Below are 71557 nucleotides of genomic sequence, written 5' to 3'. Positions count from 1 at the left end.
ATCTATAAAAGAAAGGGTGAAATGTTGGGTGATCTCCCAGAGTCCTATTTTTAAAAGATTCTATCAGCATAGAGTAGAGGGGGGCAGGATTGATGTAAGTTGCTCAGTACCCTGCTCCTCTGGATTCTCCCTGAGGGGTCTCCTTGCACTAAACCCAGGTGGGCCCACAGTCTCCCAAGGCAGGGAACAAGTGTCTCATCCCTTTAGTGAAACAGCTGCCATTCCTCCTCCCTGTTCCCATCTCCCATCTCCCCTGCCACCTCTGCAGACTGAATTCTTTATCTGAACATTAGCTCAAACCAGTGCTGAGGCCTGAAATTATATAAAGAAAAATGATTTTTGGTGGGGGGTACTAGGGATTGAACCCACAGAGCCACATTCCCAGCCCTTTTTTATTTTTATTTTGAGACAGGGTCTCACTAAGTCTCTCAGGCTGGCCTTGAACTCATGATCCTCCTGTCTGGGTTTCCTGAGTTTCTGGGATTACAGGCATGCAGCACCATGCCTGATGGGAAAGAAGATATTTCATGAAGTCAAAACTTGATGGATGGGCTTCTTTCTTTTTGTAGTCTTTAATGTGCAAGCGAGAATAAAGAAAAAAATAAACAGAAGGAAAAAGAGATTAACACTTCAAATCTAAGAAGGTCCACGAATACCCTCACTTTTGCTCCCCAGGCCAGAATTCTTTAAAATCCCATGATTCTTAGAGTATTAATGCCTACATACATTGCTAGCTTATACGACCTCTTTTTTTTTTTTTAGACTAAACAAAGGAAAAATATTGTTAGAGACCTATGATATAGGTACAAATTCTATTAACCAGATATCAACCAGATGTTCACAAGATGAGAACTGGACCACCACCAACTGCCCTCTTCTCTGTAATTAAAAGAACTGAGCTCACTCCTATATACTTCTCACGTTCATACAGTTTCCTTTGAAAGAAGAGTCTTAGACCCTCCCAAGCAAGTCTTATTTTTGAGACACCCTGTACTCTTTCTCTCTCCCTGTGTCTCCCTTATTTTCTTAATCAAATCTCACTTGGGTCTCTTTCTGATTCATCCTCAAATTCTTTTCTGTGATGTAGGTCAAGAAGCCGCCAGGGTGGATTTGGGATCGCCCTCTCTCTTCTGGGGGACCTCTTTGGACCTCTATCAAGTGACACAATTTTGAGGTGGAACAAGAAGGGAGACAAGTGTGCACAGTCAGAAAAAAGCAAGGAGTTTTTCTGGCACATGTACCACAGCATTCCCCTCTCACCTGGCGAAAGTCCACAGCTGGTATTGCATCCAGCCCGGCTGCAGGACGTTGGAAAGAAGGCCCTTGTCTGCTGTGAGGGTCCATTTGTGCCATGGTTTCACCTCCTGAATTAACATCTGGAATACTTGCCTCCATGCTTCTATGTCCTGACCCTTCTTGTCCGCCATGGTGTGCCTGGGCGGGTTGGGGTCTCCGGAGTCCTGACAGGTGTGTGGCAGGAGGTGAGGTTGTCCACTTCAGAGAATGAGGGCTCCGAATGTCTCTCCCTGTGAAGACCTAGATTGGGACCATGGGACAGATCTCTGCCCCAGGGGCAGAGGTCAGTTGAGTCAGTTTCCAAGTTCAGAGATTGGCAGCAGGCTCCAGAGGGCATTTCAAAAGACACAGAATTCATGGCTTTATCAAAATATGACCAAAGAAGACAGCTCTGGAACCAGTCTCAGTCTGTCTCTGTTGCCTACCTACCTTTCACCTGGAATGCACCTTTTTACCTCTGGAGTCCCTGCAATGGTGGAGGGAGGTCATAGTTGCTCTTCTCTGTCCTAATATTTGAAAATCCTTAAACACTGGGATGCTGTGTTCATGCTCCAGGAGGAGAGACACACAGAGAAGAAGGACATGGCCACTGTGGGACCTCGCAGGGATCCCAGCATCATTGTTCCATGCCCTCTAGGTCCTCACTCATGACTAGTCACAGTTCAAGGGTGTTTTGCAGACTCAGTGGCCTCCAGTTTCCTAGCCTGAGTGGGAGAATGGAGATCCCAAGCCTGATCTTTCACCCTTTGGCCACCAAAGCTGATGTTGTTCCAGGAGATGAGGTGACAATTCTCTAGGTGGGTGAGAGGCCACTGGTTCCAGACCAACCAGAAGCCACCACCCTCTTCCCAGAGGTGCTTTGCTATCACACCACTTCCTCCTGAAGAGGCACAGGAGGAGGAGGAGGAGGAAGGAGGGGTGGGCAGAGTAGGGGGCCAGCGCCAGAGTGGCAACAGCCCAGGGAAGGTGGACGAGATTCCTGGAGGCCACACTTCAAGGCATTGTCTATGAACACGGTGGTTCTTCCTGTAATGCAGCCACTGACCTGTGTCCTTGGCTATCTCCCAAGAGGAAAGCTGTACTCTTGGCTGGGAGGAAAGGAAGGAAAAGAGGAGGGGGAGGGGAAGAAAACTTTCTGAGGTCCAGCTGCCCACTGCCTCTGCCCGGATGCAGCTCCTCCCCGGCAGGCTCCCCTCCTCCCTCACCAGTTTCGTTTCCCAACATTATTTGCTCAGTTATAAACTAACTAGATTTGGGAAGCCCTTTCGATTTCTCTCTTTTGATCTTCTTCCCTCTTCAGTCTCTTTCTCTGTGCTACACTTTGCCTGATTATTTCAGCTTTTACTACAAAAGTGTTCTTTTTTGAGGTCCATTTTGCCATGTTCATATTTTTTGGGCATTTTACCGGGGACTTCGCTGTTTCAAACAGCTCCCAAACAGGCTGTTGAAGTGCCATGTACTGTTCCTAATAGCAAGAAGCCTGCAGTACTCCTTACAGAGAAATGCAAGTGGTGGGTAAGCTTCATTCAGCCCTGAGATATAATGCCGTTGGTTGTGAGTTCAATGTTAATGAATCAACAATATATACTAAATAAAATGTCTTTAGACAGTAAACACACAAGGTCATGCATCAATCAGATTATCAAAATGTTGTGGCCAGTGTTTCTTAGGAACCCAATTCTACATTTCCCTCAGGAGGGCCAGGTAAGAGCCCAGAATGACCAAATAACAAGAAGCAACTGTCTTCTCCTTTGTCTATCTAGTGATTTGCCTTCTCCCTCATTTCTATGGGTAGAATTGGGGTGTTGAATTTAAGCCTCTGCTGTTATCCAGTTTTTGTTCAGAAGGTTACTAGCTCCTAGTGTAATTAGCCAACAGTCCTAGATCCCACAGAATCCCCGGGCCTCTGCTGTCCTCTGTCTCCTGTCTATGTCCCCAAGACCAAAGTCCATAGTTGCACTCTTTCACCAGCCAGTCTCCTAAACTTATGGTTAAGAACTGCTATCAGCTTTCTCAAAGAGGGTGCCCTGGGTTGAAATGTAGCACCCCAAGAGACATGTCCACCTGCGAGTGTGTATTTGGAGAAAAGGACCTTTGCAGATGTAATTAAGGATCTGGAGAGGAGATCTATTGTGGAAGATTTGAAGTTTCTTTTGATGATAGAACATGACACAATGATATGAAGATCGATGGAAGGCAGAACTTTTTAGTATTTACAGCTCTGAACTAGAGAAGCCTGTCAGATGGGCCCTACTGGGTGTCTGGAGATGGGGTACAGCTAGGAGAGCTCATGTGTGGCAAGTGCCCTGGAGTTAGGTAGGTCTCATGGGCTCCCTGTGGATTGGCTAATTTGAATAATTTCAAGGGTTCTGGGGACACATGGGTTCTCCCCAATCACCTGGTATCTGGCCCTGGAGCTGTTAGGGCAAGTATACAGTGGTCTGGAGTGTGGGCGTCATCTGCTCATGAAGGGAAATGGATTTACCACCAGCCAGGGCCTCAAAACTGGGTTAAGAACTCATCAGGCAAAACTAAACACAACACCTAAACTAAACTATATTACCAGATCATCCCAGACATAGGGTAGGCCCTAAACCCAAGGACAGATATTCTTATAAGGGAAGAGGCAGAGGGACATCTGAGACACAGAGGCATAGGAGAGGGCCACGTGGAGACAGAAGCAGAGACTGGCTTAAGGCTGCCACAAGCTGAGGAAAGTCTGGTACCCATAGAAACTCTGAGAGGCAGGAAAGGATTCTCCTGAGAGCCTTTAGAGGGAACGTGGTATTGTGTTGCTGACCCTTCCAGAACTGTAAAAGAATAGGTTTATTACGGGTTTTATTTTTTAAAGCAGCCCTAGGAAATAAAACCTCCTGGGCATCCCAGCTGTCCTGAAGGCTGGAGTCCCCTGCCTGCTTCTCCATCAGGTGCAGGGCACAGGAGGAGAACTCAGCACATGCCTAAACTCATGTGGCCTTCTTTCTCCTACTTACTATCACTTCCATGGGTTCAGAGCCTTACTATTTGTTGACTGAACAATTTTATTAATTCCTTAGCTCATGTTCTTCCCTTCTCTCTTAAAAAACATGCTTTACAGAGTTGCTGAAGAATTCCTCCAAAAATTCAAATGCCACCTTTGGCTCTGGTGGCCTCTTTTCCCTAAACACAATCTGCTGGACTGTGGCTCATGTTATCTCTTCTAAGTCTCTCAAATATCCTTATTAGACAGGACTTCTTTAATTTCCTCAAATAAAATAATAACCCTTCCTTTCAGCCTCCCCCCACTCTCTTCTCACTATCCTGTTTTTCATTTGTTTGCTTTTAAATCACTTCTTGCCTTAGTTCCTAGGAATCTGCCAGTTCTAAGACAGAAAAGGAGGCAATTCTGATTTATCTGAATAGTGCTTGGGTATTTAGTAATTGCTTGATTAAGTGCTGAGTGAATTCTGTCCCAAACTGTATTCTGGTTCCGTAGAACTATGCCAGCTTGGGGTCTGGACATGGGAAGAGAGAGAGGGGTGGGATGGTCTTGCAGTTGTCTTATAGCTTTTAGGAAGGCAACTGTCCATGGTTTTCTGGGTCTGGGCTTTGGAAATTATCTCCATTTTCCTCTGATAACTTGCCTCTTTTTCTGCTGAGTCTTTCTTGGACTTGGCATCATCCACGATCTAGTCATATTAACACAGTTCTCTCTTTCAGATTCCAAACTTTAAGTGTATTTGAGGTAAGTAAATTCAAAGTAAATCTCTTTCCCTTTAAAACTTGGTCAGTCTTAACCTCTATGATCTTCCTATTGCTAAGCTGTTTAATAAATATGGCTTCCACTGTTTTTCTTTCATTTTGCACCGTCCCTGTGCTGAATGCAGGAGCAAAACAAAAGAACAACAACAAAATTCATTGACCCAAACTCACCAACCACCTGAGATAAGATTCACAGCCCAGGCCACGGCTTATGTAATGAGCCATTCAGAACCAATAGGAAGCCATGTGATTTCAGAGCCTGTGGACTCCCCTGCCACCACCCAGCAGGTGCACCTGTGACATCTCAACCAGATACACAGGTCAGGAAGAAAAAAGGGTCTGAGGTCATGGAGCTCTGGGGCCCTGGTTCTGAAAATGAACACCTCCAGCCTCGCTGCTCTGAGGCTTAGTGTGTTTTGAAGGCTTTTCTTCTTGTGTGTTTCAAGCTTGTTTTCACAATTCTGTTGTAAATGGTGAAAAAAGTCTAAATATAAATATAAATAATTGTTATTAAATGTTCTTGATCCAGCACAACCCCCGCCCCTGGGGGTGCAGGAAAGTTGTCTCTGAAGGAGAGTCCAAGTAGTTTCCAGGGAGAAGGGGGAACTGACGACCAACGGTGATGGATTTTCAGCATGCTCCAGTCAAAGGCATAGACAGAGGTTTATTTATGAAAGTAGATACATACTCAAGGGAGAATGGGGCTATCGCCAGGGGAAAAGTCAGCAATTCCTTCCTGTGGGGTGTTAATACTTATGGAGGGCTGTTTCTAGGTTCTGGACTAGAGATGGAGCCAGGGTAGAGCTACCTAATTTGGGGCTGGTTGAGCTTTGTCCTCAAGTTACGTGGGATGCGTCAAGGGCACGTGCTCGTGCTAGTGAGTTCCAGTTGTTCCTGGCTGTGGTGGTTCATCGGTGTTTCCCCTGGGACTCAGTATTTCTCGCTTTATCCCCCAATTCCTAATTCCGGCAAACAGTCAGCAGCTCCTGGGGCTGCCTCAGGGCGGGAGCTGGGGCGGGCTGAGGAATCACAGCCGCATTTGAACGCATTTGAACTACGGCATCAGTGAACTTCCAATTCCAGGTGAGAGACGATCTTAGTACAAGTACCCTACACTAAAGTCAGTATCATCTACTAATAGTTTGTTCCTGGCGTATCTGAAATGCGAATTTAACTGGGCATCCTGGATTTTATCTTTTGCTAAATACCCTGGTCCGGGTGCCTGAATGCTCTGCCTTCTGCCCTCTGCCCCAGCCAGACGCTGCAGGGACCCTGGCTTCCGAACTAGCATCTCCTACCATGAAGGTTCGAAAACCAGCAGCATCAGCTATAGCGGTGTCTATGCCAAGCATTACAAATCTCGCGAGAACGCTTAGGGCCCGGAAGTGTGGCCTGTGTCCCGGAAGTGTGGCAGGCGTGCCAGAATTATGGCCAATGGCTGGCGTGTCTCTGCACCATCTGGACCATAGTTCCTGGGTCTGAATTTAGGGCCAAGTTCTCATCTGGGGGCCTGAAGTGAGAAGAGTTAGCCTCCCTCTGCCCGAATTGTGTGTGCATGAGTTTACAAACTACATTACAGAACCTTCACAAATGATTCTCTAAATTATTCAAGTTTTATGGTTTATATCCTCCCACCCCACAAAATATACCTCAAGCCCTGGTGAAGGGAAAGGGAGAAAGTAGCGGCGAGGTAACCTGCAGAGGAGAGTGGCCTCTGCTGGCTGTGCTGCCCTAGTCCCTGGGAGTCTCACTGATGAAAGATCTGAGTGAGCCAAGCCCAGGCTTAAAACTCTATGTTAATCCCACCCTTGCCTGAGCCGGATCCTCCTCAGTCCCAGTGAATTGTCTAGAAGTACAGTAGACTTCCTGAATAAGGAGTTATGCACAAAACAAGCAAACGCTTTTTCACAGACACTATATACTATACACTATGCAGAGACAGTGGAGGGCATTTTGTAACTTTAATTAGGGAACTATTGAGTGGTGGCCCAGGGTCTCACCATAGACACCCCTACTTCACCTGTTACTGACTCCTGGAAGGACTTCCAGTTTACTCTTTGATATATTTCCTTAAGGTTTTTTTTTGTTTGTTTGTTTAACCTGCAGCTATTCTGATAACCCTAAATACGGCTCAAATATTTAGGTCACATTAAAAAAAAATAGGCATAAGTACACATCTGTTTCTCTTTCATATCTGTTTATCCTGGTTTTAAGATTTTGAACTTTGATGTTCTATTGTAAATGCCATATACCTATAGAATAGCAGGTAAAACACATGCTTATTGTCAGCCGAATTATAAAGCAATTACTCATATAAATACCATTAGGTTCAAGAAATAGAATATTGCAATCACTGTAGAAGTCCTCAAGTGTCCCCCCCTCCCCTCATCAAAAATGCTTCCTCATCTCTAGAAGGAAACCATTTTTCTAAGTGTTGGGGTATGAACTGATAAATACAGTCAATAAGAGTGTAAGTTATAGGTTCTAGATTAGTAAAAAATTTAGAGATATAAGATTTTGATAAGTGAGATAAGATAATTATTAAGCAAGAACTGTCATATACTGGCCCAAGACTCCATTTTGCTGCCTCCTATAAAAAAAAAAAAAAAAAAAAAAACTGTTCCAAGAGCTCTTTCTGAGAAACTGAAATGAAGGCTATTTTCTTATAATATATTGTTTTCTGTACTTTGTACCTCACAAAATGTGCTCAACCCAGGTTATGGTGGTCTTGGTGACCCAAGACTTTGAAGTAGATTCTCGCCCCTGCTAACCACCTGCATGAACTCAGGATACAGTTGTCTAACACTTGCTCAAACCCAAGAAGCGATTGTCTTGAGTTGCTGTGCTAATTGCTATCTTAGCTTCTATGGTTGACTCGCTTGCATGATGCTAAGGAAAGTCCCTGAGCTGTGGTTTGTGTCCTTAAATTCCCAAGCCACAGGCCAGGAAATTGCTGTTCTCTTACATAGCTTCAGTCTCTATGGGTGGGTGACAGTCCCTGGCCAGGTAAAAATAGCTCTCTTTGATTTGAATTCTGACAAAGAGTGTTTTCTGAAGCAGCTCCCAATAACCTCTTGAGGGCTTGTTCGGGATGAAAGAGATATTTCTCTTCTCAGAAATGAGAGAATGCTCAGAAACACCCAAGAGACCTGGTGAGTCAGAGACAAGCTGGGGAAGGCCTTTGAGGAGAACTCCCCAGCCCTGGGTCCTCTCCTCATTGGCTCCTCCCAAACCTGCAAACTGCCTATTTGAGAGCATTTGCAATTTGCACCTGAGACTTAGTTCTCCTGGGAGAGGTAAGCTTGAAACTTGGAACTTGGTTTATGTGGCTCCACAGTCTGAGGTCGTCAGGTAAGGCTGGATGCAGCACATACTTCCCGGTCCAGGGCAGTGTGGAGACGTTGCTCTCTGGCCCATCTGGGTTTAAAAATCCCAGGGGGGTGGAAACTCCATCTAAATCTCTGGTCAATTAGGTTTGTTTATGGCGCCTTGTCTGTTGTGTGTCTCACTGTTGGTCTCAGTCTCATTATGGGTCAAAACCAGTCTACTCCATGTTCGTTTTGTAAACCCCTTAAATGTTTTTTTTTTTTTTTTGTCTAACTTTAAAGAGTTTTCAAAGAGAACAACTAATGATAAAACATCATGTGATGCTTCCTCTCTCAGAAAACTTGTGAATTAGACTGGCCAGGCTTTAAGTTGGATGGCCCCCAGAAGGGACCACCAGCCTCTCCACCGCCTATCAAGTTCATACCGTCATCTCCGGGTGGCCTGGCCATCCAGATCAGTTGCCCTATATACAGGTTTGGATTGAAATCCTCCTAGAAGAGCCAAGATGGTTAAGATTTTGCCTTACAGGAACAGCTAAAAAACCCAATCCAAAACTTGTCTTGCTAACAAAACCTTACTCCCTGAAGAAACAGGTCCTACAAGAGAGCTCCTAGGACCCGGATCTTCCTCCCCTGGATCCCTCTGTCCCTCAGGTGCCTAGTACCCCCTCGATGCCCAAGCCTTCCCATCCTATGCCCCTACATTTCCCCTCTGTCAGGCTCCCCCATCACATCGGGAGAAAGAGGAAGCCCTTTCATAATCTATGTTCCTTTTTCTACTAATAATTTCTCTGTTAAAATCAAAAGAAAAGCCCCCAAACTACTCTCTAGGCATTGATGGCCAACCCTCTGATGATCCAGCTCATGTGGAACTCATTTTCCCTTCAATTCGTCCCAACTGGACAAACACTAGTATGGAGGGGACTGATCAGTACGCCAGGCTCCACTGAGAGAGATCAAAGCAGCCAGTAGAAACCCCACCAATTTGGCAAAGGTAAGTGAGACATTTCAAGGACCAGCTGGGCCCCTGGCTGCTTTCCTGGAGTGCCTTCTCAAGGCTTATCATGTGTACACACCCATGGACCCCGAGGCTCCAGGGAATAGAAGCGCTCTTAATATTGCTTTTGTAACATAATCGGCCCCAGATATTAGGAAAAAGTTACAGAGACAGGAAGGATTCAAGGGAAAGATGCTGTCAAAATGGGTGGAAATAGCCCAAAGGGTCTACAATAGCAGAGACCCCCCAACAAAGAAAAACAGGCTAAAAGGTTGACAAGAGTCATGGTGATGGCTATGTCAGAGTCTCAAGGCATCCTAAGGCCTCAAGCCCCTGGACAACAACCCCCAAGAACTCTACTCCCTAAATAACAATAGCCCCCAGGAATGGAAACTAAGGGGCCAATTTCTAATGAGAACTGACTTAAAAAAGGGAGGATAACTCACGTGTTCCTTGTGAGGCACAGCTAACCTGTCATTAAAAGGGCCAGAAGCTTTTACACACACACACACACACACACTTGTCCAGTTGAGGAAGAATACCTGCTCTTAACAAAAGACCCCTGTACCCCACCTTCTGATCTCCTCACCAGATTCCAAAAAAAAAAAAAAAAATCCCAGGGGTTTGGGCAGAATCCAATTCTCCTGGCTTAGCGGAGCACCTGCCACCTAGTATAGTGCAGCTCAATAGCACTGCCACCCCTGTGCAGATCCGACACAATCCTATCAGACTGGAAGCTAAAAAAGTGATAGCATTCACATCCACAGGTTGCAGGGAAGCTGATATCCTGATCCCCTGTCAATCAGCCTAAAACACGCCATTGCTGCCTGTCCAGAAACCTGAGACAAAAGACTACGGATTGGTACAGGACCTAAAAGAACTCAACAGGAGGATGGAAAGCATTCAACCCGCGGTACCAAATCCCTACACTCTTCTGAGTTCATTGCCTCCTTTTCACCAAGTGTACACTCTCCTGGATCTCAGAGATGCCTTCTTCAACTTGCCATCGGCTAAGCTAAGCCAACCAATTTTTACTTCTAAATGGTCAGATCCAGAAGGGAGATTTTTAGGACCATTGACTTGGACACAGTTGCCATAAGGATTTAAAAACTCTCCAACTCTATTTGATGAGGCCCTAAGCCGGGATCTCACAGCTTACAGGCAGCAACACCCTGAGACTGAACTTTTACAATATGTAAATGATCTCCTGACACCAACCCAAACTATGACTAAATGTGAACAGGCCACCAGCAACTTGTTAAAAACCTTAAAAACCTTAGGGTACCGGGTGTCAGCTAGAAAGGCCCAATTGTGCACCTCAACAGCCACCTACTTGGGCTACCACCTGAAAGAAGGAAAAAAGGACTTCGTCGCAGGACAGAATTAAAGCAATCATGCAGATTCCTCAACCCAAGACTAAGTGTCGGGTACGAGAATTCCTCGGGGCCATTAGGTATTGCCACCTTTAGATCCTTGGTTTTGCTGAACTAGCCCAGCCCCTGTATGTTAGTACAGGGGGGAAAAAAGGACTCTCTGACTTGAACTGAAAAAACAAAAACAAACAAACAGACCAACAAAAACAAGAGACATTTGACAAACTGAAGCAAGCCCTAGTCTCTGCACCTGTATTGGCCCTCTCAGATGTTCTGAAGCCATTTCAGCTGTTTGTACATGAAATCAGGAGAATAGCAAAAGGATGCGAACTCAGACTGATGATGATCCCTCTGGGCCACTGCACGACTGCCAGGAAATCTTGGAGTCACTCCATAATGTCCAGTGGGACCTGATGGACACACCGTGGCCAGACCCAGAAGAGACATGCTACTCTAATGGCAATAGCTACGTCCAAAATGGAATCAGGTATGTGGGGACAGCTGAAGTTACTTTAAATGAAGTTGTCTGGGCTCAACCTCTGGGACATGGAACTTCTGCACAAAAGGCAGAGCGAATTGCACTTACCTAGGCTCTCAGACCCCGCAAAGGAAAATCTATTAATATCTATACTGAAGTGGGTATGGTTTTGCTACTGTTCATGTACAGACAGGGAGATCTCTATAAAGAATTTACAGGAACAGACTACAAAGAAAAACACCAAGAGAAAAATAAGAAGTGGACTTCACTAAAGTAAAACCTAGACAATATGGTTATAAATATTTGCTGATGTATGTGGACACTTATTCAGGAGATAATTCCTCAATTTGGCCTCCCAATAGCCATGGGTCCAATATGGCCCAGCTTTCATAGCTAAGATAACTCAAAAATTTTCTAAAGTCTTTAGAATTAAATGGGACGTACGTTGTATATAGGCCATGGAGTTTAAGACAAGTAAAAAGGATAAATAGAAATCTAAAAAACACCCTGACTAATTACACTTGGAGATTGGCATAGACTGGACGGGTCTTCTTTTTCCCTTTGTTCCAAGACCACCCCTGCTGGTTCCCAGACTAAAAGATAAAAAACTAGCTGAAATAAGTGACCACTCATTTCTTAAGTCCTTCCAGGCTCTCCAGCAAGCCTCCCACAGACTCAGGCTTTAACAAAGAGTCCGGCAGCTAGTTGCGGGAGAGAACTTCACTCACCTATTCCAGCCGAGCCATTATCCATTCACCTTGGAACCTGGCGGGCACAGACCCTTTCCAGCCATCCTGACCACTTCTACTGCTGTAAAAGTCACTGGAAAACAACATTGGATTCATCACTCCCAAATCAAGAAGCCCGCTCCAACAGAAGATACAGCCGAGGACAACCGACGATGAACAGTATCCTAGATTTTTACTTTCTGTTTTGTTTCCCTTTCAGACATGCACGCTGCACACAGCTGTACTTGGAAATTCCTGAGGCCAGAAAAAGACAGGAAGCCTGCTTTTAAAGATTAGACTGCTGGTCCTTGAAAAATATGATTATGACATGGTCAACTTAGATAACACGAGACTTAAATAAACAATGATTTGATTTAGTCTCATAAAACCAGTGGGGAATGTTGTGGTGTGAACTGATAAATACAGTCAATAAGAGTGTAAGTTATAGGTTCTAGATTAGTAAAAAATATATATTAGAGATATAAGATTTTGATAAGTGAGATAAGGCAATTATTTAGCAAGAACTGTCATAGACAGCCCTAAGACTTCATTGTGCTGCCTTCTATAAAACACTGTTACAAGAGCTGTTTCTGAGAAACTGAAATAAAGGCTGTTTTCTTATAATGTATTGTTTTCTGTACTCAGTACCCTACAAAATGTATTCAACCCAGGATATGGTGGCCTTGGTGTTCCAAGACTTTGCACTAGATTCTCGCCCCCTACTAACCACCTGCTTGAAAACTCAGGATATGGTTGTCTAACACCTGCTCAGGTCCAAGATGCGATTGTCTTGAGTTGCTGTGCTAATTGCTATCTTAGCTTCTATGATTGACTTGCTTGCATGATGCTAAGGAAAGTCCTTGAGCTGTGGTTTTTGTCCTTAAATTCCCAAGCCACAGGCCAGGAAGTTTCTGTTCTCTTACATAGCTTCAGTCTCTATGGGTGGGTGACAGTCCCTGGCCAGGTAAATAAAGATCACTTTGATTTGAATTCGGACTTAGAGTGTTTTCTGAGGCAGCTCTCCATAACACTAAGCTTGATGTAATGGTGTAAACAATACAGTTTCACTTTGTCTTTTAAAAATGTTGCATAAATAAAATCAAACTACATGCATCATTTTGTCTTGCTTCTTCAACAGTATATATGTGAGATTCACCCAGGTTGCTCCACATAACAGTAATTTATGCATTCTCTATTCCTCATATTCCATTGAATGAATATTACAATATATTTATCTATACTGTTGTAATTAAACATGTGTATTGCTTTCAGTGTTTGCCTGTTGTAATATTGCAAATTCTTAGATGTGTCTTCCAAGAGATTTGTCAATTTTTGAAAGTGGTACCAATCTACATTTCCTCCTGTATTGTATGAGCATTTCAATTGCTCTGCATTGTCACCAACAGTTATATTACTATTCTTTAACATTTAGCCTTTCTAAGGGGGATATGTGGAGATTATCTCATCATAGTTTAAATTTATGTTTTCCTGATTAATGTTGAGGTTTAACATCTATTCATGGTGACTACCTTTTGTTGATGCTTTATTGTATAGTATCAAGTCTTTTTTTTTTAAAGAGAGAGTGAGAGAGAGAGAGAATTTTAATATTTATTTTTTAGTATTTGGCAGACACAACATCTTTGTTTGTATGTGGTGCTGAGCATCAAACCTGGGCCGCATGCATGCCAGGCGAGCGCGCTACTGCTTGAGCCACATCCCCAGCCTCTGTATAGTATCAAGTCTTTTCTGGGGATCTTTACAACAATAAATTTGGAAATATAGAGGAAAAGGATAGCTTTCTAAAGTTGTAGAACTTATTGAAGAGAATTTAACATCTGAACAGTCCTATAATTATTAAAGAAAACTACAGAGAATGGCAGCAGGTTCTGTGTTCTAGATTCTTCTACAAAGTATTCAAATACTTTGATAATTCCAATCTTACATAATTTCTCCCTCCATGTGTCATAGAAAGAATATCACAGTTGGTAAATCATTTTTATTGGGCTAGTATAACTTTGATCCTAAAAGCAACCTAGAAAACAAATTACCAATATCCTCTAACAACTTAAGTCATTAAATAAGACAAAACAAATTGGCAAAATGACTCTAGCTATATACTTAAAAATATTTCTTGATCAAGTTAAATTTTTGCAAGGAATGCAAAAATATTTAAACGTTGAAAATTATATTATTGCAATTCATCATAATAACCTGTAATGTTCAAAACTGTTGGGAAAAAAAAAAGCTTTTCAGTAAAATCCAAAGTCCATGTAAGCCCCAAACCAAACAAACCACCCACTGAAACCGAAAAAAGCAAATTTAGCAAACTAGGAATAGAAGGGAATTACTTAGTCTGATAAAGAGTCCCTAATAAAAACCAACAGAAAAACCATTCCAAAAGGTGAAATAGCAAAAGCTTATTTATCCCTTTAAAATCAGAAGTGAGTCAAGGGTAGACATCATTACTTAACTAAACTATTCAACCTTAGAGTCCTAGCCAGTCCAATTAGTTGTTAAAAGAAAGATTATAGAGAAGAATTTAAAAGTGCGACTATTCACAGAGAACATGATTACTTACATAGAAGAAAACTCCCAAAAGAATCTAAAGAGAAATGAGGAAAATTTATAAAAGTTCAAGTTATAAGAGGCATATACCAAAGCCATGTGCGTATTTATATACTGACAACAATTAGAAAATGAAAGATATTTTAAATGACATTCACAATAACAGTTACAAAAAGAAAAAAAAAGGATGTAAGAGTAAATCTAACAAAAAATGTTGAAAAAAATTTAGGGAAAAATTATTTAACTTATAATAGACATTAACTAATAAGATCCAAATCTTTCCCCAAAGGAGAGCTATACTGTGTCCATGGGCCAGATGATTAAACATCACTAAAATGTTGATTTTTTTCAAACATAGGTTCAACACCCCGACATATGGGGGCAGGCAATGACTTTCTCAATAGACTCCTAAAGCTCCGGAGATAAGGCCAAGAGTTAATAAATAGAATGGCATCAAATGAAAAAGCTTATGCACAGCAAAGGAAACGGTTAAGAATGTGGAGAAAGAACTCATAGAATGGGAGAAAATCTTCACTAGCTACTCTTGTGACAGAGGATTAATATCCAAAATGAAAGGAAAGTGACCAAGACACTCAGAGCCACCAAGAGATCTTTATTGCGGTGGTGTCTGATCGACAGTGAAGGAAGAGAAAGAGAGAGAGAGAGAGAGAGAGAGAGAGAGAGAGAGAGAGAGAACAGAAAGAGAGAAAAAGGGAGGTGAGAGAGAGGGAGAGAGAGAGAGGGAGAAAGAGAGAGGGAGAGAGAGAGAGGGAGAGAGAGAGATGAAAGAGTGAGAGAGTGAGGAGGGCCCGGCAGAAGAGAGTTTTTATAGCCAAAATCTAATGGGGTCTCTGGGTCTGCAAGTTGCCTTGTTGGTGTACAATGATTGGATCATACAGTAGTTGCTAAGGGTGTCATCTTCTGCCCTCAGGCTGACTGGGCAGATGTTGGTTGTGGGTTTCTGTGGCACCAGGCGGGTGGGAGTTGAGTGTTCAGCCTTGAGTGGGGTTGAGTGTTCAACCTTGAGACAAACAAGTGATAAGGAACCAGACAGATGGGGGCTGCAAAATTCACAATTAGCCAAACTAGGGAACCAGTCTACATGTTCATCAGTGGGTGAACTGATAAAGACAATGTGGTGGGTGGAGTTTTATTTAGTCCTAAAGACGAATGAAATTATGTCATTTGCAGGACAATAGAACTTGAAAACAGTATGTTAAGCAAAATAAATCGAATTCAGAAAGTCAAGGGTTGTATATTTTCTCCCACATGTGGAAGCTAGAGAGGAAAAAGGGGAAAGAAAGGTGGGTGTGTGTTGGTAGGGATCTCCTAAAAACCAACAGGAGATCAGCAGAGTAAGGGACCGGGGGAGGGAGGAGGAGAGAAAAGGAGGAAAAACTGGGATATGATATTGGTCAAATTATATTGTTATATTGTGTGCATGTACAAATATGTAACCACAAATCCCACCATTATGTACAACTATAATGCACCATTAAATGTGCAAAAATGTCAATTCTCCTTCAATTAATCTTCAAGCACTATGAAATTTCAGTCAAAATCATGATGGATGTTTTCAAAGACTTCGTTTTCAAGCTTGGTTCTAGAATTTGAACAGAAGAGCAAAGGGCCAAAGTAACCAAGAAAATTTTAAAGATCAAGTTGAGGTGGGATTTTCCCTACTAAACAGCTTTTTTAAAAAAAAAAAAAAACAACCTATAGTAATAATAAAGAAAACTATAGCAATCAAGGCAATGTGCAGAAACTGGCCACCTAAATGGACCAATTGGTACCCAGAAATATGGTAAGTGAGGGTGATATACTGAAGATTTTTAGAAAAGATAGAGTTATCAAAAATTGCTCAAGGATTATAAACCACCCAATAAACAACAGTCCCCTATCTTAATTTCCTGTAGAATAAAGGAAAACAAAATTTAGAAACTTTTTGAAGTACATACTTAGAGGACATAAAGATCTATGTGGTTTGAAAAAGGAAAACACAAAATAGGAGAAGGTGTCATTAACCCATTTAAACTAAGAAAAGGTTAATAGACTATATGAATAACTTGTACAAATCAGTCAGAAAATCATAAACAACCCAATAGAAAATCATAAACAACCCAATGGGTGAAAGATATGATTCAGCAATTTATAGAAGAGAGAATATTAACTTTTTTTGTGTGTGTGTACTAGGGATTGAACTCAGGGGCACTCAACCACTAAGCCACATCCCCAGCCCTATTTTCTATTTGATTTAGGAACAGGGAGGGTCTCACTGAATTGCTTAGCGTCTCACTTTTGTTGAGGCTGGCTTTGAATTTGTGACCCTCCTGCCTTAGCCTACCTAGCTGATGGAATTACAGGCATGTATCACCATGCCTGGCCTGATGAGTTTTTGAAAAGATGGGGTTCAACCTCACTTGTAATCCAGAAATGAAAATGACAGTCAAAATGATGTGGCACTATATGGCTGTGAGATTTGCATGTTCTGGAACTTCTGAAATACCAAGTGTTGATATACACGTGGACCAATAGGGACAAATGTTACTGCTGCTATTGGTAGAAATTAGTACAACCACTTTGGAAGCAGTTTGGCATTAAAGACTATGTTTTATTTGGCAATTCTACTTCTATGTGCACTAACTAACAGAGAAACACGTATCTAGAACACTGATATGTACTGGAATACTTACAGAAATACCATTTGAAAACAAAACCAAATAGAATCACCTCCATCTGACCTTAGTGAATTATTGAACAAATTACACTGGAGCCATCCTGTGGAATACTATATAGAAGTGAAAATGAATGGACTAGAGTTTGGCAAACTTCAGCTTTCAGCCAAATCTGGCCCATTATTTAATTTTGTATATCTCAGAACTAAGAATGGTTTATAAAATGGACCTTTGCAATAGATAAGGAACTCTAACTTTGGTAGTATTCCATTCAAAAGGACTCCACTCTTCTAGACTTGTATTACCACAAAAATTGTATTATTATTGTTGCATTTTGAATTTCATCAATAGAGATTTTTGGAAATTTTTCATTCCCTCTTATCATATAAGTGCTACATAATATTGTTAATTTTCTTCTTGGCCCACAAAGCCTAAGTATTTACTATTTGACTCTTTACAGAAGGAGGATTTACCATACACCCTCATCAGATTGAGCACTAATCCTCTGGATATAAAAAGAACTCGAAAAACTTGGCACCAAAAAGACAAGCAACCTAATCAACAAATGAACCAAGGAACCACACAGATACTTCTCAGAAGATATATGATCGATCAACAAATATATGAAAAAATATTCAACATCTGTAGTAATTAGAGAAATGCAAATAAAAACTACTCTAAGATTTCATTTCACTCCAGTCAGAATGGCAGTTATTAAGAATACAAGAAATAAAAAGTGTTCTAGAGGATGTGGGGGAAAGGGCACACTCATACATTGCAGGTGGGACTGCAAATTGGTGCAATCTGGAAAGCAGATTGGAGATTCCTTAGAAAACTTGGAATGGAAGCACCATTTGACCCAGCTACCCCACTCCTTGGTCTATACCCAAAGGACTTAAAAACAGCATACTACAGGGACACAGCCACCTTAATGTTTATAGAAGCACAATTCACTATAGCTAAACTGTGGAACCAATCTCGATGCCCATCAATAGGTGGATGGATCAAGAAACTGTTATATATACATATGGGATAATACACAGCAATAAAAGAGAATAAAATTATGGCATTTGCAGGTAAATGGATGGAGTTGGAGAATATCATGCTAAGATAAATAAGCCAATCCCCCCAAACCCAAAGACTGAATGTTTTCTCCGATAAGTGTATGCTGATCTATAATGGTGGGCAGGGTATGGGAAATATGGAAGAACTCTGGATTGGGTAAAGGGGCGGGAAGGGAAGGACAGGATCATGGGGATAGGAAAGACGGTAGAATGAGACAGACATCATTACCCTAGGTACATGTATGATTGCACAAATGGTGTGACCCCACTACGTGTACAACCAGAGAAGTGAAAAATTGTGTTCCATTTGTGTGCAATGAAACAAAGAGCATTCTGCTGTCATGTATAACTGTTTAAAATAAATAAATTTAAAAAAATATGAGGGAACAATTACAGAGCCTCTTTAAGAGCCCCAGTCCATTGGGCTACTGGGTGCTGCTGGGTGGTCTGGTGCTGATTTGGGCCTTTCCTCGGGGAACCAGGAGAGCCTGTGGCTGGCATGTGGCTGCAGACTGTCTTGGAAGCAGCACGAGTCAGTATTTTCCAGCTTGGGCCCCGAGAGAGTGAATGCACTCTATCCCCTAAATGCTGCAAGAAGCCTCAGCCAGCAAAGGATGCCACGGGTCAGCTCAGGGAGTAGAGAATACCCCAGACTCAGATGAGAGTTTATTGTAACTTGGGGTTTCTTTTTAGTCTAGTTTCCTTTTTGCCCCTACCCCTTTATGCCTGAAGGGTCTCAGAGAAGCTTACCTGGTCCGGGGGCATCAGACACACTCTCCAGTGTCGCAGAGGAAAACCAGGAAGAGCAATGAGGAAGGAACCACATGGGACCAAGATCCAGGTGAATGCTCAAGGCTGGGCTGCTGACACCAGCCCAGGTGCACACAACCCTAGCCCGAGCTTGCATCTCTCATCCCGCTGACTTTTTCTCAACCCCGAGGTGCTGCAATTGGGCGGCTCTATTAAATTAGGACACACTCCTCTAGGACCAAGGCACACTTTCTGTCCCAGAGAGAAGGTTCCTAGAATAGTGGAGGAGTTAGTAAGGAGACTCTGCATTGTACCCTAGGCTGAGAAAGAGTCACTGAGAAAGGTTATTGAAAATGTCACACACCCCAGACAGAAATGAAGTTACAAAATTCTTCAGCTCTGGGAACCGGGAGGCACGAGACCATGGTCACATAGGTCATTTTGACCTAGTGTGGTAGGTTTCTGCAGATTGCTTAATGCTATGAAGATAATGAATAACCTCATTGAAAGTCTTTTCCTTCTTATCACAATTTCTAACTGGGTCATACAACATAAGTGACCCACCGCTGATTAATATCCTGTGTTGTTATTGTCAACGAATATAATTGCAACAACCAGTTTGCAGTTTCCTCATTCTCCTTTTAAAAAATATCCCAGACCTGTGGGAGTACCAATTCTAAGTTGTGGAGAGGAGAGGAGAGCCCGGTCATTGGCTGATCCTGTGGTGCTGGCAAAAGCCAAGCCTGGGAAACATTCCTTTTCCAAAAGGCGAAGATGTTAACAGCCTTGACACTTGGCTCTGACACTAACAGTTATCACACATTCCAGTACAATGGGCTTCCTGGGTACAGAGGGATAATTGTAGGATGTTCCTAGCACTGTTGAACAGCAGGATAGCCACAAAAAGTTTATAGCTCTGTAACTTTTAGTGCACAAAGAAGCCTCTTGATAACTCCCAAGCCTTGAAAACTCACAACTTACAATGTCCCTATAGTTTCACTTCCTAATTATGAGACCCTATATAATAAACGTGTGAAGCTAGTTCTGGGTCACTGTTCCTCCATCAGAGTGCTGTGTCCCCCCTGGCCCCAGCTTTACTTGAAAATTTGTGTTTTCTTTGTGTTTTTCTCCATCTCCTGTCACCCTTACTCAAGATCCTTTGTTGATGCTGCTTGGCACTAAGTATCTAGAATTTGTCCCCCACCCTGGGCAATCATCTACCCATTGCCTGGAATAAACTTTATCCCCATACAGGGTGTGCCTGAGCTCACCTTCCAGGTTGACAGCCCAAGGAAGGACAAACTTGGAGAAGGTTCCTATTGATAGGGATGTGGTCAGACTAGTCCTGACCTGGAGCTGATGGGCCAGCAGTGAGCCATCCTGGATCAAAAACCAGTGGTATGGGTATTTGGAAGGACAAGAGGCCTTCTGAGCACCTGAGCCATGTGCAGGTGGTGTGGCAGCTCAATATGTGATCGTAGGGGCTGCAAGCTGGGCAGAAGCTTAGAGAGAGACTTGGACAGCAGGCATGCAGAGCACATAGGCTGCTCCAGGACTCACGGTGCTGAAAAGGTTGCCAGCACAACCAGGGCGCAGAGTACCCAGCGGGTGCTTGCACTGCACTGCACTGCCCTCTGCTGGCCCATGATGGAAATTGCAAGAGTGTCCCTCCTTGCAATGTCCTTCAGGCACCTTGTACCAAGACAGTTATCATGGTGCTCCTTATAAAGGAGAGATGCTTCAAGAATTTATGCCAGAGCATATATACTCAAGCACTGCTTAAGGCTGGGACACTTTCCAAGAAGCGCATGTCGTTGGGTGATTTCCTCGTGTGAACATCGTAGCGTGTGCCCTGTGACATGGCCTTGATGCAATCAAGAGGTAAGGAAAACATAAGGTCTGGCCTGGCAACACAGCATACTGTTTTGTAGTAGGTCACCTTGATCCTGCCCTTGGGGCTGAGCTGGACTTTCTTGGCCCCATAGCTTTCTTTATCCCTCCATGTGGGCCTTGCAGGAATTGAGGCTGCTGGCCAAGTCCCCTTAGGGACTTCCAGCTCAAACACCTGTGATTCTAGGACTGGGGCAGAGTGAGTCCTCAGTCAGGCCTAGTGACACAGAGTTGTGAGAACCCAAAACCCTGCACTCACTCCTTTCCTTTCCAGGGGACAGGCCAACCTCCTTCTCTCCTCCCCTTTCTGTCTTTCTTCTCTCAGGCAGACCTTAAAAGATTCTGAAGAAGTTTCTCTGGGACATTTTTTTTCCCCCTAGGTTCCTACCTGTGCCCTTTCTGGGTGAAGCATAGAGAGTGGAGTTCTGGCCTCGGTCTCTCCAGAATCCTCCTGGTTTCATCCATTCGGTTGCCTTGGTTCCTCCTCTGGGAAGAAGTGAGTGCCCAGCTACAGCCTGAAGGCCTCCTCAGACATCTGCACAAAGCAGAAGGTCCTTGCTCAGTGGGCTATAGCACAGGTCTGGCCCACATCCAAGGCGGTTCCAAGCTTCAGCCTGAGCAACGATTGTTGAAGGGTGGATTTGACTTTGCCTTGGTTTCTGCAACCAGCAAATATAGTGCGCCATCGACTGATGGCATGACAGCAGTGAACGTGGATGCCAAAGCTCGGAGAAGACGACTTTACCTGTGTGAGTGTCAAGACCTATGGAAAGTGAGGGAATTGGTCCATGTCAACAGTTCTGTAAGGGGTGAAGGTCTGGGCCAGGGGAGAATTTGGTTTGGGGTGCCTCCTGTAGGCTCTTATAACTCTTCCTAGGAGCCATGTTGGGGCCTCTGCCTACTCCTCCCTCCCCAGCTTGGCCTGTGACCTCAGAGTCCCTGTGATTACCATGAAGTGAATACATGGTCCCTCACTGACAGCTGGCAGCCGCACACCACACCCTACCCTCTTTCCTACCAGATTGTCCTGTCCATCCCTGAGGAAGAGCTTCCCACCCCACCTTCCCTCCCTCCCTCGGTCCAGGGGAGTTTCTGCTCATTCTTGCTCCCCAGCAAGGAGCTCTGCCTTGCTCCCAGTGAGCAGTGTCACAATTCTCACAGCTGGCTTGGGCCCAGAGGACTGTGGGCCCAGAGGAGAACAAAGCTGGGGGCCAGTCAGCAGCCCTTATGGTGACCTTCTGTCACCTGCCTCTGGTTTGGCCAGGCTGCACCTCTGAGCTTTCTGCTACCAGCTCCCTTGATCTTTGAAACTCCAACTGGGCCCTGGATTGCAGTCTAAATGGGTCCATAATTTAATTATCAAAGGGAAGGAAGAAGGTTCATTCCCCCTGCCCTAGCAGGTGCTGGGGAGTCAGAGGGGTTGGCTGGGTACAGAGGAGAAGGGTGGGCACATGGCCCAGGGGCCAGGCTTCTACATCCTGTGAACCTTTCTCCCCAGCCCAGCGTGGGAGAGTTTACCTGTCTGGCCACAGGCAGTGGAGGGGAACGGCCAGGAGACAGACAGATTGGGCCAGCTCCATCTATCAGCACACACTAGGAATGTTTGACTTCACTCTTCTTTGTTTCCTTTTTCCTCCTGCAGACACCTCTGATTTCCTGCTTCACCAACCGCAGCTAACTGATGGACAACCGCCTTCTCCTTTCAGTAAACTCTTTTGTTCATTGAGGCCTGCAGACAATGCAGGGTGACCCGTGAGGTTATGAATAAACAATGTTCCACATTGCACCCAAATCCTTCTGAGGTTTGTGAATGTGCCTATTGTCCTTGAAGCCAGGACATAAATTTCCTGCTGGGTCTCTCACCTAGAGGCCAGGACGAGGTCACCAATCAATCATGAAGTTTAGCTAACACCCATAGGCTAGCTCAGTACCAGATCTGGCTAGGGCAGAGAAAAAAAATCTCAGCCCCCTCTGAGTCTATGAGTAAGGATGGAATCATGCAGGAAGGAGGGCAGGTGGTCTTCAGTCCTTGGAGCAGAAGGCTGGAATGGAGGTTTGGCTACACCTGCTGCTTCCACAAGTACAGGGCAGGAGTGTGTCAGAAAGGTTAGAGTCCGACTCCAAGGGGTGGTTAGGAAAATGGTGGGACCCCAGACTTCCACAGATGTGATGTGAAGCGTCCCACAAACCCCCCAGAGTTGGACCCGGCATTTTGTGTCAATAGATACAGGCATTGTCCTCGGGAGGTCATGGAACCGTGGTTCACAGAATAATTCTCACTAAAGTTCCAGACCTCTCCCTTTGACTTCTGCAGTGTCGGTGCACCCTGAGTGGCACCCAGGGGAGTTTGTTCCCTCACCTGGGTGTCCAAGATCCGCCAGTCTCACTAGGTTCAAAGTGGAGCTCCGGATTCACCTCTTCCCCGTTTCAGTGACTGCGACTCCCTCCTTCCAGTCTCGGCCCAGACACTGGGTGCCATTCTCCACTCCTCTCCTTCACACCCCAGGTTTCTCCATCTTTAGAATGTCTGACATCCAATCTGCCTCGCTACTTCTCAACTCCTGTCCTCATCTAAGTTCCCTCCTCTCTCTCCTGCATTATGGACGAAGCCTTGGGAATCACCTTTCTGCTCCTCTCTGCCCCTTCTCCTCAGTCCTTCCTCAGCCCTTGTAAGGGCTCCGCTTCCCTCAGGGTAAAAGCCGAAGTTCTGTTGCTTACCCACCAGCTCCCACACATCCTGTCCCTATGATCCCTCTCTCGATCCTTTGGTTCCAGCCAAGCCCATCTTGTGGAGGTGGCTGGAGGATCCCTGGTGGGGGGGGGAGTGGGGGAGCTTTTCCTGCCTGTTTTAGGTCCTGTTGTTCCTTCTCCAGAGCTGTCACTGGTGGAAGGCAGGGCCCCCACCATTTATAGAGCACTGGGTACAAGGGTGGTCCTTCATGCCTCTGGAATCCCTATGGTCAGTGGACATTCCTATCTCCTCTAGAGGGAACTGCGGGCTCCCTTATCTGCTGTCCTCAGGGGCAGGGACCGAGTCTGACTCACACTGGTGACCTCAATACTCCACAAAGACCTGGGCCACAGTCAGTCTTCCATGAGGATGTGTTCAGTCTAGGGAAAACCTCTCAGTGCCAGGAGTCAGGGAGCCTGATTCTACCTCCCCAAAGAGAAGGTCTGGGTCGGCTCTCTGCTGCCCTGGGCTCGGAGACCCTGTCTGTAAAATGGCAACAAGGAGAACTTCAGCTCTGAGAGAGTTTGATTTTCTTGGTCAAATTATGTCACAGGAGCAATCTCAAGCCAAGATGTTTCCAAATATCCTGGAAATTGCGGATTCTTTCCTCCATTTCCAAATAGCCACCAGGTTCTGCTTCCTCTACCAGGTCCACACTCCCCCAGTTCCTCATTCTAGGAGTGTGTTCTGCTCTAGGTCTCATCCTGGCCCTCTGGCTTCCATGTTACATCCCGTGTGACTTTCCAACGAGGGAGAGTGCTGGTGAAGACCCAGGCAGGCTTGGGCTCACCCCAGAGTTGGCACTTTCCATGGGTCTACCCATGTCTGCTGCTGGCCTACAGAGAGGTGAAGTGTATCACTTCCTCCTAGTGACAGGAGCTTGCTTTGAAGCCCTAGGGACAGGAGCTTGCTTTGAAGCCCCGAGGACCCTAGGTGGAGAGACGTGGAGCAGAGGCAGGACTAAGGGTTAGGAGGCAGCTGACTGGGAGACAGGGCAGGTAGTGCCAAAGGGGGCACTGAAGATGCTGGAGGGGCTGCAGGAAGAAAGCTGTGCAGAGAGATGAGAGACAGCGATCTGGTGACTGAGAAAGAGGTGGAGGTCACAAAAGAGAGCCACAAAGTTTCAGATAACAGGACAGAGGAAGAGTATGGGAAACTGAGTTGGGGATGGGTGTCCAAAGACAATAAGACAGATGTCTGGAGTCCGGACTCGGGGCACACTGCTTGGTTCAGTCTCAAGAAGGAGACTGTGGGGAAGGTGGTCCTCACTTTGCAAGGTTCCTCCTCCCTCCCTGTCCTCCCTTGTAGGTGGGCTTGCCTCTGTCCATTCTGTCCCCACGCTGGATCATGACTCATCTGCAGCCCATGGAAAGGGACCCCCTTGCAGATCCTCAGGCATTCTGCATTGGCACTGGCTGGTAGCAGGGCTCAGAAATGTCTGGAAACAATGGCGATGATAACATATTTACTAAGGTTTCCAAATATGGCTTGGTCTTGTATTGAACATCCTACATTCATTCAGGTGTGAATGAAAAAATATTAATTGAGCATCCCCCATAGGCTAGGCATGGTTCTAAGCAGGTTTATGAATGACTTCATTAAATCCTAAGGATTTTATGAGGAAAGTATTTTATTCCTATTTTCATATGGGGAAACCGAAGCTCAGGGCAAAAAATAGAGCTGGTTTAAAACTCCCATTCCTGTGAATTTTAACCACTCTGGTCACTCTCCCTGCCTTTCAGGGTACTAGACCATCTAGTCGAATGAAAGAAGGGAAAAGGAATCATCTGAATGAAGGTTGGGATGAACTCAGAGAAGCTAGACTATATTTGGATTTGTAGGAAGTGAGGGAGGAGAGCAGCAGACTCATGGAGGGAGATGGTGGTACCTCCAAAGAATATTTAGAGGTTGCAGGTCAGTCAGGAAGAAACAGACTGAACCCACCAAACCAACAAATCAACCAAACCAAACAAAAACTAAAGACATGAGCAGCCCCATCCAAAAAGAAGGTTATCTTAGTGCCCTTCCCAAACAGGAAAAGGTGCTCAACTTTATTAGTCCTCAGGGAAAGCTCAAATTAAAGTCATCATGCAACATCACTACATTCCCCCAAAGAGTGACTAAAATGGGAAAGAGAGAATTTTAAGCCTTGGCAAGGATCTGGAACTCTCTTAACTTTGGTGGGAGAAAGAATTGTCATGACTACTCTTGGAAATGTGTTTGGCAGAATTTTCTAAAGCAGAACATATGCACATGCTGTGCAAGTCTACTTCTTGGTGTAAGCCCAGTAGAGATGAACATGCAGGTTTAACTCAGCACTATGTAATAGCCCCCCAGTTAAAATGACCTAAGCGTTTCATCCAGAGAAGGGACAGATAATGTACAGATATGATAGATTCACATAAATAAGAACAACATGGCAATGAGAATACAAGAACTACTTCTACATGAGAAAACAAGGGAGAATCTCATAAGCAAAATTTCAAATAAGAGAACTCATGTACATTCTATGCAATTTCATTTATAAAAACTTACAAAAAATAAGAAATAATTAATTGTGTTAGATGGCAGGACAGTGGTTATCTTTGGGATTGACTGGAAAAAGGCTTGTGTGGGGTTTCTGGGGGCTGGTGCTAATTTATTTATTGAATTGAGAGCTGTTTCATAGGAAGATGTTAAAAACCTTACAACCCATCAAACTATATTTATGATCTGAGCATTTGTTATATTACATATGCTACATATACATATGTATGTTATACTTTAATAAAAAGTTATTTTCAAAACCAAATATTACCATATTAGAGACTGAATGAATACACGCGTGCACACACACACACATGTTCAGAATATATATACACACACAAACACACTCCGGAATATAAGACTGGCTTAGTATTGGAAAATAAATCATTGCAATTCATCACAAAAAAGAAAAATCAGGGTGGGGATGTGGCTCAAGCGGTAGCGCGCTCTCCTGGCATGCATGCAGCCCGGGGTTCAATCCCTAGCACCACATACAAACAAAGATGTTGTGTCCGCCGAAAACTAAATAAATAAATATTGAAATTCTCTCTCTCTCTCTTAAACAAAAAAAAAAAAAAGAAAAATCAATGATCTCAATAGCTGCTGAAATTCAACATTCACTTATGTTCAAAAGTAGGTATCTAAAGAACATTTTAATCTACGAAAATCTACAAACCAAAAGCAAGAGGATACCATATTTAATGCAGGAAATGTTGAAACTTTCCTTCTGGGATCAGGAACAAGACCCGGATGCTGTTATCTCCACACCTATTCAAAGTTGTACTGAAAGTCCCATCCAGCACAAAGTTATTGGAAAAAAAAAAGTAACAGAGCTCTTATTCTTGTGTTCATAGAAGTTTCTAAGTAATTAGACTTTATAGGTGAACCGAACAAGGTTACTAGACCTAAGGATAATACAAAAAAAACAGGTTGTATTTCTAATAGTAGCAATTATGACAAAATGAAATCAAAATTAGACAATTAAAAATAGAATGACCTCATAAACATAGTGGTAAAGGAAAGAAATCAGATACAAGAGGGCACATATTGTATGATTTCTTCTATATAAAATGCAAAGGAGGCAAAACTAAATTGTAGCAGCTCTCTTGGCGCAGAGAATGGAGGAGCAGCGCTTCACTCAGGGAAATGGAGGAAACTCGAGGCTCCTGACTTTTCTGTGTCCATCTCGGCCTCCTGAGTGAAGGGTCCTCCTGACCTTGTCCTCACAGGGTGTAGAAAGCAGGCCCAGAGCCCTCCCTCTCCCTGGCCAGAGTGCAGCCCCAAGAAAGGGGGACTGGGCCTTCCTGGCTGGGGCTTTCCCTGGGCCAGGGCTTCATTCCTTCTGGGAAGAAGTTTTCATGATTGGCCCTAAGCCAGCCATTGATACCCTCCAGGCTGCCCTTGGATGGTGACTTCCTTCCCAGAAGACTCCCCTGAACCTGACCTGCTCCACATTCTTCATTCCAACAGATGTGGTGGTCACGTGCTCACGCAGTTCAGATTTCTGTCAGGGATTCGGGGCGCTACCCTAGCCAGGAGAATTGAAATCTCAGAACTGGGGAAGGGATGGAGACCTGAGCTGTTTCCATCACTGGGGAGTGGCTTAGCAGGTTTTTTAATTTTTATTTTTAAATCAGGTCCAGGAAGATTGGTCCCTGGGAAGAGAGACCCCAGAGGATAGAGGGGTCCCGATTATGAGGAGAAGTGGGCAAGCGGAGGAGAAGCAGGAACAGGAACAAGAGGGCTGAGCCCAGAAGACAGAAGCTCTTTGTTTGTAAACCGGGTGACATTTGGCAATGAGGCCTGTTGGTTAACGAACCAGTGTTTTCCTGCCTATTGCCTTTCAGCTGAGCTTCCTCCTGATGGTGGTCCCCCACCTCTCCATCCTCCACAGAAACATGTCTAGACACCCAAGGGCCTTTGGATCTACTCAAGGGACTGATGATGCAGGGCCACAGGCTGAGGTGTCCTCTGCAGATGATTGGGATCTCTTGAGGACTTGGGGTTGGTAGAGGAATAGGGAGCTCTCCATTTCTCTCTCATTTTTGTCCAGTCTCTGCCCTTCTGTTCAAATGACCAGCAAAGAAATGATCAATACCAAGGCACCAAGTGCCCCAAGGAGTCACTGGATGGATTTCTCCATCCTTCACCCGCTGTGTGACCTTAGACAGGCCATGTTGCCTGCATCCCCGTGTCTGATGGGTACTTCTGCAAGGATCAAGAGCAGCAGAGACGTGTGGAAGGGGTTGGATGTGCTTGGTCCTCAGAAGGGGTACAGTCCTTGTTGGTTTCTTTCCTTCTGGGATTCACAAGGGCTGTGTCTGTCTATTCCTGGGTCTTGGTTTGGTCTCTGCATCCTGAGCTGTGGGTTATCAGTCCCCATGGAAGGAAAGGCCTAATGGAAAACTCAGGGAAGTCAGTTCTGCCTGTGTCCCATTCACTATGTGACCACAGGCAGCTCTCATCTCTCTGTCTTTAGAATGGGAACTTTAAGCTGCAGTTAGTGTCATGTGAAATGGTTCCTGACAGCTCTGTTTGAAGTTAAAAGCACCATACAAGCACCAAACAAAATCTTCTCTTTCTGCCAGGGATGGCAGAGCCAGGCACATATGAACTTACCCACACTTAACATGGGCACCGCGTGCCACCTAATGATGATGAACTCAGGGAGTGGCGTGCTGGCAAACTCCTCTCATGGGAAGAGTCATTTGCTGGTTTCCATGGTGTGAATACATCCACCATGACTGATTGCAGGCTCTGCTGGGTTGAGCCACCAGGCAATCCCAGATATTCATCCCACTGCACCAGCATTTGGTTACCTGCACTCTACTTGCCTTCACGCTCTTCAAATCTGGCCCACCTCCTGGCACACTGAAGGTGAATTGATGGATTGGTGAGTAAGGCCATGTCCACAGGCTCTGGGGTGGCCTGGCTTAAGTAGCCCAGCCATTTTTTGTTCTTCAGGCTCTACAGAATACTTTTGTCCCTCTCTCAGCTGGTACATCCTCCTCATTCATTCATTCCTTTGATAGTGATTATCAACTGTCTACTGCATGCAGGGAACTAGCTGGTGGAAGTTTTTTTTTTTTTTTTTTTTGAACAAGGGATTGAACCCAGGGGTGCTCTACCACTGTCTACCACTAAGCCACATCCCCACCCCTTTTTTATTTTTATTTAGAGACAGGGTCTTTCAGAGTTGCTTAGTGCCTCGCTAAGTTGCTGAGGCTGGCTTTGAACTCGTGATCTTCCTGCCTCAGCCTCCAGAGCCACTAGGATTATAGGTATGAGCCACAGTTCCCTGCTGGGTGAAGATTTTTGAGGAAGACTTTGCGGCCTTTGTCTGGCAGGCTTTGTGGAAAGATATGAGAGATGCCAGGCTGAAGGGAACAGATGAGTTGCATTTCAGATGCATTAAGCATCCAAGGGACCTGCAAAAGTTGCTGTCCAGAGGCATATGGACATAAGATGTTGCCCTCAGGGTAGAGGAGGAGGGCTTCATTTATGCCAGAATTTCTGGCCGCAAATCCAGAGTGACATTTTGTTGTCCCTCAGATAATTGATAATTGGGCTCATGCTCTCAAGCCTTCATTGGGTTGCTTATTCTATCTGGAATACTCTACCTGTAGGAATCCTGCCTGCCTTTCAGGTACCCAGGTCAAATGTCTTTTTCAAACTCTTCTGGAGTTCTCATGGTGGGAGAACTCTTGATCCTCCTCTGGGATCCCACCCTGGCTTGGTTTATGCTGCCTCACCTTTCCCCAGGTTGGGCCGTGTGCCAGAAGCCCATGCTTCTACCTCCTGAGGGCAAGGGCAGACCCCTCTTCTCTGTGTCTCTGATGACTCCCATCATTTCTGGCATGAATGAACGAATGAATGAATGAGTGTTGAAAACAGGCCAGAAGACCCTCAATTGTCTTTCTACAGACGCATCTTCTAATCAGCTTCTTGGATATGACCTCAGAGGCTGGAGACTGCTCTGTCCTGTATCTACAGGAGAGCATCTCTGCCCTGGGGCTGGCACAGCAGGTCCAATGGGAAACAGACAACCTTGTTGCTTGACTGGTCCTGCCTCCAGGCACCCCTCAGCTCAGCCTCTAGATTGTGGTTCCAGCTTCTCTGTTCTCACTAACACTGTAACATACAGACCAGCGTCTAGGGGCTTCTGACCTCCCAACTCATCTTTTTTTTTCCCCCTAACTTGTACTCAGAGAGAAACCTGGGTTATAATGTTTCTTAATACTTTTATATGAAAAGGCAAGGCCTAGTTGCTAATTCAGGTACAAAAGATGCTTCGGCACTCCTGAGGGTTAGTCAATTTTGCATTTCTTCATCATTTTTTGAAATGACTTATTGCAATTATTGATGAAAGAAACTTTCAATGTTGCGATATCTTGTTTCCAAATGAGAGGTCCTGGATCTATCACCCCAAACCCCAGCAGGTCATTCTAGCACCAAACCCCAAACCGCATTCTTGCACCAGGCAAGCAGGACCCCCTGATCAGACAGCACCCTCGTGCCTTGGTGGGATCCACATCCAGGGATGGCCTCTCAGACTCAGGCTGGACCCGTTTCTCCGGGCTGAGTGCCTACTGCACACCTTCCCGTGTAGTGCCGGCTCCCTGGCATATGGCTCTTCTGCTCCAGGAAACACTTTTACTACCGAGAAGTCAAAGCAAGGTCAAGACCTGTCTTTCAGGAGAAGCAAATTTTAGAGTCACATATTGGCCAGACAGAGCCATCTAGCCTAGAGAGTTGCTCCAGTGATCTATGACTTCCCTCAGGGTTAGTACCTGGCTTCTTCTCTTGCTGATCTCTGTATGTGCAGAGTTGCCATGTTCTTGACAAGGCCCCCAGTGTTCCACTTCATGCGTGAGCACTCCACTTTAGGTGATGCTCTCCAGAAGGCGTATTTAGTTTTCTTCTAATCAATGACATGCACCTGTGCCCTGGAGACTTTTGGGCTGAGCCCTTGTGTACGACATGGGTGCATTTACCAGCAGCATTCTAGCTTCTGAATTTTAAAATGGCTTCACCCCCAAATCTGACATGGATGAAAATGAGATTGAGGTTCCCATCTCACCCCTCATACCACTATTACCTAAAAAGGAAGAAAGCAAAGAAGAAAGAGGCAAAGAAAGAAGGACAGACACACAGAATATGAGAATGCAAAGAAAGAAGGGAAGAAGAAGAGGAGGAGGGAAGAAATTCAAGCCATAGGGCATCTTCCTCATTGGCCAATGATGTGACAGGGAAGTCAGCATTGGGTGGTGGGCATTCTCCTCTGGGGGTTCCTGGCTCTGTATTCTGGGAGTTGAGAGGGAACCTGCCGGAAACCTGTGTCGCCCCAGTCTCTATTGTCCCTGTCAGCTTTCCCTGCGCACTGCTAAACTGGGGCTGGAGCCAGGGTGGAAGCGAATCCACCTGCCAGCTAACTGGGTCCCAGTCACTTTGGACACTCTCACAGGTGTCTTAAGTCGCTCCGCAAATAAAGGTCCTCTTGCTGTGTCCCGCCCTCCACAAGGCACTGAGACACAAGAGCTGTGACTCCCCAGGACTTGCAGTGGGAGGGAAAGAACATCGCCAGAGGCCGGAGAACCCGGGCTGGGGGAGCGGGCTGGGTCTCCTTTGGCTGTGTGGAGTCGCCCAGGTTCCGCTCCTCCCCTCCTCCCCCCAGCGCTTTTCCTTTAGGAGCCCGACGCCTCTGGCAACAGGTAACCTGGTGGGGAGGAAAGGAGAAGCTTATTGGGCAACAGGGCGGGACCCGGTGAGGTCACCAAGCCTGGATAAAGGGGCGCAGGAGAGCGAGGAAGTCAGAGCCTTGGTTCTCCAAGTCGCCTTAGGTCCGCAGACATGAGGCTCCTCTTCCTCGCCCCGCTGTTCCTTGGCGCCCTTGGTGAGTGCCCGGGGGCGCGCACTGCCGGGACTGTGGGCCTCCGGGACGCTGCGCGCTTTGGCGATGGGCGCGCGGATCTCTGCGCTTGCATCCAGGAAGGCTGCGGACTTGTGGGATGGGGTCCGCCTGTCCCTGCATGGGACAGTTTGGTCCTGGACAGGCCCAATCTGCCTTAGGAAAGATAAGGATGTCCAATATTTTGGGGAAGGATTTGGAGAAGTGGCAGAGGGCAGAGACACAAGGATGGGCTCATACTCCTAAGCTTGGGGTTGTGCGATCCCCTCTGTTCTCTCACCTGCTCCTGGAAGTTGGGATGGGGTATCCGTAGGCTTGATCAGAGATCCCAGATTCACAATGTTCTTCTGGGAACTTTGTCTTCTTGTGTGCACCCATCCTACTGTTGCACACCTTTTATACAGGAGGAAAGTGAGGCTCAGAGAGGGTGAGCAATTTACTTAAGACACACAGGAGACCTGAGTTTAGATCCTAGCTCCTGAAAGGACTGTGTGACCTTGGGCAAGACAGAACCTCTCTAAGCCTTTCTTTCTTCGTTTCAAAAACGACTTAACCATTTTTTTTTCCCCAGGGTTATGAGGAAGCAGCTAGGTACTAAAGCTAAGCTAAAGTGTCTGCTCACCTCCCATGGCAGAGGGGGCAGAGGGAGTGCAGTACCTCCTCATGAACCCCTTGTGTGAGACACTTTGAGAGGGGAAATGACTTATTTCCCCCCTTGAAATGGGCCCAGAATAGAAGAGGCACAATAGAAGGGACCAAAGAGAAGGCTCTAAACAAATGTTCTATGCCAGGTATTGCAGATATTCCTGGGGCGTTTTAGGGGGCACTCAGCAGGGGTTTAAGCTATAACTGAGGGGCTTCTCGCAGTGCCAGAGGGGAGGGTCCGAGGCAGAAGCTGCAGCAGAAAGGGCTGTATCAGGCATCAGGACCTAAGCAGTGGGTGGGGTGGAGTGGAAGCCCAGGTGTCCTGCTTTCTCCTGACTTAGAGCATCCGCTTGGGGCTGGAGCTTCCTGCATAGGAAGGGGGTTGTGTTGGTTAGCGGGCAACGGTGATGGTGCACCCCCAAATGCAGGGAGCGTGAGCTCACCCTGTGCCCCGTCCTTCTGGACTCTTTCTGCCAGTGGATATTGATCATCCCTCTCTTCTCTAAGGCAGATTGGGTCTGGCCAGGACCAAACTGTCCTCTTTCCCTCATGCTCCCTCCGGTGCGCCATGCTGTACTGGGGCTGGGCAGGAGGGAGGACTTGCTTGCCTGGTGATGGTCCAGGACTCCGGCTCAGTGTTGCAGCACTGGGCTCCATTTTTATTTGGATTTTTGGCTCTCTTGGCTCCTACAGAGAGGTCTGTAGTTTAAATGATATAACCAGTGGGCTGGTGGCCTGCACTCTAAAGCGCCATTGAAATCCTCCTCTTCAAGGAAGAGGAGGTGGCAGCTGCTCTGTGGGATTCCTGCTCTGCTCTCCAGGGCTGTGTGTTGAGGCTGGCAGGGTTCTGGTGGGGTGGATCCAAGCTGGATGCAAGCTGTGGGAACAGCGAGTGGGGAGCCCCTGGAGTCATGGGTTAGAAGGAGCCAATGAAGATTCCCATCTGGCCCAGCAGTGTGCCTGGGCCCTCCTGTGAGCCACGGGTGAGTAACTCCTGCCCCATAACTTCAGCCTCAGTTGCCTCCCTTGGAGAAGAAGGTGCTGGCAGAACTCACAGTACAGAGAAACTGGGAGGATGAATGGGAGAGAGGGTGTGAAACGCTGAGTAAGCACCTGCCACCGTACACACTTGAGACATTAGCTGTGCGCATGCGCCCATCATTTTTGCTTCCTGCAGTGCCCCCAGTCTAATCACTAGCTGGACCTCAGGACCGCCCTCGTGATTTGGTATTTGTTGTTGTTATTATTATTATTATTATTTTTAGAACACTCGCCATACTTGGGTCCCTCATTAAAAGGGCCTTTTGCCTCTTCCGTGAGAGGGGAGGTGCAGTTCTATTTACCTTTTCCTCTGTGTGACACAGAGAGGTGCGTATACAGTAGACATCCAGTTAATACTCATTGAGTCACAAATAGCTGAATTGGATTGGGTCAGTTCTCCCTGCAGAACAGTTCTGTGGAGTTTCCAGGGCTAGGTGGCCTCCTCTGGGATTTCCCAGGGACGGTGGTGGTGGAGGAGTGTGCCACCTGGTGCCCCTGCTGAGTGGGCTTGGGAGCTGCAGGTCTCCTGCCCCAGATCCCAGAGTTCCTCAAGGGCCTTGGGTGGGTCTGACTGTGAGGGGATGGCTCAGAAATAGGGGGCGCCAGAGGGCAGAATAGTCACCCCAGAGCATAACCAAAGGAGAAGAGGGCTCTTGGAATCACGTTTGCTTTCCTGAGTGTACTTTATACATCATTGAGTTCATCATTAAAACTGTTTTGGGTACAATTCAATGATTTTTGGTAACTTTACTGAATGGTACAGTCATCACCATAAATCTCTTAATTTAAAACATTTTCATTTGTTTTCCCCAATAAGAATCCTTCAAATCCATGTACAGATAATTCCCATTCCCACTCCATATCAGGCAACTACTAATCCACTTCCTATCTTTAAATTTACCTTTTCTGGATGTCTCATGCAAGTGGTCTCAGCATAAATGAGGCTCATTCATGTTGTAGTACCTATTGGTAGTTCTTCCTTTTGATTGTTGAATAATATTTCATTACATATATGTACTACAATGTCTAGCCATTCACCCATTGCTGAATGTATAGTTTTTTTCCCTATGTTTTTGCTATTCTATTTTTTGGGGGTGGGGGTACTGCAGATTGAACCTGATGATACTCTACTACTGTACTACATCCCCAGACGTTTTTTATTGATTGATTGATTGATTGATTGATTGATATTTTTTAAATACATGACAGCGGCATGCATCACAATTCTTATTACACATATAGAACACAATTTTTCATATCTCTGTTTGTATATAAAGTATGTTGACACCAATTCATGTCTTCATATATGCACTTTGGATAATGATGTCCATCACATTCCTCCATCATTGCTAACCCCCTACCCACTCCCTTCCACTCCCACTCCTCTGCCCTATCTAGAGTTCATCAATTCCTCCCATGCTCCTTTTCCCTACCCCACTATGAGTCAGTCATCTTATATCAGAGAAAATATTCTCCATTTGTTTTTTTGGGATTGGCTAACTTCACTTAGCATTATCTTCTCCAATGTCATCCATTTACCTACAAATGCCATGATTTTATTCTCTTTTATTGATGAGTAATATTCCATTGTGTATATATGCCACATTTAAAAAATACATTCATCTACTGAAAGGCATCTAGGTTGGTTCCACAATTCAGCCATTGTGAATTGTGTTGCTATAAACATTAATGTGACTGTGTCCCTGTAGTATGCTGTTTTTAAGTCCTTTGGGTATAGACTGAGGAGAGGGATACCTGGGTCAAATGGTGGTTCCATTTCAAGTTTTCCAAGGAATCTCTATACTGCTTTCCATATTTCCCAGCCCTTTTTAATTTTAAGTCAGTTTCTCACTTAGTTGTTAAGGCTGGCCTTGAACTCACTATCCTCCTGCTTTAGCATCCTGAGTCACTGGGATTATAGGTGGGAGCCATCTTTCCTGGCATGTTTTTGCTATTCTGAATAATGCTGCTGTGAATACTAATGTGTGAATCTTCATGCAGACGTTCTTTCTTTCCCCACCCCCCCCACTGGGTATACACCTTCAAGTACAACTATAGGGTCATATGGTTACTCCATGATTAACATTTTGAGAAACTTCCCAACCCATTTTCCACACTGGCTGCACCATTTTTCACTTTTAGCAATGCATGAGGGTTTCTGTTTCTCCACAACCTTGCCAACATGTGCAAAAATTGTCTATTTTAGCCATTATAACCATTCTAGTGGATGTGAAATATTACATTTAAAAATTTTGTATTTTACTAATGACCAATAATGTTGAACATCTTTTCATGTGCTTATTAGCCATTCATATATTTTCTTTGCTGAAATGTCTGTAATCTTTTATCCATTAAGTATTTGATTTTTGATGTTATTATAAATAAAACTATATATAATATTTATTTATTTAAAAAAATTTTTTTTGGCACTGGGGATTGAACCCAGGGTACTCAACCATAGAGCCACATGCCCAGCCCTTTTTTTGTATTTTATTTAGAGACTGGGTCTTGCTGAGTTGCTTAGGATCTTGCTAAATTGTTGAGGCTTGCTTTGAACTCCCGATCTTCCTGCCTTAGCCTCCCAAGCCACTGAGATTAAGGACGTGTGCTACCATGCCCAGCTTATAGTCTTAATTTTATTTTTAGATTTTTCAGTGCATGGATGCAAAATGTTATTGATTTTTGTATGTTAAAATGTTGTCCCTTGACCTTGCTGTAATTACTAGTTATAGTATTTTGTTGATTCTTTAGGATTTTCTCTGCAGAGGCTCATGTCAACTGCAAATAAAACTGTTTTACTTGTACCTTTCTAATTCTGATGGCTTGCATTTCTTTTTCTTGCCTTATTACTGTGACAAGGACCTCTAGTGTTGTTCCTGATTCCCTTGCATTGTTCCTGATCTCAGGTAGAAAGCATTTGGCTTTTCACTATTTTAGCATGATATTCATCATTGGTTTTTCATAGATGTCTTTTTCAGGAAACCAGATAAGCAAGTCTGATCTAGCCTCTTCCCTAATTCTAGGCTATAGCACCAAAGGTAGACTTGAAGGAAAGTCAGTCTTTTTGCACAGAGGTAAATGGCAACAACACAGGCTTGGTGACCCATTTGGCCCTGCATGTTGAACCACCGTTCACTGTGATTATGCATAGATTCAGATGTATTTTCCCTTGTTCACTTAGCATCTTCTGGGGGAGATACTTATAGACACAACAATCAGTCTCCTTAAGAACAGTTTCTATATCTGTAAACATGTATAATGGTCTCTTTCCTGCCCAAGACCCAGGTTCAAATGGGACAAAGCAGCTAGAAAGATCCATAAACTGATTTGAGGGATGGATTGTTATCATGTTTTCAGAGATAGCAAACATGTCAAAGTCATAGGAAGGAAAAGGTTCTATTGCTTTTAATTTATTGAGAATCACAGACTTCTGGCCAGGGCAGAATTTCTGTTAGTCCAGCAAGGTGTCTCCTCTTGAGGAGAACAGCTGGACCTAGCCATGGTTGCAAAAGGATATGGAGCTGCTGAGAGTTCAGAGTCTGGAAGATTCCATCAGAGGGTGATGTGGTCACCTCCATAGACATTGGTGGTGCCCTAATACCTCGGCCTCTTTCTCCCAGGAGTGTGTTTGGCTGCCCCTAGGAAAGGCAGCGTTCGATGGTGCACCACATCACCACCCGAGGCAACCAAATGCTCTCAGTTGCAGAGGAATATGAGAAGAGTGCGTGCCCCACCTTTATCCTGTGTCAGGAAGAACTCCTACCTTCAGTGTATCCAGGCCATTGCTGTGAGTCAATGCTATGGGTTGGGTGGGACCAACCTGGAGGGAGGGAACAGCAAGGGCAAGGAATGGAATGTGATAGAAAAATGTGCTTGCCCTGTTTCTTCTGCTTTACCTCTCAGACACTTGTAGGTTGGGAGCAGTTTGGGTTAATATAGGAGCCTCTGAGAAAGAATCTAGTATTGAGAGGCCACGTGTGGGGTAACTGAGGTCTCAACATACGTGGTTAACAGCTCTTCAACAGTGAAGCATGAGCAGTTCTATTTGATGAATATGTAACATGGACAAAAGTCAAGGTTAAGCCCTTGAGAAATAAACCTGTCAAGGTCACATGTAAGTGCCACATCACATTGCTGGGACAAGGGCCTGCCAGGGCACTGGGCATGAGAAAGGTATTTTCCCAAGACAGATCCAGAGACAGAGAGAGAGAAAAGGATATCACGAATGGTGCATGGTTTTTGATTCTTTTTGTTTGTTGAAATATAGTAATTTTTAAGCCAAAATAACTTTGACTCACTCATTCAATAGATAATGCTCTGTGTGCCAGCTGGGTGCTAGAGCCATGTATGTGTGACTCCAGCACAGAGTGGACATAACTAGTGTAGGATTATTTTGTAAATATAATAGTTATTAGAATTCTTGGAGGGGAAAAATCTCTTTGGATGAATGTATTAGGTGATTTTTTGACACTTTGTAGATGAACAGCACTGAGGCCCCCTGCTTATTTAAAATGAAGATTCCTAGGTCTTTTATTTTAATATCTAAACATCTGTGAGGGGGGGCACAAAGTCTTCCCTTTTAATAAGAGCCCCATTTGAAATCAGTACAACATACCATTCATCCAAATGCTGTTGAGATAGATTAAATGGTTAAAAATAAAACATATTATTGAAATGCTACGGGACAGATTAACCTAGCAGAACTACAGGGAGAATAGAAATTTTTTAGCTTTTGAACTCTGGAATAAATCATGAAAGAAACTGACATTATAAAATACAAAAAAAAAATAATTCATAGCCGATAAAAGCATTTAAGCAAAATCTTAGAAAGCACCAGAGTGAATGCATATACACTGGCTCTGACAAATGGTTACTATTCACACTTGATAAAGAACCAATTCAAACTGATAGGAAAGAGAAGCCTCTAGAAAAATGCATGAGCAGAGCATCAGTTGCAACATGTGTCCCTTACTAATCAGACCTAGGTGATTTGTTAGCACTTGGATTTTCTAAAGTAAGAACAGTTTGTAGACTGACCTCTGGTCCTGCTGGTGATTCTACAGTGCCCCCTGGTCCTCACAGGGCATTATGGATCTTCTGGAAGACTGAATGGCAGCAGCATCCAGGGCCATAAAGAGAAATGCGCTCACTGCCATGGTGACTTCCACCCTGCTGTGACTATCCCAAGGACACATGTCAACAGAAGGAAAAAGCTGAGGGCAAAATATTCATATAAAATAGTTTTACAGTCAAAAATTAGAAATAGTCCAATAATTGGGGGAAATCCTTAATAAATTTGGGAACATCCACATTATCATACAATATTATACAGCCAATAAAATCCACAAAACTCTGCAGAAGTAGAAAATGCACGCAGTTTCAGATGACCAAAGCGGGCCACAAAATGTGATTGGAACCACAAGGCAACCAGGTGAAACAGGTGAGCTGTGTCAAGAAGGAAGAATGTGGCTGATTACAGTCATCTTAAGATATTGTCGTAGTTACATTTTCTGTTTAATAAAGAATGTAAAAGAAAGAAATATGAAGCATCTAGAGGAAGCATCTAGGGCGAACAGAGTTTAAACGAGGGAGTGATGATACAGGTGGGCAGGTACCTAAAGAAGTGGGCATAAGCCAACCCCCTGGAGCTAAAGGGCTTGGGTGGTACTCACTGCCCAGAGAGAGGGACTCTTGACTCATGCCATCTCTTACAGGACATGTGGACATGACACCCTCTTTGAAGACTCTTCTGCCATGGAGCCTTTCTGAAGTCCTGAGATTCCCCACTTGCCCCACTTTGGCTGGGTTTTCTCCTGAGCTGATCTGGTGTCTTTTCTTTTAGAAAAATAAGGCAGATGCTGTAACCCTCGATGGTGGTTTGGTGTTTGAGGCCGGCCAGGACCCCTACAAACTGCGACCTGTAGTAGCAGAAGTCTATGGGACGGAAACAAGTGAGTTGTCCCCAGGGGGCCTGTGGCTTTAGCCTGGGCTCTGTGGAGTCAGAGCAGGACAGCAGGCAGAGGTGGGGTCCTGCTTGGCTCTGCACTTCAGGAAACAGCATCTCTAGGCTTTTGGGCTGGATGAAGGCTGTTGCAGACAGGGGAGGGGGAAACGTGTCTGGCTCCCCACAGAGGCTTGATGGTGGTGGTTGGGGGTCGTTTTTCTCCCTCTGGTCTAGACTAAGACCTTTCCATTCTCTGCCCCTTTTCAGAACCGCGAACCTACTATTATGCCGTGGCCATTGTGAAGAAGGGCACTGGCTTCCAGCTGAATCAGTTACAAGGCCGGAGGTCCTGCCACACAGGCCTTGGCAGGACCGCGGGCTGGAACGTCCCCATAGGGATACTTCGTCCATTCTTAAACTGGGTGGGGCCCCCTGAGCCCCTGGAGGCAGGTAAGTTGGCTTGGGGATCCTGGCTGATCTCAAGCAGAGGTGTCTCCTCCAGCTAGTTACACAGACAGGCCCCTTTGGGATCACATAGGTGACGGTGTAGGGTGGAATCAAGGTGTGTGTGTGTGTGGGGGTTAACTGCTGGTGCCAGGCACTGGCAAGGCCCAACCACCCCATAGCTCTTGGGAGGTGGCAGCTGAGCATGGGGTCTGCAAAGGTGTACCTCCCTGGGCTCCTGACCCGGTGCCCCAGGCTGTCTGTCCTGCAGGGTGGAGGAAAGGGCCCTGGGGACACCGCGGGGAGGTGTGAGTGCTGTGGCCAGGGCTGGCTTACATCTGTGGTCTACTTCTCTTTGTTCTACAGCGGTGGCCAGGTTTTTCTCAGGCAGCTGTGTTCCTGGTGCGGACGGAGTACGGTTTCCCAACTTGTGTAGCCTGTGTGTGGGAACAGGGGAAAATAAATGTGCTGCCTCCTCCCAGGAACCGTACTTTGGCTACTCGGGTGCCTTCAAGTGAGTGATGTTGTCTTCTTCCCAGTGGCCCATGGGCCACCCAGCATCGGGCCAGGACGCCTTCCATGGGCCCAATAGGGCTCAGCCTGCTGGCAGGGACCATAGAGGAGACAGAGAACCTGAGCCCAGAGAGGACCTGACCTCGCCCAGTGCATGTTCTTCTCCAGCCCCAGAGCCCCAGCTAGGCTCCCACCTCTACACCAGCCGGAAAGGAATTTGCCCCAGCTGTGGTCCTCCCAGCTTTCCAGAGCAGCCCAGATCTGACGAGCTCTTCTGTTGACCTGGGTTCTCCTGCTGGCTGCTGACCCCTCCCCTAACCATGGTGGAGTCTTACTGTGAGATGTCCAGGCTCAGGCTCCCAGCTGGGCAGGATGGCCACTGTATCCAGGCTGATGCCATTCTGCCCTGCCCAGCCTCTCCCCAATGTGGAAGGGAGTGAGCTCTGCCTGATCTGGGCCTGCCTCCCCCTGTGCCCCTGCCAGGGCTGAGCTGCCCCTTCCCCAGTCATCTCCTGGGGCTCAGGAGTATCTGCAGAAAGCGATTCCCTGGCTCCCCACTGGCCAGGACATGTTTGCACACTCAGTCCTGAGAGAAAGAGACACCTGGCCAGGGTCACCAAGCTTTTACCCTTGAGGGTAGAAGCTGCGAAACTCTTTTACATAGAAAAAGGCAGTTACACCCTTTTAGCCCTCAGAGAAGAAGGTAGGGGACTCTGGTGGGCACTGGAGCCCTTTTTGAGAAGCTACCTGGAGGGGGCCCCAGAGCCCTGTTCCCTTTGAAGCAGAGGTCCTTAGAAGCCAAGGCCAGGGAGGAAAGGGTGGCAGGGAAGGGCACCCCGGGGCTCATCGTCTGGTGCTTTCTCATTTCACAGGTGTCTGAGAGATGGGGCCGGAGATGTGGCTTTTGCCAAAGAGAGTACGGTGTTTGGTAAGAGCCAGGGCTCTCCCCCTTTTATCTTATTTCATAATTCTGACTGTTCAGCTAATTAGATTCCTTAATGCGTGGCGCACTGTATCAGGTTTCCCTATGGGCACAGCTCTTATTTTATGTTCTTCCATATTTTAAACCATCAGTGTTCTTTCAATCTCCCATGCCCCCCTCTTTCTCTTTCCCTCCCAGAAGCCCACGCCAAAGTGTTTGACATGTGTCCTCCAGGATGAACCTGGTTTTGCAAAATAGACGGTGCTGGTTTGTGTCTCTGGGTTCAAGTTCATACTTGAAGTAACATGAGTTACTGAGTGTTAGAAATCAAGCTGCCCCTGAGGTTTCCTACTCAGCATTTGGGTTTAGAGATGTATCCATGTTTTAGCATGGATGTGGTTCTAACAGTTAAGGAATGTGCCCTGGAGCACACCCACTAGATTTTACCTCTCTGTCACCCTAGCGAAGGACAGATAGGGAGTGTGTCTCTTCTCTGGCACACACAGCTACATGTCTGACCTCTTACTGTCCCACAGTGAAGCATAATTTCTGGGTACAAACAGGTTGATCACTCTACTGAGGACTAACAGGGACAGGCCACTTCATTCCCCAGAACCACTACAGACACCCATCACATTCACCCTGGCCCACCTGGATGGACTTTCAGGATCTATCAGGATTTGTGTTCTCAACAACCCTCTGCAAATATCCTCATTTCCCCACAATTTCAAGTTTGTTTTTCCCATACATATATATTTGTTGTTCAAATGAAGGTTGTAAAGCAATCCCATTGTTGGTTTCATTTGAACTTCTCTGACATCCTGTGAGTTGATTGTCTCAACATATTTGCTGGTAATTTGAGCTTCCCTTTCTTACTTTGTAAACTTTGATATTTCCTGTTGAGTTTCATGCCTTCTTTCTTCATGACTTCAAGTCACACGTAGGAGGCCTTCTATTTAGTTATCAAACCACTGTTGATTTTAGAGTTTAGGAAGATCTTTTCTCAAAAATCTGCCAATATTGGGCTGGGGTTGTGGCTCAGTGGTAGAGCGCTTGCCTCGAACATGTGAGGTACTAGGTTCGATTCTCAGCACTACATAAAAAAAAAAAACCCAAATAAATAAATTAAAGGTATTGTGTCCATCTACAACTAAAAAAAAAAAAAAAAACATTAAAAAAAATCTGTCCATAGTGCTCTCTGAGGAATGGAAGTCTTTCATATTGACAGGCTCAAATCCCAGTTTTGCCTTGTTGATCTGCGGTTTTAGGGCCTTCTGAAGATGCCATCTTCATCCTAAAAAATCACAAAAATTTCCCATAATAAGATTAAAGATTCCCCCACCCCATGCACATGTTTGTCTACATGTAACCCACCTAGGAAATCGGGCATGAATTTAGCTTAGCTTTTCCCTCTTTATGAATGAGATGATTTCCCCTATATAGCAACAACTATAAAAAAAATTTCCAACTTTTCCCGGCTGGTGTGAGGAGCCAATTCTACATTAGATTTGTGTACATCCACCTGGATCTGTTTCTGAGCTATTTCATTGTATTGGTGCGTTCATATGTTCCTATTTCCCTGACTTGCAGAAGGTCTCACTACCTGGTAGAAAAAGGGACTCCCCTGCCCCAATAACCTTACTCTCTTTTTCAATTTTTCCTAGTTAAAATTTTTGAGATATTTATAAATTTCTTTAAAAATTATACTTTGTTTTGATTGGGGTTATCTAGAATTTAATTTGATCCATGAAAAATGGACTTATCTATAATGCTGAGGTGTCTGATCTATGGTGATGTCAAATCCCCCCACATCTCTTTTTCTATCCTTTGATAGAGTGTAAATTTTTTCTCACTGTGTCATACAATTTTTAGTCTAATTGCCAGTTGGTAATATAATGTTTCATGTTATTTTCTGTTGGGTTATTGCTAATAACACTTGATTTTTGTGCATTGATATTGTAACTTGTTTTCCTTCTGAACTCTCTTGCCCTAAATTTTCTTCTTCTTCTCCTCTTCCGCCTCTTCCTCTTCCTCCTAAGTATGCTTAACCACTGAGCCACAGGCCTAGCCCATGTTATACTTAATTTAGTGATAGGGACTTGCTAAATTGCTTATAGTCTCACTAAATTGCTGAGCCTGGCCTTGAACTTGTGATCCTCTTGCCTCAGCCTCCTGAGTCCCTGGGATTATAGGTGTGCACAACAATGCCCAGCAATTTTCTTTTTTTAAAAAAATATAATTTTGCTGTATGTATTTTGATTAAAAGCATTTGCCAAATTCAAGAACTTTACTAACCTCTTTAAATTACCAATCTCCTGAACTTCAAACAAATCACAAGTAGATGTTGAGCCCACATATACTTTTTTTGCATCTGTTAAAATTGAGATGACCTCATGGCTGTCCTTTACTCAGTTCCTGGGGTGAGTGACTTTGGCTTTGTTTGTTGATGTTGGCTACTGTTGTCCACAGAATCAATTGATCAACCTTAATACTGACCCATTAACACTGATTAAAAAAACCTGTTAGATTGAGTTAGCTAATGTGTTTTTTGGGATATTTTTTATGTTTAAATTCATAAACTAGGTCTGTAATTCTTCCTTCCTTCCTTTGACGTTACATCAAGGTTGCATGGATCTCATTAAATGACTTGGGCAGGTTTCTGTCACTGTATATTCTGAAGCAGCTTTCATTGGATATAGATGAACAGCTCCCAAATCTGTCTGAACTCCTAAGAGCATTCTTTTCCCTCCTGTGAATGCCCCCAGTGTGCATAGTGAATCAACTGTCAACTGTACTTTCTGCCTAAAGTTTTTTTTTTTTTTTGTCATTTTTACTCTTTCCAGTGATGCTGGTAAGGCAGCTTCCCCGGCTTGTCTCTGAGAGGACCCTCTTGAGGCCCAACTGCCCAGCACAGCTGGGATCTGTTCTGGCCCGGCAGCAGCTGTGACCAACCGCAGTGCGGGCAGCCAGTATGATCAAGGAGGAGGATTCGCCTCCCTTGGCCTTTGGGCTCTCTGGGGGCTGTCTTTACCTTTCTGACTTATCTTTGGAGCAATTCTCTCTCTTCCCTTCTATGGGGACAAGGGCTCATGATGGTGAAGAGTTGGCTCACCCAGGCTGCTTCCCATTTCTCCCCTTCCCCCACCAGAGGACTTGCCAGACGAGGCAGAAAGGGACAACTATGAGCTGCTCTGTCCAGACAACACCCGGAAGCCAGTGGACCAGTACAAGGAGTGCCACCTGGCCCGAGTTCCTTCTCATGCTGTTGTGGCCCGAAGCGTGGACGGCAAGGAGGACCTCATCTGGGAGTTCCTCCACCAGGCCCAGGTAGGCCCACCCACATCCTCCCCACCTGCTTGGGTTTGGAATGGGGAGGAAGCTTCCTTCCCTCACCTGCTACTTGTGAAGCCCATCTGTGGCCTCGTAGTTCACTGACTCATGGGACCACTTGCCCAGCCTCTGCCTTGGACAGAGGAAACTATGAAACGTCCTCTAGCATGTCCAACCGACAGCATCTTGGGCCACAACGGAGGCAGGAGGGGGCAATGCCTATCCCAGGACCCAGCAACTCTGCAGAGAAAAAGCTGTAGCTGCTCTTGTGTCTCTGGGATAGCACATCCCTCTGCAGGAGGGTGTCAGCTGAGGTCCCCACTCTCAGAATCATCCCGAAGTTCCCGACACTCGTTGTCAACCTAGAGTTGTTGTCTCCTCCTTACTTATTGCTGATACTGTAATTCTCTTTTTCCTCAATTAGGAAAATTTTGGAAAAAACAAATCTCCAAGATTCCAACTCTTTGGCTCCCCCAAAGGGCAGAAGGATCTACTGTTCAAGGACACTGCCCTGGGGTTCTTGAGGGTTCCCCCGAAAATAGATGCTGGGCTGTACCTGGGCTACGGTTACTTCACGGCCATAAAGAACCTGAGGGAAAGTGAGTGAGCCCTGGCTGGGCCCTGAGGGTGGCTGCTGTGGGCCCTGAGCGGTGGCTGTGGCCTCAGCGGTGGAGTGGCCTGGCTCTTCCTCTCTCTGCCACCTTGAGGTCTTCATCTTGGCAGTTCTGATGCGGCGTGGGTGTTTTTTGTCGACCAAGTCAGGGCAATTTTGAGATGTGTCTCCTAAAGAATGTCCTGGCCGCTGGATGAACGCTTCCACGTGCCCCTGTGTCTATCAGGATCCCCAGCCCCGATAGGAAAGCCATTCTGCTTTCTATTAAGTGAGAAATTGGAACATGAACCAAGAGAGCCAGGGCCCCTGAGGGATGGCTCCAGAGGACACCCGCTTATGCCACACTCTGAACTTGGCTGGGGACACTGCTATGGGAGAAGCCAGCCGTGGCTCTTCCTCTATGGGGGTTAGGGGTGGGAACCTGGGAAACCTGGGAGACTGTACTGCATGGAGTTCATGATGGGACTCTGGTCCTTGGGGGAGGTCAGGGGCTGGAGGTCCCCTGGGTCATCTTGAGGGATGGACACTGGCTTCTGTATCATGGAACTTTTGGAGAGGAGGGGGTGGAGACATTGGGCATGTCATTACACTAGATTGATGGATGGATTAGAAGCCAGGGAAGCTCTCCCAGGGCGTGAAAATGAGAAACACAGTGAGCTCCTTGGGGCCTGAAGCAGGGGTTGGGGAGGTGAGGGGTGGAGCAAGAGCAGCTGTGTGGCCTCACACATCCCCAGGAGGAGGCGGCTCCCACCCCAGGGAGGGTCTGAGCAGGAACCCTGCTCCGCGGAGGGCAGAGTTGGGATGGAGGTGGTGCCCGGGTGTCCCTGGCAGGCTGGGAGCTCTGCTCACAGGCTGTCACACCTCTCGACAGGGGAGGCAGATACGGCAGCCCGGCAGCGGCAGGTAGTGTGGTGTGCGGTGGGCACGGATGAGCAGCGCAAGTGCACCACGTGGAGTGGTGTGAGTGGCAGCACAGTGACCTGCGCCTCGGCTCCCACCACAGAGGACTGCATCTCCCTGATCTTGGTAGGTGGCCTGTGTCACAGGGTGCTCCTGAGAGCACCAAGGCCATGGGCATCTGCTGACGGTAAAGTTGATGCCCAAGAGGCCACTACAGGGCACTTCAAGGAAGGGATGCCAGGGAGGGCCCTTGGGGCCACACCTGTGGTGCTAAGGGGCATGGTTGTAGGTTTAAAAAAGCAGTTATTGTGGGGATTTCGCCTCTCTCATTGTTAAGAACAATTTTGGATTATTGTGGGTAATTTGGAAAGTATGGAAAGGTGTGATGTAAAAACCTACACACTCACAAACACACAAACAAAAAAACAATCCCCAAGCCAACCGTGGCCTCATATACAGATAGCAAAGATAAGTTTTGATAATTCTCCATCCAGGCTTTCTATGAACTTGAAGGACACATTCATGGTGACCCTGGATTGAAGCAGTTATGTAGTTTTTGAGGGTCTTCACTAACCCACTTACTCTTTGTTAACATTTTCTAAACAGTGTTTCAGAATATCTTTTATCTGGGCTCATTTTTGTCATGACCCTATTCCTTTTGGTCCCTTTGCTATTATCAATAATACTGTGATGAGAATTCTTGAATAGAAAGCTTCACCCACATCTCCAATCATTGCGATTTAGTTATAAAATATTATTACTGGGTCAAAGAGAGAACTTGACAATCCTGGTGAATCTGTTCCTGTGTTAAGAGCATGGGCTCATCCAAGTTAATTTTTTTTTTTAATTTAAAAAAATTTTTTTAAATGATTTTTTTTAAAAAATATTCTTTTAGTTGTAGATGGACACAATACATTTATCTATCTATCTATTTATTTTTTTATTTTTATGTGGTGCTGAGGATCAAGCCCAGTGCCTCACATGTGCTAGGCCCTCACATGAGCCTCAGCCCCAGTGATTTTAGTTCTTTTATTTGGCACCTTTTTTCTGTGTTGCACTTTTTTTCTTTCTTTTTGGTACTAGGAACTGGACCCGGGGTGCTTAACCCACTGAGCCACATTCCTAGCCCTATTTATTTTGGGACCCTGTCTTGCTAGTTGCTGAGGCTGGCCTTGAACTTGCGATCTTCCTGCCTCTGCCACCCGAGATGCTGGGTTTACAGGCATGCACCACGTAACAGGCACACACCTGGTTATGTGTAGCACTTTGAGTGTAGTGCTAATGAGCTGGGACCAGAGGGGCCCTGCTGTTCCCATCTGTATCTCCATGAGTGAAGGACAGAGTCCCTGGAGTACTTGGATACAGGAAGTGTTTTGCTCAGAGGACAGAGGGTTAGTGCAACGTGTCCTGTTTTCTTCTAACTGAATTAACGGCACAAAGGCACGTGGGGCTGGTAGAGAACAGTGCCCATGATGCCTCCTTTGGTTCAGTTCAAACAACCTGTTTCACTGGAATATCTGGCCTAAGGCCTCCCTCAGGGCTGAAGACAGCAACAAGGGAAATAGGCTCACGGCTGTTTATCTGCTTTGCCTCTGCAGAAGGGAGAAGCTGATGCCATGAGTCTGGACGGAGGATTTATCTACATTGCTGGCAAGTGTGGTTTGTTGCCTGTCCTGGCAGAGAACCATCGTAAGTGGAGTTAACGGCCCCTCTTGGCTGTGGGGTGGGAGTGGGGTGGGAGTGGGTTGGAGTGACTCCACTCACTGGGTCCAGAGAAGTCAAGATGGACAGCTACATTCAAAAGGAGAATCAGAGAAAGGATAAGCAAAAGGGGCCACGTTACCCAAGAAGCTCATTGCACTGTGAATTGACAAAGCCCATACTGGTTTCCTCTTCTTCTTTTTTATTTTTTAAAAGTTGTAGTTGGACACAATACCTTTATTTAATTTATTTATTTTTATGTGGTACTGAGAATCGAACCCAGGGCCTCACATGTGCCAGGCGAGTGATCTACCGCTGAGCCACAACCCCAGCCCCTGTTTTCCTCTTTTTAATTAAAAAAATTTTTTTTTAAAAATAAAGTATTGTGCACAGACAGAAAAGTGCACAGAAGCATACAACTTAATGACATTTCACAAACCGTCCCCTCCCCTGGCCCTACCTCACGGGTGCCCCGTGAAGACACAGAAAGTTGCAGAAGCCTGTTGTGTCCTGCTGCCGCCAGCCCCCTTACCCCTTCTAGGTATTCATTCTCCTGAATTAAAACAGCATCAATCAGAGCTTCCTATAGTTGCACAGAGAGTGTTGCATATCTGAGGTCTCCTGCTCAGTGTTTGTGATATTTATCCATGTAAGTGTGTAGTTATAGATTTTCTTTTGTTCTCACTGTTGCATAGTATTCTACTATGTGACTCTACCCTGGAATTATTTAACCATATCACCGTGGATGGCATTTAAGTAATTTCCAGTTGGTGGCCATTGTGACTTGTGCTCTATAAACATCAGCATCTGTGTCTTTTGTGGAAGCGAATATTCGTTTCTGCTGCACGGAAATACTGAGACAGTATCTTTTTTTTTTAAATTTGATTCTATATTATGGGGATTATTTTTTTTGGATACCAGGGATTGAATTTAGGGACTCTCAACCCCTGAGCCCCACCCAGCCCTATTTTGTATTTTATTTAGAGACAGGATCTCACTGAGTTGCTTAGCACCTTGCTTTTGTTGAGGCTGGCTTTGAACTTGTGATCCTCCTGACTCAGCCTCCCAAGCTACTGGGATTACAGGCATGTGCCACAATGCCTGTCACAGGGATTTAAAAGTTTGTGACTTCTCAATATATCTGAATGTCTAAATGATGTGTTGTTCATCCTCATTCTTTTAGAATCCTCAGAAATCAAGGACTCTGATTGTATGAACAGACAACCAGAAGGTGAGTTGGAATCAGTCACTTTCAGGGTCAGAGGAGGGGATGGCAGGATCTTGATTAAATTCACAGAGACGTGGCCATAGAAACCATTATTTAGAGATACAAACAATTCATAGAGGAGTGGTTATAATTAATGTTTAGATTGCCCTTCAGTCTGGTGGAGAACTTTCATATAGTCCCTTATGGTACCTGATCATGTGGAAGGTGCAGTATTACTCCCCCTTCTCATCGAAAAGAATCCTGAGTGGCCAGAGAATTAACAGGACACACAGTCTTTCCTTTGCTTGTTTAGTTCAAACAACCCGTTTCATTGGGACACCTCTCTCCACGGCTGGAGGGTATACCATGGCAGATTCTGGCTCTGAACCAGAGTCTCTTGTGCCACACCCAGTGCTCTGTGCACCAGCCCTACCTGCCTACTACAGCTGGAGCTTGCTCAGCTTTAGAAGCCTCAACTCTTGTCCTCGGCAGGTCAGGTGCACTCTAACAGAAGAGGATGGTGCCCTTGTGAACTCCCTCACTGTGCAGGGCTGGTTTTGACCCAGCACAGGGAGCTCCTTGGAGACATGCTCTCCTGCATCTATAAACCAGTTAATCTGGTGGCAGTCCCTGTTCCCATGTGATGCGTATAGCGGGTTGTGATTTATGATTTATGATTTACTGTTGGGGCTATTCTTGCAGTCTAAAGGCTTATTGCTTTATTGATCCACATGTGAAGGTTTGTAACTCAGGGACATGTTGTGGCTGGTTGAGGACAGTCCCCTGTAATCACTTACAGGATCAGATTTTTTTTGGGGGGTGGTGGTACTAGGGGTTGAATTCAGGCCCCTTGACCACTGAGCCATCTCCCCAATCCTAATTTATATTTTATTTAGAGACAGGGTCCCACTGAGTTGTTCAATGCCTTGCTTTTGCTGAGGCTGGCTTTGAGTTCGAGACTCTCCTGCCTCAGCTTCCCGAGCCGCTGGGATTACAGGTGTGCGTCACCACGCCCAGCTTTTTTTTTTTTTTTATGACTACTTCATTTCAGAGCCCAGATCAATCTTCCCCCTGCAATAAGGCAGTGTCTTCAGCTTATTTTGGGCTACCTAACAATGCTAGTTATTTGGGGGAATCATTACCCAGCGATGCCTCGTGACCTGTGTTGGCCTGGGTTGCAGACCCTCCCGGCCTCTGAGGTTAAGATGTGCTCTTCCGTTGTCTGTTGTGCAAGGGTATCTCGCCGTGGCGGCGGTCAGGAAATCGGACACTGACATCACCTGGAACTCTCTGAAAGGCAGGAAGTCCTGCCACACCGCGGTGGGCAGGACCGCAGGCTGGAACATTCCCATGGGGCTGCTCTTCAACCAGACAGGCTCCTGTAAATTTGGTAAGGTGACCTGAGGGTGTCCTGGGAGGGCCATCTTGAAGGGCTGGTGCTGTGAAACCTCAGGGAAGGGAGCAGAGTAGGGGACTCACAGACTGCGGCCCACAGGTCACTTTTGGTATAATTGAGTTCTCCCTGGGCCACCTCCTGGAGTCATGGAGGCTCAGGGAGCTTCCCCACACACCTCTTTCCAGGTGCCATCTACCTCACCAAGGTAAAAGACTGGAGTATCATTTTTTTTCCTCTGCACCATAAGAATGTACATAGATCATGAGAAGTACAATTGTTTTTTTTTTTTTTTTTTTAACCTCTTGGAGACCCAAATCTAAATTCCTCACAGGCCCTGGCTTCCCATCTTGGGGGAAGGCAATTGTCTGCCTCCAAAAAAGGGGGTTTCTGTTTTTAAACAGAACTGAATTCTTACTCCACCCTGCAAAGGAACCTGCTTCTGGGGTTTTCTCTGCCTCCCACATCCCACATTCACTTTGGTTGGCATAATCCATGCCCTGTCTGCTGTGGGCACGGTGATGTAGAGGTGGGTGGCCCATTGTCCCCATGGCTCACCTCTTGTGTAGGCGTCTCCTAAAGGAGCAGGGTCCTGGCTGTGTTATCACTGGGTTTTTGATTCTGATGGGGGCAGCTTCATGTGCCTCTGCCCCTTCCCAGAAGTGCATGCTGTGGCTCCTTGTGCCAACCCCCCAGGTTGGCCCCTGTGCTGTAGGACAGCAGCTAGGATGTGGTGGGAAGCTCCCAGCTTTTCCTGAGGCTGACACATAGTATGGCTATTCCAGTGGCAGGGGCTGCAGGAGTCTGATAGTGGGTGACACGTGCTCAATAGAGCAGGGCTTGCCACCTTTATTTCCTCATTCCTTGGGTTAAATCACGTCATGGGTTAATTCACATTAGGTTCAGCTGTAAGGAACAGAATCCTCCCCTCCAAATAGCAGACACTTAAATAAGACAGAAGTTTATGTCTCTCATATGATTGAAGTCAAGAGGTGCGTTGTCCAAAGCTAGTGCAATGATACACAGGGTCAGCAACCTGGCTTCAAACATCTGGCTACTCTGCCATCTGTGGTTCCCATGCTCAAGGTCACTTCATGACCCGTATCACAACTGGAGGTCCAGTCTCTGCTTCTCAAGTCCAGGTTCAGGATAAAGAAAGGGAAGGAAAAGGGGCAAAAGCACATGTCACTGCCTTCTTACGATGTTTCCAAGGAGCTGGCACCCAACAAGCCAGCTCAAGTGTCACTGGCTAGTACCTTGCTACGTGAGCATACCGGCCATAGGGTACCTGATAATTCTAGTCTTTATACCAAAGGGTCCAACGCCCAGGAGAAAAGCAGGATTTCTATTGTTGACTAAAAGGAAAAATCAGATTCTGGAGTAGGCAGTCAGCAGGTTATGCTATGGCACCATCATGGTCATCTACTGAGTCCCCAGCTCAAGGCTGTGATGCTGGGACCCTCTGTGGTCATGACTTTCTTCCCCAGCCTCGATCAGGTTTCTTATCAGTCCTATAGTCTAGAGATTTTCTGATTTCTGGTGTGTCCTTGGTTGGTGGTAATATGTCACCTATTGTGACCGTGAATGTGTTCTTTCTGTCCTGGACCATATGCTGAACTAAAACCAAGCGGCATCACCTGTTAGATAAAGGCTGTGTTGATTCAGGTTGGAAGAACTGACTTCCCTTGTTTCTTCTGTTCAGGTGAATTCTTCAGTCAAAGCTGTGCCCCTGGGTCTGACCCAGCATCCAATCTGTGTGCTCTGTGTATTGGTGATGAGAAGGGTGAGCATAAGTGTAAGCCAAACAATAACGAGAGATACTATGGCTACACTGGGGCTTTCAGGTGAGTCTGTGACTGAGCTCCACCAGGAAGGGTCTGGTCTCTCATCCTGCAACACATTGTCACTGCAGTTCTAAGGGTCCAGGTGTGGCCTGACACAGCAGAGCCAGGAGCCATCCTGTGGGCATCAAATGGGCAGCTCTAGTGAGGGCTCCCTCCATCACACCCAGAACCTCCAAGAGTGGAGGTTGGACCAGGGTTTGACCTCAGCTCTGCTATGCTCCTTCCTGTGCTCTGAGCCAAAGTCAACTGCAGCAGACCTCAGTATCCTCATCCTCAAAAAAGCAAACGGGTTGAGTGTGTGGTCTTCAAGTGCTTCCTACAATTCAACGTTGTGGGGGAGAATTCTCTTTCCCATGCCCTCTCTGAGGTCTCTAGTGACTGGCCTTAGAAATGACAAAAAGAAAAAAGTATTGCAGTGTAGTGAAGGGAGAAATCAACCAAAAGATTAGCTTCCAGAATTCACATGTTGTCAACCTAGAGTGGTCATAACAACTATCCACAGCCCACGTTATAGTTTTATTGTTTCACAGTGGTGCTATTGAAAGGGTGTAAAAAGGCTCTTTTCTCTGGCCCCTTTCTCCATTCTCCTGGAGTACATCTCACCACCAGATGGCATCATGCGTCTAAGAAAGATTGGTCAAACGCTAGCCTTTGAGCTTTTAATGTGAATGCGGTAACTTTTGCTATAAGGATTGCAATACTCCGATTTGTAAAAATCAAACAAACAAAGATGTTTTTGGAATGTACAAAAATATCTTTAAGGATCTAAGGTTTTGCAAATGGAAAAGTTTTGATGGGATTGCACTCAGAAAATATTGAATAGACACATGTCTGATAAGACTGCGTCAGAATCATATGATCCTTTTTTCTTTTTCTGGACCTGTAGCAAAGTCTTATTCCCTTGGAATCATCTGAATTTTAGTATTTCTATGTTTACTGCTTTGTTTTTTATTCAAATTCTATTTACAATCTAGGCTGCAGGGGGAATTTTTTAACAAAATAATTGGAAGCTGAAACCAGAGGTCTTTCTTATTCACCTTTGCATTTATAACAAACACCCTATTACTGCTGGCTCTTTATTTCTAGTCTCTCACATGGCTCCCTATCCCTCTTCCACTCCCCATCTTCACTTCCATTAGCATCCAATATGATTGTGTCATATTCATTATATTATTATGACTAATAAAACATTATTATCATATTAAATATGAGATATGATAAGACTATATTTCCCTTATTGGGCAAAGTTTTAATTTACTTTGGAGTTCATATTGTCCCCTTTCTTATTTGCTGAATTTTCTGAGCTTTCTTTATTCACTAATTCAAATTCTCTGCCGGTAATGTAATCTCTTACCCATGCACAAAGTATACACACACTGGGTGCTGTCTTGCTTTCATCCCACACTTGGAAATGTTGCTCCTGCAGACTTCTATCCTTCGGCCATAGTCTGATTGGGTGTTCTTTAGGCCACCTTTACATGCGTGGTCTTAGGAATCCTCTTGGCCATCATCTGGGACTTCGCTCTGTGTTGTTTCTTGTTAGATGGCCTGTTTCCTGGATATTATATCATCACCTCTCTTTGTCTTATTGGAACAGAGCACACCCCCCATCAGCTTCTTGACTAAGGATGAATAGAAATTGCTATTTTTTTGAGTATTTGCCTGTCTGACATTTTTATTCTATTTTTGAATTGATTTATAGTTTGGGTAACTAGGTCTAGGTTGGACATTTTTTTCCCCTAGGAATTTTGATAAGATTTCTGAATTTGAGAAATAGCAACATTAGGATATTTTCATTAAACTTGCCTCCTAAAAACAAGCAAAAATGCTGGATTAAGCACATACACATCTACATTCAGACACACAAATTCTTAAAAGCACTAGATAACTGACAAAATAATAAGGAATTATCAGACTAAAATCTAGGGAGGGAATAGGAATTCAGAGAGTGAAGTGGAACCACTTCTATCCTTATTTTGGTAAACTTGACCCTAAGAAATTACCTTACACCCTTAAGGTGAGAGAACCAGAAGAAGCTTCCATGTCCACTCTCAGTGGATTTTAAGTTGCCTGGAAATTTCCTGAAAAATTTAAGCCATGAACCAATTCTTGCATGGATTTGCAATTCAAACTTTTGCCTCCTTGGATGGTCCAGAAATAAATAAATAAATATATATTAAAGTGGTTCCAGATTAATTGTCTCTCTAGAAACCAGTCTGGAAGACAGAATCCTCAGATTAATTCTCAAAATCTACTTAAAAATTCTATTTCAATGGCAATGAGCATTACATGGTAAAAAGTTACTATAATAATATTAACTGAACACATAAGAGAAAAAAATGCTAGATATAAAATTCAACAGAAAAAAAGTATTTTTTAAAAGGAATAAATAGAACTTCTAAAAAGGAAAAAAATATAAAAATAAATATGAAAGAAAAAATGAACTATGTGATCCATTAGTTTAACAGGAAATAGCTAAAAAGGAAGTTAGTAAGGTGGAAGATATGAAAAAAAAATTATCTGGAATGTATCACAGGAAGAACAAACAATGAAAAATATAACAAATTTAAAAATTTAAAACCACTAGTACACTGTCATTATTTCTAGAGTTGCTGTTGAGAAATGAGGTATCATTTTTGATTACTGGTTCTTTGTATATGACTTTCTTCTTGAAAATGTTTTGAGCTACTTTTTATGGCAAGTTTTTTGAAACTTCAGATTGTTATTTCTTTATGTGGGTCTATTCCCAATTTATTAGATTGGGTTCTTGGTTCACCATTTCATCTGGAAACTCAAGTTTTTTAGTATGGGGAAATTCTTATTTCTTTGACAATTTCCATCCTTCTGTTTTCTCTTTAAACTTTTTTTCTGGATTATCATCTGATTCCTTATTGTTTATTTTATTATCTTTTCTTTGTCTTACAGTTTCTGGGATATCTGCTCAGTTTAGTTTTATATGGTTTAAAAGAATTTTTATGAGGATGATTATTTTTTTTTACCTTCTAAGAACTCTTTTTGTATTCTGACTCTTCTTTTTTAGAACTTCCTATTCTTGTTTTATGAATTTCTTTCTTTCATATCTTTAATAATATTAATTGTAGTTAAAAAAAAGCTTTATCATCTCCCCTACATTGTTTCTGTATCCTTTGAGTGTAATTGTTTTGATCTCCATTTCTTGTGGTTTTCCTTCAAATATTTGATGGCCTCTGACTGTCCATATTAAGAGTTGGGGGAAAAAAAAAAAGAAGGAAGCTCTGGTGTTGACTGTTAGCTCCTATCAGTTGCCAATCTCAGCAAGCACCGGGTCTTCCTGTCGGGTTACTGGTTTGTGACATTTCATTGTGAGCAACCAATTATCAGATTCTATGGTTATTGTTCTTGAGTTGATCAGATTCCCCAGAACAAAGAAATTTGCTATCTGCTTCTTGGGGGAAATCACAGCCCCGACAATCAGCCTTCTGCAAACTGAGTGGGGGAAAAGGGCTGTGACTTAATCTTCTAGAATATAAATTTTTCATTTCACTCTTTGTTTTCAGTGTTCCATGTCTGCCTTCAGCTGTGTTTGATTCTCTAGACTATAGTACTCTTTAGGTTCAACCTCCCAGTGGACAAACCTTTACCCAACTGCCAGGGTGAAGGAGGAGGTGCATGGGGTGTGGGGTGCCTTCCTTTCTCAGCCACTTTCAGTGATGTCTAGAGCACCAACTGCCACGGCCCCCACCCCCACCCCGCCCCGGGGTTCTGCAGTGCACATTAGCTTTCTTCTGAGTTTCAACCCCTTCCAGCTTATAGTACAGCGTTCTTGGCTCTGTTAGGTCAGTAACTGCTCAGCCATTTGCTGTCTGACTTCTGAAGTGGATTATTATCTTCTCTTTCTCTCTCTTTTTTTAATGGGTTTTAACAAAATCTCATCAATGTCATTTCATTGGGACTTTTAGAGGAAGGGAGAGAACACAGATGTGTTCTATCTGCCATCTTAAAGCATAAACTCCCAGAAATATTTTCATCTTTTACATGTTTACTTCCGTGTTTCCGTTTTTGACATGCATAGTATAAATATTTACAAAAATTCTGTTTCTCTTCTCTTGTAATGTATTGTTTTTTTGAAACTTCTCAGGTGCCTGGCTGAGAAAGCGGGAGACGTTGCATTTTTGAAAGATGTCACTGTCTTGCAGAACACTGATGGTAGGTGAAGATATTTCCCTTCCTCTTCCAAAGCAGAGTCTTTGGCATCACAACACATCTCCGTGTTTGGTTTTGCAGTGAGGAGGCCTTCTAGCAATTCCCAGACTGACTGAAAGAATTCCAAAATTTGACCTTAGTTGGCAACATGGTCACATCTGTAGGTGATACAGTGATTGTGAAGCTGAATTCACACACACACACACACACACACACACACACACACCATACTCAGTAGCAAAGGTCTCCCTGGCTTTGTCTAAGCTGAAGAAACTCACCATCTGCCTGGACCAGATCACACATGCCTATGAGTGCGGATGATGTGGATTTTAAAAACTGCACATAGGAAAATAATATTTCCCTTTTAAAAAAAGGAAGTAGGTCCGGGCATAATGATGCATGCCTGTAATCCCAACGGTTTGAGAGGCTGAGGCAGGAGCACCACAAGTTCAAAGCCAGTCTCAGAAACTTAGCAAGGCCCTGTCTCTAAGATATCAAAAGGTCTGGGGGTGTGGCTCAGTGATTAAACACCCCTGGGTTCAATCCCTGCTACCAAAAACAAATAAATAAGAAATAGAGTAAAAAAGGAAGTAGAGGCCTCATTCAGCCTCATGTGAGCCTTTGTTCTGGAAGCTCCTTGGGAGAGAGTGGGGACAAAAATTACAGGTGGATGCAGATGAGAAAGGTAATTCACCAGCCGATGGTGGAGCAATCACTCTTCCGATCTCCAGGTGGAAAAAAAAAAAAAGCTTCTTCAGTTATTTGCTGTCTTCCAAATAGCATCTCCCTTCTTCAGCCCTGCTCTGCCTCCCACCCCTCAGCTTTAGCAATGGCTGGCTATTTTGTTCCCTGAGAACAGCCTCCAGTTCTGCCTCCCTCCTTCAGTGAGCCCTGCAGTCAGCCACTTCTCCCCTCTCTTCCCGCCTCTCCTCTTGTCTCCTGGAAAGGGATTAGGGGCAGACCTGTGGGTCCAGAAGGATGTCAATATCAAATAGTGAGATCTAGAGGACGGTGAGGTGTTTCCTTAAGGTGGGAGGGCAGGAGAGTCAGACAAGCAGGGCCTGAACGTGAGCCCGGATATGCGCCCACAGACACATGGGAAATTGCACTTAGGATCTATGGCAGTCAATCAAAGTGGTCTCCAGGGACCAGATCCATGTCAAATTTAATTTCAAGAATCCTAGAAATTCCTATCCTTTCTCTGGTTACACTTAAAGCATTTGAAAAGGAAAGGAAATGTTCCTCTTGAATATAAATGAGCTATAGGTTGAGACACCTAATTAAAAAATCTGAAATGCTCCCAAAGATTTTTGAATACTGACATGACGCCCCCAGAAGAAAATTTCACACCTGACCTCATGTGATAGGTTCACAGTCAAAATTCAGGCTAGAGACACTGGAAACACCGTATGACATTATCTTCAGTTCATGGGCATCATGGGTATATGAAACATAAAAGAAATCTGTGCTTTGATTTGGGTTCTACTCCTAAGATATCTCATTCTGTATAAGCAAATATGACAAAATTTTAAAAAAAAATTTCCAAATCCAAAGCACTTCTGATCCCAGATATTTTTGATTAAAAAAAAATATACTCAACCTGTTTTTTTTTTCTTTTCTGGAATTCACTGGAAAATATGGTATAGGTGGAGCGTTTTCTTAAAAAAAACTTAAAAATTTTTAATATCTTTATTGAGATACAATTTGCAGACTATAAGTTTCTCCCATTCCAAGTGTGCCATTCAGTGGTCTCCAGCCCACAGAGCTGTACAGCCACCAACAGAGCAAAGAGCACTTGAACAACCCCATGAAGGCCACCTACTCCTAGTAGCATCACCCCTCCCCACTCCTTCCGCACAGGTGACTGTCCACTGTGTGCTTCTGTGGCGCTGCTTACTCATGCGAATAGAATCATGACTTGTGGTCTTTTGTGATGTCTTCTTTCACTCAGCATCAAGTGTTTGAGGCCTATCTGTGTGTGACCTTGGCTTCCTTTTATTGCTGAATAGTGTCCCACTATATGCTAATGTTTGGTTGTCTGAAGTTTGAGTCACTGCCCAGAACAAAGCTTTTTTCTCTCTCTCCCTCACAGCACCACAACCCCAGTGAATATGTTTTGAGAGGTCAGTGGGAGGGTCACATCCACCCAGAAAGACCCCTTGACCACGCAGGGCAGATGTGACTGATCCCACCTTCTTTTGTCTTGGCAGGAAAGAACCCGGAGGCATGGGCTAAGGACCTGAAGCTGGATGACTTTGAGCTCCTGTGCCTTGATGGCACCCGGAAGCCTGTGACTGAGGCTCGGAGTTGCCATCTGGCGGTGGCCCCAAATCATGCCGTGGTATCTAGGAAAGATAAGGCAGCACACCTTGTAGAGGTGCTGCGGGATCAACAGGTATGGACCACCAGGGCCCCTGGCTTGCTCTTAACTTTGTGGGCTCCTGTTAGGTTGGGTAACCCCTGGGCCAGGTGAATCAGCCCACACAAGCCTTCTTGGCCCCTCCACTCGATGTTGGTGGGGGCACCATTTGCTCTGAGCTATGGGGAGTCTCAAGGAGAACCACGGAGGCTTCTGACTCTGGGCTTCCTGGGACCGACTTGACTTCTGCCCGAGTCTCTGTGCCCCTGGGCTCCCATTCCCTGCGTGGCTAAGAGGCGATTACCATCCTCTTCCCTCAGAGAGTGGTTACTGTGCCAGTTTCCCGAGGCTGGGCCACTGAATAATGTTCTGGACAAAGTCCCCTGAGACCACAAACTCAGAGCTTTCTCCATAGATGTAGGTTCATCAATGTGAATGTGATTTGAAGGAAACCCTAAAAGTTCCTGAAAATCTGAAATTCTCTACTAGAACTTCTATTTTTATATCACGACATCATTACTCCAGGGGTGCTTCCAAGGCATTGATCCTGGGTATGGAGAAGAGGCTGTGTGCAGCTAAGGAGGGCTGAGTATCCTGCCTGGGGGCAACTGCTTGGTGGGTGGAAAGACTGATTCTCTGAGAAAGCTGACATGTTAGAATTTTCTAGGTGATCAGTTCTTGGAGGGCAGGCCTCAAAAATACTCAGCTGTCCCCTAGTCACCTGCAAGAAGGTCTATGGAAAGAGGCCACAAATTTAGAAGGGAGGAAATGTGGCAGGAGGTGAGATCAGAAGTGGTGTGAGAATGGAAGAAACAGCCTCCCAGTTCATGCATTCTCCTGTTTCCCTTGGCTACTCACGTACTGTCTGACCTTTTGACACAGGTTAAGTTTGGAAGAAAAGGCAGTAAGTGCCCAGGAGAATTCTGCCTGTTCAAGTCTGATACCAAAAACCTTCTGTTCAATGACAACACTGAGTGTCTGGCTAAACTTCCTGACAGAACAACAAGTGAGAAGTATCTGGGACAGCAGTACATCACAGCCGTTGCTAATCTGCAGCAATGCTCAACCTCTGGTAAGAGGACCCTAGAGAGCATCATTGAGAAAACATCATCGGTAAAGGTCAAGATTTTAGGGTCAAAATGCGTCTTAGAATGCAGATTCTCAAAAGATTCCAATGTAGGGCCGGGTGTGGTGGCGCATGCCCGTAATCCCAATGGCTCTGGTGGCTGAGGCAGGAGGATCGCAAGTTCAAAGCCAACCTGGGCAATGGTGAGGCCCTAAGCAACTCAGTGAGACCCTCTCTCTGACTAAAATACAAAATAGGGCTGGGGATGTGGCTCAGTGGTTGAATGCCCCTGAGTTCGATCCCCAGCACCCCTCCCCAGCAAAAAAAAAAAAAAAAAAAAAATTCAAATGTAGGGAAACTTAACCAGGGAAATGTACCGATCATAATTAAATCCTTTAAAAATATTTAGAAGATATTCCAGAGTGTTGTAAGGCTTCCAGTGATGATCCTCAAGTTCCAGCTAGCTTGACACCTCTGTGCACGGTGATCAACCAGATTTGTATTCCTGGTCCCTCACCCAGGGAGGCAGAGGCTTGTTCTCAACTCAGAACAAATTTGCCTGTGAGGGAACATTTAGCAATGCCTGGAGACATTTTTGATCACCACAATTTAGAAGATGCTGCTGGTATCAGATGGGTAGAGTCCAGGGATGCTATTAACGAATGCACAGGACAGCTGCCCACAACAGAGAGTTATCACCAGGCTCCAAATGTCAATGGTGTCAAGGTGAGAAATCCCATCCAGGACTGAGGCATATTTCAGGTCATTTGATGCTGAGGAGGACCACATTTTGATAACTACAGCTTCAGTCAGCAGGGGATTGTGGAGACTGTGTGCCCTTGAGGGATGCTGTCTCTTCCTGCTGACCTCAGGGGCATTCTCAGCATGGTGACTCATGCAAAGTGGGAGCTCGGGAAGTGTTTGCAGAGGGATGATTGAGTGGGTAGAAGAACGTGGTTGCAAACAAATTTGCATTAATGGCTCACTTTCTGGAACTTAGAAGACCACTACTCGCCTTGTGAACTTGAGAGTGTGACAACTGATCACTTGGAGATAGTAGGGAGGGGTGGCAGTGTCCCTTAGGCCAGAGCAGGGGAACGCCCTGGCTGGTGAAGGCTAGACATGCCTGTGTTCTCTGGACACAGCAGTTGCTGAGAGAAGAGATGGGAAAAATGTGGGAGAGGCCCGCACTGACTCACGGGGGTGGGAGAAGGCAGAGGAAACCTTTCCAGTGCCCTCCTTGGGTTATTGACTTAAAGAATTGATTTAAACCATCAGTTTTTGAATCTCCTGCTCTGTTGTGTCCCACAGAGCTCCTGGATGCCTGTGCTTTCCTCAGGAAGTAAACCCCAAGAAGACAGACCAGCCTCCCGGAGGGATCTGCAGCCCTTCAGGGCCCACAGCCCCCGAGCCTGGCTGTGCAGAGCCTTGTCCTCCCCTGGCTAAGGATGCGGTTTGCCAATCCACAGCTTTCACAATTCCCTGCTGTCATCTTAGGAAGAAATAAAATTAGAAATGCTTTTGGTTTTTTCTCTTTGTAAAGCATCGTTCATTTTTTTTTTTCTAGAATTTTATTCTGAAGCCATGTGCCTTTCTTTCTTTTGCAGTCTTGGGCATAATGCCCAGTGGTCTGGAATCTGGGGACAGGCCAAGTGACTGTTTTTCCCAGGGAGATCCGATTCATTCACACAGTTGTCTCTGTATGTGTGTATGTGTGTGCCTGCAGACCCATGTGTATGTATGTGTGTGTCCAGGTGGTGTGTGCATATGTGTACATGTGTATGCCTTAGCATTTGTGTGTACACGTGAAGGTGTGTGTGAGTGTTTTTTTTTAAATTGATTTTTTAAAAAATACATGACAGTGGAATGCATTACAATTCTTATTACACGTATACAGCACAATTTTTCATATCTCTGGTTGTATATAAAGTATGTTGTCACCAATTCGTGTCTTCATATATGTACTTTGGATAATGATGTCTATCACATTCTACCATCTTTGCTAATCCCCTGTCCACTCCCTTTCCCTCCCACCCCTCTGCCCTATCTAGAATTCATCTATTCCTCCCATGCTCCTCCTCCCTACCCCAATATAAGTCAGTCTCCATATATCAGAGAAAACATTTGGTATTTGTGTTTTGGGGATTGGCTAACTTCACTTAACATTATCTTCTCCAACTCCATCCATTTACCTGCAAATGCCATGATTTTATTCTCTTTTACTGCTGAGTAAAATTCCATTGTGTATATATGCCACATTTTTTTATCCATTCATCCACCGAAAGGCATCTAGTTTGGCTCCACAGTTTAGCTATTGTGAATTGCGCTGCTAGAAACATTGATGTGTCTCTATAGTATACTGTTTTTAAGTCTTTTGGGTATAAACCAAGGAGAGGGATAGCTGGATCAAATGGTGGTTCCATCCCCAGATTTCCAAGGAATCTCCATACTGCTTTCCATATTGGCTGCACCAATTTGCAATCCCACCAATTTGCAATGTAGGAGTGTACCTTTTCCCCCACATCCTCGCCAACACTTATTGTTGTTTGTCTAAGCACCAAAAAAAAAAAAACCCAAATAACCCAATCAACAAATGGGCCAAGGACCTGATCAGACACTCCTCAGAAGAGGATATACAATCAATCAACAAATATATGAAAAAACGTTCATCATCTCTAGCAATCAGAGAAATGCAAATCAAAACTACTCTAAGATATCATCTCACTCCAGTGTGCGAGTGTTTTCAACGTAGGACAGAAATAGAGGGTATCAGAATACAAGGATGAGTGAAAGAAACTGGATATAAGGAAGATTGGAGACTATTTGGTATTTAAAGTAAATATCATCTGGTATAGTAAATGTGTAAATTTGGACCAAATAGGGAAATGCGTGAAGACTTCTAGACCTTGGCCTTATTGGCTCTCGCCCTCTGGTTAATCTCTAGTTACCAGCTTTCTACCCTTTGGCTCCCCAACGCTCTTCAGAGCACCGTCCAAGCTGACCATCTTCACTTTCTTCCTTTCCCTTCTCTCTCCCCGCCTGTGATTTGCCTCTGACCGAGTCACTGCCCTGAAGTGGTTCAGGAAAAGGACTCCATGTCTTCCCATGATCAGGTGAGGGACTTCAGCTGTCTTCCTGTGGGCCCTCTGCTGCTGACCCTGCTGGCCCTGTGCTCCTGGGAGCCCCTCTCTGCCACCACACCTTCCCTTCCTGCCCTGCTGGCTCACATTCCTTGTGACAGAGTTGGTCTCCATGGCCCAGGTGGCTCCCCCACTCCAGGTCGTCTCTAAACTCAGCACACACCTCTACAGGGGTCGCTAAGTCCCCACCCTTTCTCTAAGTTCAATTCCTCTCCCTGCTTATTTGCCATATTTCCTCATGTTTGTTTCCCTCTTTCCCTGTGGTTCTGTGAATTCTACAAACAAAATACCCTGTGGATTCAGAGTAATCCAATTCCTACTGAATTAAAAAAAAAATTCCTTGAATTTCAAACAATTCCTATGAATGTTTTCCCCCCAGGGTTTGTATACACCCCCTCCACCCCGTGTCCTGGACTGCATTTCTTTTTACCAATGCAATCATGAAATCCAATTTAACGTTTTTCATTGAAAAGAGTCTTTATTTCTTATGTCCATAAAAATTACTGGACTGAAATCATTAACAGGCAGGAGGAACCCAGCAGCTGAGGAATGGTGTGGGAATTGAGAGGAGGTTTTCAGAGTGATTTCAGTCGCGCTCCACGCATCCCTAGGCTAGTTCCATGTTAGTTCCCTCTCATTTCTTTCTTTTTTTCTTTGCAGGGAGGTACAGGGGATTGAACTCAGATTGAACTGAGCACATCCCCAGCCCTATTTCATATTTAATTTAGAGACAAATTCTCATTGAGTTGCTTAGTGCCTCATTTTTGCTGAGGCTGGCTTTGAACTCAGGATCCTCCTGCCTCAGCCTCCCCAGCTGCTGGGATTACAGGAGTAGGCTACCATGCCCGGCAAGAAGATTCTTTTAAAAAATATATTCGTGTCATGATGTGTTGCAGGGCCTGATCTTGAACCCTCATGGAGGAATGCTTATCTTGCTCATTATGCAGCAGTGAAGTCCTAATATAGAAGGGAGCAGAGTGCTGTCAGAACACTGGCAAGCACCATTTCCTTGTTCCTTTCACAAGAAGTTATTCCCCTGTTGGTATAAGGCTGGCCTACATGGTAGTTTCTGGACTCTTGGTGTCTGGATTCTGTAAAATATGTGGTGTATCACCTCTGGCCTATCATGACTGTTATATGTAAATTGGCATATATATATATTTTTTTTTTCCTGTGCAATAAAGGAGACACAGTTCTCTGAAACCATCTCCAGAAGTGTTTCTCCATGCCCTCAAGATCCCCATAGTTGATGCTGGAAGGACAAACCCCTCAGCAATGATGCATTATTCTGATTTTTTTTTCTAAAGAGAGAGAGAGAATTTTTTAAATATTTATTTTGTAGTTTTCGGCAGACACAACATCTTTGTCTGTATATGGTGCTGAGGATCGAACCCGGGCTGCATGCATGCCAGGCGAGTGCGCTACCGTTTGAGCCACATCCCCAGCCCTCTGATTTTTTATTTTGACAAAATTCTTAACTTATTAACAGCCAGGAGGAACTGAAGAGCTGCCACGACACCTTTCCAATTTTATCATGGAAAAACTTGCAGAGTTGCATGATGAAGTAAATATAAGAAGGTTCATTTTCTGTATTAAAGAACATGACACAACAGTTGGAAAAACATTCAGACCATCCACATGTAAGAACAGAGACAGATCTCTAAGATACATTGTTTGTTAAAGCAAATTAAAGAGTAGTACATTCAATGCAAACATTTCTGTTGAAAACATGTATGTCCTTACTTTTGCAAAAAAAAAAAAAAATAGTAAACTAGACAACAATAACATAAAGTGACCTGAAGGACTAGGGCAGACAATTGGAAGGGGCGAGAGGAGAGGGAGAGCACTCACTTGAATTCACCTTTTTTATGTGGTGTTACATTTTGGAAGCATGTGAATGTTTTATAACAGTATTCAAAAATGGTGAGGAGAGCGGCCTGCCGGCATGGTAGACACATCACCCCAACTGGAGTAGAGGCAGAACAGAGCCACCTCCCGAATGCGGAACAGGCCCAGCAACCCGCCGGCACGGTAGACACATCACACCAATTGGAGGAGGGGCAGAGCAGAGCTGCCGCCCGCGCCTGCAAGGTAGGCAGACCTGTGACCGACTGGCAGAACAGACCTAGCGGCCCGCCAGCGTGATAGACAGATCACCCCAATTGGAGGAGGAGCACAGCTGCCACCCACCCCTGCAAGGGAGATTTTTCAACTATAAAAGAGCAATATAAATATATAGGGGGAAAATTCAATAACACAACAGTTTCACCAAGCAGAAAGAAACGCGAGCAGTATGAAAAGACAAGGAAAGAAAGGACAACAAGCAATGCAGGTCAACTCAACTTTAGAAGAGGTAATAGCTGCAGCAGATGGAATGTCAGATAAAGAATTCAGGATATACATGCTTCAGATGATCTGGAGTCTCAAGGAAGACATGAGACAGCAAAATCAGACAATGAAAGGTCACTTCAACAATGAATTACATAAACAAAACCAAGAAGCAAAAGATCAACTATACAGGGAGATAGAGATTATAAAAAAAAAAACAGAAATCCTAGAAATGCAGGAAGCAATAAACCAACTTAAAAACTCAATTGAGAATATTACCAGCAGAGTAGAACACTTAGAAGATAGAACATCAGACAATGAAGACAAAGTATTTCAACTTGAAAAGAACATAGACAGCTCAGCAAGACTGTTAAGAAACCATGAGCAGAACATTGAAGAAATATGGGATAACATAAAGAGACCAAACTTAAGAGTCATTGGGATACAGGAAGGTATAGAGGTCCAAACCAAAGGAATGAGCAATCTATTCAATGAAATAATATGAGAAAACTTCCCAGACTTGAAGAATGAGACAGAATCCCAAATCCTAGAAGCCTACAGGATGCTGAATGTGCAAAATCATAAGAGATCCACACCTAGACACATTATAATGAAGATGCCCAACATACAGAATAAGGAGAGAATTTTAAAAGCTACAAGAGAAAGGAAGCAGATTACATTTAGGGGTAAACCAATCAGGATAACAGCTGATCTTTTAACACAGACTCTGAAAGCTAGAAGATCCTGGAATAACATATTTCAAACACTGAAAGAAAATGGGTTCCAACGAAGAATTGTGTATCCAGCAAAATTAAGCTTCAGGATGGAAGATGAAATTAAAACCTTCTACGATAAACAAAAGTTAAAAGAATTTGCAGCTAGAAAACCATCTCTTCAAAAAATCCTTGGCAAAACATTACAGGAAGAGGAAATGGAAAATAACAATGAAAACCAACAGTGGGAGGTAGGACAGTAAAGGGGGGAAAATAATCAAAGAGGAAAACAAACCATGTTTAGTAACATTAATAAACAAATATGGCTGGAAGAACAACCCATATCTCAATAAGAACCCTAAATGTTAATGGCTTAAACTCACGAATTAAGAGACACAGGCTAGTAGAATGAATCACAAAACAAGACCCAACAATATGCTGCCTACAGGAGACGCATTTGATAGGAAAAAACATACATAGACTGAAGGTGAAAGGTTGGGAAAAATCATATCACTCATATGGACTTTGGAAACAAGCAGGAGTGTCCATACTCATATCAAATAAAATATATTTCAAGCCAAAGTTAATCAAAAGGGATAAAGAGGGACACTACATACTGCTCAAGGGAACCATATACCAACAAGACATAACAATCATAAATATATATGCCCCAAACAATGGGGCTGCTACGTTCATCAAGCAAACTCTTCTCAAGTTCAAGAGTCTAATAGACCACCATACAACAATCATGGGAGACTTCAACACACCTCTCTCACCACTGGACAGATCTTCCAAACAAAAGTTGAATAAGGAAACTATAGAACTCAACAGCACAATTAATAACCTAGACTTAATTGACATATGTAGAATATACCACCCAACATCAAGCAGTTACACTTTTTTCTCAGCAGCACATGGATCCTTCTCAAAAATAGATCATATATTATGTCACAGGGCAACTCTTAGACAATATAAAGGAGTAGAGATAATACCATGCATCTTATCTGATCGTAATGGAATGAAACTGAAAATCAATGATAAAAGAAGGAAGGAAAAACCATTCATCACTTGGAGAATGAACAATAGGTTACTGAATGATCAATGGGTTATAGAAGACATCAAGGAGGAAATTAAAAAATTCTTAGAGATAAATGAAAACACAGACACAACATATCGGAATCTATGGGACACATTGAAAGCAGTTCTAAGAGGAAAATTCATTGCTTGGAGTTCATTACGTAAAAAAAGAAAAAACCAACAAATAAATGATCTCGTACTTCATCTCAAAATCCTAGAAAAAGAAGAGCAAAACAACAGCAAAAGAAGTAGAAGGCAAGAAATAATTAAAATCAGAGCTGAAATTAATGAAATCGAAACAAAAGAAACAATTGAAACAATTGACAAAACTAAAAGTTGGTTCTTTGAAAAAATAAATAAAATCGACAGACCCTTAGCCATGCTAATGAAGAGAAGAAGAGAGAGAACTCAAATTACTAGCATATGGGATGAAAAAGGCAATATCACAACAGACACTTCAGAAATACAGAAGATAATCAGAAATTATTTTGAATCCTTATACTCCAATAAAATAGAAGATAGTGAAGGCATCGATAAATTTCTTAAGTCATATGATCTGCCCAGATTGAGTCAGGAGGATATAGACAACCTAAACAGACCAATATCAATTGAGGAAATAGAAGAAACCATCAAAAGACTACCAACTAAGAAAAGCCCAGGACCAGATGGGTATACAGCAGAGTTTTACAAAACCTTTAAAGAGGAACTAATACCAATACTTTTCAAGCTATTTCAGGAAATAGAAAAAGAGGGAGAACTTCCAAATTCATTCTACGAGGCCAACATCACCCTGATTCCGAAACCAGACAAAGATACTACAAAGAAAGAAAACTACAGACCAATATCTCTAATGAACCTAGATGCAAAAATCCTCAATAAAATTCTGGCGAATCGGATACAAAAACATATCAAAAAAATGGTGCACCTTGATCAAGTAGGATTCATCCCTGGGATGCAAGGCTGGTTTAATATACAGAAATCAATAAATGTTATTCACCACATCAAAAGACTTAAAAATAAGAACCATATGATCATCTTGATAGATGCAGAAAAAGCATTCGACAAAGTACAGCATCCCTTTATGTTCAAAACTCTAGAAAAACTAGGGATAACAGGAACATACCTCAATATTGTAAAAGCAATCTATGCTAAGCCTCAGGCTAGCATCATTCTGAATGGAGAAAAATTGAAGGCATTCCCTCTAAAATCTGGAACAAGACAGGGATGCCCTCTCTCACCACTTCTGTTCAACATAGTTCTCGAAACACTGGCCACAGCAATTAGACAGACGAAAGAAATTAAAGGCATAAAAATAGGAAAAGAAGAACTTAAATTATCACTATTTGCAGATGATATGATTCTATACCTAGCAGACCCAAAAGGGTCTCCAAAGAAGCTATTAGAGCTAATAAATGAATTCAGCAAAGTGGCAGGATATAAGATCAACACGCATAAATCAAAGGCATTCCTGTATATCAGTGACAAATCCTCTGAAACGGAAATGAGGAAAACTACTCCATTCACAATATCCTCAAAAAAAAAAATAAAATACTAGGGAATCAACCTAACAAAAGAGGTGAAAGATTTATACAATGAAAATTACAGAACCCTAAAGAAAGATATAGAAGAAGACCTTAGAAGATGGAAAAACATACCCTGCTCATGGATAGGCAGAACTAACATCATCAAAATGGCGATATTACCAAAAGTTCTATGCAATGCCAATCAAAATCCCAGCAGCATTTCTTGTAGAAATAGATAAAAGAATCATGAAATTCAAATGGAATAATAAAAGACCCAGAATAGCAAAAACAATGCTAAGCAGCAAGTGTGAATCAGGTGGTATAGCGATACCAGACTTCAAACTATACTACAGAGCAATAGTAACAAAAACAGCATGGTACTGGTACCAAAACAGGCCGGTGGACCAATGGTACAGAATAGAGGACACAGTAACCAATCCACAAAACTACAACTATCTTATATTTGATAAAGGGGCTAAAAGCATGCAATGGAGGAAGGATAGCATCTTCAACAAATGGTGCTGGGAAAACTGGAAATCCATATGCATCAAAATGAATCTGAATCCCTACCTCTCGCCATGCACAAAAGTTAACTCAAAATGGATCAAGGAGCTTGATATTAAATCAGAGACACGGCATCTGATAGAAGAAAAAGTTGGTTATCATCTACATACTGTGGGATCAGGCTCCAAATTCCTCAATAGGACACCCATTGCACAAGAGTTAACAACTAGAATCAACAAATGGGACTTACTCAAACTAAAAAGTTTTTTCTCAGCAAAAGAAACAATAAGAGAGATAAACAGGGAGCCTACATCCTGGGAACAAATCTTTACTCCACACACTTCAGATAGAGCCCTAATAACCAGAATATACAAAGAACTCAAAAAATTAGACAATAAGATAACAAATAACCCAATCAATAAATGGGCAAAGGACCTGAACAGACACTTCTCAGAGGAGGACATACAATCAATCAATAAGTACATGAAAAAATGCTCACCATCTCTAGCAGTCAGAGAAATGCAAATCAAAACCACCCTAAGATACCATCTCACTCCAGTAAGATTGGCAGCCATTAGGAAGTCAAACAACAATAAGTGCTGGCGAGGATGCGGGGAAAAGGGCACACTTGTTCATTGCTGGTGGGACTGCAAATTGGTGCAGCCAATTTGGAAAGCAGTATGGAGATTTCTTGGAAAGCTGAGAATGGAACCACCATTTGACCCAGCTATTCCCCTTCTTGGTCTATTCCCTAAAGACCTAATAAGAGCATGCTACAGGGACACTGCTACATCGATGTTCATAGCAGCACAATTCACGATAGCAAGATTGTGGAATCAGCCTAGATGCCCTTTGATAGATGAATGGATAAAAAAATGTGGCATTTGTACACAATGGAGTATTACTCTGCATTAAAAAATGAGAAAATCATAGAATTTGGAGGGAAATGGATGGCATTAGAGCAGATTATGCTAAGTGAAGCTAGTCAATCTTTAAAAAACAAATACCAAATGACTCCTTTGATATAAGGGGAGTAAACAAGGACAGGGTAGGGACGAAGAGCTTGAGAAGAAGATTTACATTAACAGGGATGAGAGGTGGGAGGGAAAGGAAGTGAGAAGGGAAATCGCATGGAAACGGAAGGCGATCCTCAGGGTTATACAAAATGACATATAAGAGGAAAGGAGGGGAAGACAAGATAATACAAATGGAAGAAATGATTTACAGTAGAAGGGGTAGAGAGAGAAAAGGGGAGGGGAGGGGAGGGGAGGGGAGGGGGAATAGCAGAGAATAGGACAGACAGCAGAATACATCAGACACTAGAAAGGCAATATGTCAATCAATGGAAGGGTAACTGATGTGATACAGCAATCTGTATATGGGGTAAAATTGGGAGTTCATAACCCACTTGAATCAAACAGTGAAATATGATGTATTAAGAACTATGTAATGTTTTGAACGACCAACAATAAAAAAAAAAAAGACAGGGATGCCCTCTCTCACCACTTCTGTTCAACATAGTTCTCGAAACACTGGCCAGAGCAATTAGACAGACAAAAGAAATTAAAGGCATAAAAATAGGAAAAGAAGAACTTCAATTATCACTATTTGCAGATGACATGATTCTATACCTAGCAGACCCACAATGGTCTACAAAGAAACTATTAGAGCTAATAAATGAATTCAGCAAAGTGGCAGGATATAAAATCAACATGCATAAATCAAAGGCATTCATGTATATCAGCCTCAAATCCTCTGAAATGGAAATGAGGAAAACTACTCCATTCACAATATCCTCAAAAAAAAAAAAAATGAAATACTTGGGAATCAACCTAACAAAAGAGGTGAAAGACTTATACAATGAAAACTACAGAACCCTAAAGAGAGAAATAGAAGAAGATCTTAGAAGATGGAAAAATATACCCTGTTCATGGATAGGCAGAACTAACATCATCAAAATGGTGATATTACCAAAAGTTCTCTATAGGTTTAATGCAATGCCAATCAAAATCCCAACTGCATTTCTTGTAGAAATAGAGAAAGCAATCATGAAATTCATATGGAAAAATAAAAGACCCAGAATAGCAAAAACAATGCTAAGCAGGAAGTGTGAATCAGGC

The 71557-nt window shown here is 44.3% G+C and overlaps 2 protein-coding genes across 7 annotated transcripts in view; one reads left to right on the top strand and one right to left on the bottom strand.

Annotated features, from left to right (window-relative positions):
- Positions 1-19234, bottom strand: part of Rtp3 (receptor transporter protein 3) — a 22750-nt gene extending 3516 nt beyond the window's left edge. Inside the window, exons 1-3 of one of the 5 annotated variants that reach the window (XM_026390087.2) lie at positions 18994-19234; positions 11940-12033; positions 1261-1562 (exon numbers count right to left, since the gene is read on the bottom strand). In XM_026390087.2, coding sequence (XP_026245872.1) covers positions 1261-1427 — 167 coding nt within the window. In that variant the 5' untranslated portion in view covers positions 1428-1562; positions 11940-12033; positions 18994-19234. Of the gene's footprint in view, positions 1-1260; positions 1563-11939; positions 12163-18993 lie in introns of those variants that run through there. The other 4 variants (XM_026390090.2, XM_026390086.2, XM_026390088.2 and 1 more) reach the window with 4 other exon arrangements.
- A 12756-nt stretch (positions 19235-31990) lies between these two features.
- Ltf (lactotransferrin) lies at positions 31991-61498 on the top strand. 2 transcript variants are annotated; one of them, XM_026390031.2, is made up of 17 exons: positions 31991-32033; positions 37355-37521; positions 39577-39685; positions 39946-40128; positions 40489-40636; positions 41508-41563; positions 44706-44884; positions 45312-45486; positions 46372-46526; positions 47999-48089; positions 49285-49332; positions 50543-50698; positions 52404-52545; positions 56663-56730; positions 58938-59122; positions 59969-60158; positions 61464-61498. In XM_026390031.2, exons 1-17 carry the CDS (start codon positions 31991-31993, stop codon positions 61496-61498), a joined length of 2130 nt encoding a protein of 709 aa, XP_026245816.2. The 2 variants fall into 2 exon arrangements, with proteins under 2 accessions (XP_026245816.2, XP_026245817.2); XM_026390032.2 differs by having other exon boundaries at positions 47999-48098.
- Positions 61499-71557: the final 10059 nt, after the last annotated feature.

Source organism: Urocitellus parryii, chromosome 3, assembly GCF_045843805.1.
Source record: "Urocitellus parryii isolate mUroPar1 chromosome 3, mUroPar1.hap1, whole genome shotgun sequence".
NCBI classification, from domain to species: domain Eukaryota; kingdom Metazoa; phylum Chordata; class Mammalia; order Rodentia; family Sciuridae; genus Urocitellus; species Urocitellus parryii.
The sequence above is the reverse complement of the archived record's forward strand: the minus strand, read 5'-3'. Positions and strand labels throughout refer to the sequence as shown.

What these genes read in the sequence shown, in the direction of transcription:
- Ltf (XM_026390032.2), top strand. Translation starts at nt 31,991, where the DNA reads ATGAGGCTCCTCTTCCTCGCCCCGCTGTTCCTTGGCGCCCTTG. An exon ending in AGTGTATCCAGGCCATTGCT is followed by an intron (nt 37,522 to 39,576) that starts GTGAGTCAATGC and finishes CTTTTCTTTTAG; the next exon opens with AAAAATAAGGCAGATGCTGT. An exon ending in TATGAACAGACAACCAGAAG is followed by an intron (nt 49,333 to 50,542) that starts GTGAGTTGGAAT and finishes CTGTTGTGCAAG; the next exon opens with GGTATCTCGCCGTGGCGGCG.